The 72,089-nt window shown below is 38.5% G+C and overlaps 1 protein-coding gene across 3 annotated transcripts; it reads left to right on the forward strand.

The window, feature by feature from the left end:
* Nucleotides 1-655: 655 nt before the first annotated feature.
* Nucleotides 656-58,769, forward strand: LOC106055990 (uncharacterized). 3 transcript variants are annotated; one of them, XM_056017135.1, is made up of 23 exons: nucleotides 656-758; nucleotides 2,189-2,394; nucleotides 6,608-6,809; nucleotides 10,580-10,671; nucleotides 11,615-11,703; nucleotides 13,206-13,331; nucleotides 14,475-14,561; nucleotides 16,988-17,043; nucleotides 19,705-19,785; nucleotides 21,305-21,480; nucleotides 22,440-22,576; nucleotides 24,451-24,540; nucleotides 26,496-26,703; nucleotides 30,269-30,425; nucleotides 32,009-32,062; nucleotides 35,309-35,443; nucleotides 40,185-40,340; nucleotides 44,336-44,539; nucleotides 47,550-47,762; nucleotides 49,060-49,257; nucleotides 51,552-51,902; nucleotides 56,238-56,317; nucleotides 58,535-58,769. In XM_056017135.1, exons 1-22 carry the CDS (start codon nucleotides 713-715, stop codon nucleotides 56,309-56,311), a joined length of 3,138 nt encoding a protein of 1,045 aa, XP_055873110.1. In that variant the 5' UTR covers nucleotides 656-712; the 3' UTR covers nucleotides 56,312-56,317; nucleotides 58,535-58,769. The 3 variants fall into 3 exon arrangements, with proteins under 3 accessions (XP_055873110.1, XP_055873111.1, XP_055873112.1); XM_056017136.1 differs by lacking the exon at nucleotides 32,009-32,062; XM_056017137.1 differs by lacking the exon at nucleotides 6,608-6,809.
* The last annotated feature ends 13,320 nt before the right edge of the window (nucleotides 58,770-72,089 follow it).

Below are 72,089 nucleotides of genomic sequence, written 5' to 3' on the forward strand. Positions count from 1 at the left end.
CTTGGCAGAATTTGAGTCATTGGTTAATATGCATGAGTAGATGCATGACGCGTAGGACGTAATCGTCTTTTTTGAAGTAACGTCAGTACTTTATAAGATAAGAGATATATTTTAACATGGATTATAAAACTACAATAAATATCATTCCATCAATCCAAGTGTCACTACAGCCCATGGAGGAGCCTTGGTCTGCTCTACCCAATCTTTCCATTTTGATCTATCCTGGGCTTTACATCTCCATGCCCCGACTCTTGGCTGTAGATCTGCCTCTACATCATCAAGCCACCTTGCTTGTTGTCTGCCTTTGTGGGACGCCTGCCTTTTTTTGTATTTGCCAGTGACCAATCTTTGCTTCTTTGTTCTCTGACATTCTTTCGAGGTGGAGCGCCCAACGTAATCTGTTCCTTTTTATTTCCGTTCAAATAAAGATACTGCTTTATTTGTACCCCTTCAAATAAAGTGACCGGTTTTCCACACCCATCCACATGACTCTCCTCAGATTGAGAACCGCTGTGATAAATTGAAAAAAAAAAAATTGAACACATTCACACCAAATATTCCTTCCAATGTTTTAGCAATGTTAGTTCTTTCAACGCACGTTTTCGCGTGGTCTTTATACATAGTAGTTGGTTTCTCGTACAAAAACTAGATCTAGAGATCTTATCAAATACAGAAGTTACTTTAAAAAATAAGATCTATATTTTATTTCAAGATGAATTCTTTGAAAATGTTATTATTCATGCATATCATTCTCTCTGGTGAGCTGAACATTTTTGACCAGACCAAAGATAGTTTTGCGATATTAAACGTTTAAACATACACATATCTCATAGATCTAGATTTATAATAAGATAAGATAAGATAATTTTATTGATACTATCAAATGGAAATTCAGTTTGACTACAATTGACAACCTCAGTGTAACTACTGTACAATAATATTATAGATGCAAATACGAACAATATTCACTCATGAAACACATACACACTCACAACCAGCGCTTTATGAATTTGACGTCTATGTTTCTCGATGACGACAGCTGATCTTTTTTGCACTCTGACCGATAGTTGGATAAAGGAGTTTTTAAATCTTTCTGTTTTAGTCCTAATGGAAAGGAGACGACCACCTCGTTCAGATCTTATGTAAAAGTGGTTTAATGGGTGCAGGTTGTCTTTAGGAATCGTGAGTGTTTTGGAAATGCATCTTTCTTTAAAATAAGGGCCGGTCTTAGAACTTAAGGGGCCCTATTTAATGGATGCTTTTGATGCCTCTCTTCTATTTTTTTTTTGGACAAATACTATTAATTAAATCATTATATCAACATTTGTTATACAACAGTCGTCAACATGCATAGGAAGCAGCTCAAACGCACTAGGTCTAGGGTCTAGTGTGTTAATTAAAGCTACATCAACCATACCATACCATTCACTAAATATGTTAAAACTCCTTTAAAAGCCTGTGACAAGAGCCATGAGTGATATGCTAAATGTAAATCGCAGGCCCTGTAAAGTCTCTAATAATCTCCGATGCCTAAGGCGGATCTTTAAAATAAGGTGGCAAGATAAAATAACCAATGAGGAAGTGCTAGGGAGAGCAGGGTGCCAGGACACCTTAGGAAACATCATCGAAAGTGAACAGTACTCCAGGCTAGTCATGTCGGATGTAGTCACGTGATCAACCAGAAGTGTCATCCAACGATCCGTCGAGTTCTCGACGTCCTTCGGGGACCCTATATAATTGAGTTGATCGAAGCTTTGTCTAAATAGTATAGAGCTCATTTCTGTTATCAGCAGACGTATGATGATACATACATATAAACCTAAAGTAAAACCTCTAACTTTTTCATATCCGTTAGTCTGTTGCATAATTGGTGCCTATATAATAAGCGAAGGTTTAGCAGTCAGAACGGTTAAACGTCACCGCACGCCATTGTTGACCGCTCTTCTGGCGCTGACCTGGGGCGATCTGCGCAAGAACATTCGTGGGCTGTTTAGACCGATAGCTCGTTGCCACGCCACAGGTCTGATTGAATTGGCAACGAGCTATCGGTAACGAGCTACTGCCCAAAGAAAGTGACGTTTCAGGTCAGTGTTAAGGCCTTCTAAGACGACTGGTCTCTATTTGCCTCGACACACTACAACCCTATCCGCAATATCACAAGAGTTATAACAATATTATTTTTTTTCAGAGACTGGTAAAGCGATGGAAATTTTTGGACTTTCAGAATCTTATGTAACTGTAACTGAAGCTGATAATGTCACAATGACTTGTTCAGGAGCCATTTTCTTCAGCCGTATTGACAAGGTCTGCACAGAGCTTCTTGAACTGGTTAAAGTCAACAAGCAGAACGCTGAGACTTTGATTGTGTCATATCCTAGAGTAGGCCAACATTACGTGAGTATCTGTAGGACACTATCATTAAATAACATTTCTCCACCAACGATTCCATCTGAAAAAGGGCCGGATTTAAGGGAGGGCTGCCAGGACTACAGCCCTGGGGCCTCAACAAGAAAAGGGCCTTCACAAAAGAGATAAAATATATATATATCACTTTCGACGGGTTACAAAGGGATAGACATTTGAGAATTCGAAGAAATTAAAACTGGTATTATTATTTTTATTTGTATATCTTTTATAGCTCTTATATAGCGCTACTTTCAAGCTAATAGCATGATCAGAGCGCATTGGTCCCATCGCATTTGTGAGTCAATGGGAGGGGGGTATCTGGGAGAAGGTTTTCCGTGCTGCCTTTGGGCGCTCAGTAAACACAACTCTGCTCGAGTCGGGTGTCGAACCTCGAGCCCCATTTATTGGTAATCTCAATCACGCTTCCAGGGCCATCCTTAATCAAAAGTAAACTAGGCAGTCGCGTAGGGCGTAGGGCCCCCGATTGGAGGGGCTGCACACAGGTAAATAAAGGGTAAAGTTCCACATCTAGACCTTGCCATCTATAGGGCAGATAATGTTATGGTCATCTGATTCTTTGGCCAACGGTTAACGATCAGGGAGTCATGTGGCCAGCACAACAGCCAACCGCCTTTACTTTCCCTAACTTAAGTCACGTACCCATTAGATTTGGATGGACGCCAAGCCATCGCGCCACCGCTTAGGACTCTTAAAAAAAAAGTTGGGGAAAAAAATAGCGAAACATGTCCTCACTGTAATTGCTGGAGTGCACCATGTTTTTTGATAAATAGCGTCATTTTTAGTTTTTATTTCCCTTTTGTTCTTTTTTTTCATTTGGGCCGCTAAATTCACTACGCCTAGGGCCTCCAATTATCTACGTTGGACCCTGATGGATATGTGTCTGAGCAGGACAAAATACGACAGAAAACAAAGCAAAACAAAAACAAACAAAAAAAAATAAAAAAATAAGGAAATATTAAAAAGGAATTAAAAAAAAAAAGCCTTTATTTAAACGTTGCTGTACCAAGAAGACTTGTAAAAGATCTAGATCTATATTAACAATAATAAATCGGAGCATTTTGAAATATTTTCACCAATGGACCTCATTCACCGATCGTGAACAAACAACATTTAGCCACGTGATTCTACATATCTTCTATGCAAATTATGTCATCCATAAAGGCTGTCACGTGATACGTATTTTTCATTGTTTTATCAATATTATTACGTGGCTAAATGTGTTTATTTACGATTGCTAAGTGAGGTCCATTTTGGGGGGGGGGCGCAAATTCATGCTTTTAGATTTCTCAACACGCTTGGATCCTATCGCTTGTCAGAACCAGTTAGGAAAGGAGAACGGGGATAATAGGAGGGAGTATCTAGGTGAATATTACCGTGATCACTTTTTAAATGCATTTATATATAAAAAAATAAGCTAACACACTAAACACTTGCCAGCGAATTGCTTTTAAAAATAGAAATACTTATCTATTGTTAACTTCAAACGTACATTTTTAAATTTCGGAGTTTTTATGACTTGGGTAAAGTAAAGGTCGGTGTGCTGGCCACATGACACCCTTCTCCTTAATATAGGCCCCTAACATCATCGATCCTAGAGATCGTGAAAGGTGAACATTTTACTTTTTTTAATTAAATAACTGATTCATTTTTTTTCCTTTATTCTTCAGTTGTCAGGTCAAAGAAATAATTGTGCAAAATGTCAGCTTGATCCGAGATTGGGTTTGAGAGAAATGAAGTGTACACACTTTTGACCAAATAGACAGACAGACAGACAGACAGAGTTAATATGAGATTATATTAAATGTGTACATAACATGCAAAGTACGAAAAAAAAACAACAACACATAATACAAAGCTTATCAAAGTGGAAGAACTCCGCTATATCTGTCAAAAGTGTACAATAATTAACAGGTCTCATTGGCTCATTTTTAAGTGGATTCATGTTTTGTTATGTAGGCCTACACTACATAATTGTTGATAGTTTCAAATTGGTGTAAAAAAAAAAACGGCTACAATTATAAAAGGGGACAAAAACACAACATATTTTGTTATATCTCTGAATACTTAAGGATTGATTTCCCATCAAACAAAATAATGCAATACCAGTAAGTTTTTTTTTTTTTAATATGCAAAGTTTCAACTTAATCCGAGACTACCCGAACGTAAAATAACGTGCTTAAAATTTCTACTACACAGAAGGCCAGATTGAGTTGATCGAAGCTTTGTCTAAATAGTATAGAGCAGGGGTTCTCAACCTGTGGGTCACGACCCCCTTGGGGGTCGATTGACGATTTGCCAGGGGTCGCCTAAGACCATCGAAAATATGGATTGTTTTTGTCTATTCTTCTTTAGCTGTGTGTGGGGAGGGGGTGGGTCGCGGCCGAGTGGGGGATTCTAAAAAGGGGTCGCCGAGCTTGAAAGGTTGAGAACCGCTGGTATAGAGCTTATTTCTGTTATCAGCAGGCGTAAAGACCTTAGTAGAACCTCTTAACTCTCTCATATCCGTTTGTTTGATGCATAGTTGGTGCCTGCCAATGTGCTACCGAAATGTAAATGGGCCGTCTGGTCATCAAGATGTGACGTTATATGTGAAGTAAAATACTGGTCACCAGGATGTAGAATAGTCTGGGTTTGTGTGTCATGGCACTATACTTAGCCCGTAACAAACATGAACTTAAGTCCGATTTCAGATGATATAAAGAGAACGTATTTAATCAGATTTATGTACTGAAACTTTAAGCATTCAGTTGCAAGTCACTGGTTAAATAAGAAGTGGCATGTGATATCCTTCATGGTAGTTACTTAAACATGATCCAACGTACTGAAATACAAGTAAATCGACATCACAGCGGCATAAAATAATACGTCCTTTAAAATAGGTCTATCTCAGACTAAGTGCAACAATAATAATTGATCACGTCCACATCACAGGGGGGTAACAAAGGCAACTTTGTACGTGCGTACTGCTCCAAGTACAGAAAACTACCACTGACTCTAGGTTTGTAAGTCTCACTTCCTCTTTCTGCTCAGAGGTGTAAGGAAATGTAACTTTATATTTATGTAACAACTGTTTTGGTGCGTAATAAAGTGTCTGCTGTGTGATAATTAAATGTACTTCTCTTCACTTTATTTGTTGTCGTGTATGTCTACTACTGAGTACTACAACTAGAATAGCACAACAAACATAGAGAGTCATAACTTGATGCAATGAGTAGCTAATATGTTTCTATGGCCTCCTTCAGTGGCCAAGTGACTTTGGATCATCTCATGGAAATGAGATGAATGCCTGGGCATTAGCTGTGGTCGGAACGATGTCGCCCACACATCAGTTCCCCCCTCTCCACGCAGCTGGTGTATCCAAAGTCAGTGCCGATACAGTTTGGGGTCAGCGGCGTCGCAGGTCCTGCCAGGGTGTAGCACTGCGTGCTGCAAACTGCCTTAGGATCGCCAGATCCTGATTTTTCCTCAGCGTTGACTCCCGAAGCCTTTCCCATGATTGGCTATAGATGCAAGGCAACAGAGGTTTGAATTCAGAGTTTTACTTCTCTTAGGTGGGTAGCTAGTCATGGCTAACGAGCCCCTCCTGCCCGAAGCTTACTGATTATGGCGCCAGTACTCGCCTTTGCCCCTTCTCCTGTCAGTGAGAACAGTTCCGCCGGACTCAATATCTGAGCCATACGTGAAGGCCATGAGTTAAGTATAAAATAACAACACACTGGCAAGTCCAGCCATCAAGAAATACAATACTTCACAGAAATCAATTATAAAATACAATGGAATATATCAAATACGCAACTAGTAATGCTTTTTACACAATATGCATCATGCGTCCATTCACTTCTATAACCATGGTGACTACCGCTATCTGACCATGTGGTCAGCTATCAAAACGAGGCTTACCCATAATTCCACGCAATCCTTTGCGTTTCAGGCGAAACATGTTAACCAAGAATTTCAAGTGAATCTTGTGTACCTAATGTCACATAGATTCTCAAACAATGCTGTGACGAGGTTTCTCGTACTTTTACTTTCTGGACCCGAGGTGAACAAATAACCCTCAATGCCAAACGAGACTGTGGCAGTTCCACGTCGATTTTTCCTCTCCATGCATCTGCTTCAATGACAGGGCCCCGACCCCATACTTTGAGTGTTTCTTCTTTATATCTTTGTCTACTTGCAGACGAAGCCTGTTCAAGATACCTGGATCCTTCATTTGAAAGGCCACACAGATGTACAGGGACAGTGCAGCAATGTTAAAACCATGTACATCGCCATCAACATTCCTGAGATACAGCTGCAAGACGCTGGGAAATATGTCTGCAGAGTATATTTCCCCAACGAAACCCACCCCATCAATACCTCAACTAATCTTCTTGTTAATAGTAAGTCAAAATAACTGCATCTTTTCTAGGGGTACACCGGGTAGCACCGGCCGGACCCTGATTTGGCCGGATAATAACTTAAAATTCCGGCCGGAGACGGATAGCGTATATACGTCCAGTTCTTCTTCTTCTTCTACGTTCTCATTGTTATGTTGGAGTGTTCAGATGACTAGAACAATACATGAGATGAACTGTTGGAGTGTTCAGATGACTAGACCAATACATGAGATGAACTGTGCAGTGGTTTCTAAATTATGGAGCTCTCCATATAGTTCTCTTTCTATTGGGGTGTTTTGGGGCCTAGTGTCTTATACGGGCCTCTTGGTAAAGAGAGCAGTTTTGGAGGACGTGGTCGGCATTCTCTGGTGATACTCCACATGGGCAGATTTCATTGGTTCCAATTTTGAGCTTCCGGTACATGTGTTGCCGCATTCTGTTGTGTCCGGTCCTGAGTCGAAAGATTAGACGTTGGTCTTGTCGGGATAGCTTATAGTAAGCGTCATCTTTCTTGTGATTTGGATGAAAGCTCGACCATTTCTCATTTATTTTATCTACAATTAATTTCTTCATTTCTTCTGGATAGAGTGCAGAGTTTATTTGTGAGTTAGTTCTCCCACTCTTGGCGAGTGTGTCAGCCTTCTCATTTCCTTCTAGTTGTATATGAGCTGGTATCCATTAAATCTACGTCCAGTAAATAGCTATATACTGAACATTTTGCAAAAACTCTAATTGCATAACTCTGTGTTTGTTTTTGTTTTTGTTGTTTTACTTTTTCCTTACCATATAGTTTGAAACTCTAACCCTCATTAATCAATATAAATTAAAGCTGAAAAGCATGTATTCACATATATTACAAACTTATTCTTGTCACTTGTTTGTTGATGTAAAGTATGTGTATCTTGTACCAATAGTAATAATAGCTGAAGGCTTTGTTACAGCAATACAGGACAGAGTAATCAGGACAAAAAACATTACGAGAAATATAGCCTGAAACTTAATATTATTGACAAATACCTAAAATGTGGAAATGTGGGTGAGTCGATTGAACACATAATGGCAGGATTTTTAGCCCTATCAGATTTTGCCTTTCTAGGTCGTCATAGCTAAGTTTTAAAACTAATACCACAGCACTTGGCTATGACATAATTTGATCGGTAAGAATACTCCTCCCTATTACAAGTACTCACCACAAGAGGTTCTCGAATCTACTGATCATCTGTTGTACTGGCATTAGTCCTTTTTTTGACCGACAAAACCGTATATTTTAATCCCATTATCTGCTGCTCATTGATAAAAAAGGAAAAAGCAGCTACAATTATTGATATCGCAGTACTACTATCTCATAAACAACGAAAATATGGGAACCTAGGCTTGGAGATTTAGCGTTTATGGAAGTTATCTAAAACAACAATATACTCCAAGGTTATATCAACCGAGGGAGCAATAACAACTGACCTCACAGACACCTTCAAGGCCCTTAACATTCCTAGGAACATCTTCGTTGCCTGTCAGAGGGCGGTACTGCTGCAGACCTGCCACATCACCAGAAAATTCCTCGGTGGAAACTGATAAAGGGACTACGATGAATTGTGTTTCCCTTTAGCGAAACTCGACCCTGGCAACGCCAGAGAATGAATACTCGTTCGTTTCTAACAATAATAATAATAATAATAATAATAAGTTAATACACCAACACCTGGCTTTGACGTACAAATTGATCGGTAAGGACACTCCCCCTTATTATAAATACTCTCCGCAAGAGGTTCTCGAGTCTACTGAACATCTGCTGTACTGGGATAGGCCTGCTCTGACCGACTAAACGGTAGATTTCAATCGCCCGGATCTGCTGTTCATCGATAAAAAAAGAAAAAAACGCTACCATTATCGATATCGCCGTACCACTGTCTCAAAATTTAAGAAAAACTGAGATAGAAAAACAAAGAAAATATGGGAACCTAGGCTTGGAGATTCTGCGTCTATGGAAATTGTCCAAAATAACAATATACCCCATTGTTATATCAACCGAGGGGATAATAACAACTGACCTCACTGGCACCTTCAAGGCCCTTAACATACCTAGGAACATCTTCGTTACCTGTCAGAGGGAGGTACTGCTGCAGACCTGCCACATCACCAGAAAATTCCTCGGTGGAAACTGTTAAAGGGACTACGATGAATTTTGTTTCTCTTTAGCGAAACTCGGCCCTGGCAACGCCAGAGAATGAATACTCGTTCGTTTCTAACATAATAATAATAATAAGGATGTTTAGCCTTATTAGTATCTGCCAACCTAGTTCGCCACAACCAAGTTGCAAAGTCAATACATCAACACGCCTTCATATTACAAACACTCGCCATCAGAGTCTACTAACCACTTACTGTACTGGGATAGGCTTATTTTGACTGAACAAACGGTAGATTTTAATCGCTCTGATCTGCTCTTATAGAGAAAAGAAGAAACCGATACCATTATTGCATCGCCGTACCACTGTATCATAATATAAGAAATACTGAAATGAGAAAACAAAGAAAATATGGGAACCTAGGCTTGGAGATGAAGCGTGTATGGAGGCTATATAAACTAACAATATCAACCGAGGGGTTAAAGACAACTGACCTCACAGATACCTTCAAGGACCTTTAACATTCCTAAGAAGACTGTCATCGCCTGTCAGAGGGCGTTACTGCTGCAGATCGCCACATCACCAGAAGATTTCTCAGTGAACACATGTAAAGGGACTAAAATAAAAAAAAAATTCTCCTCTGTCAAAGATCTACCCTTGCAAATATATATATATATATATATAAAATCAAAACAAAGCTACAGAAAAAGCATCCAACTATTTTAATGACACCAGATATTGACGTGTGAAAAATACACACTGAAATTTAGTCCAATAAAGAAAATATAAAAAGAAAGGTTACTTGTTCTCATCCCCCCCCCCCACACACACACACACTTTTTCTCTGAGCCGTTCTCTCTGTCGCCGCGAAAGGTACGTGGGGTAACTCTAGTCCGACTTATATATACTGAATCATAAATATTTCAAATACAAAAACATAATCTAATATAATATAAGAAAAAAAATCAGATTAAAAAAAAAAAGATTAAGGCACATGCCTTGTTCCATATGGACAAATATCTCTTCCTCACTAGTACTATTAGAGCATGTAATGGATTGCCTGAATCAGCCTGAAAAACTAATGACTTGGCAAAAATAGCGTAATTAATTAACATTCGTGATTAGATTGCCATGGGTAGGACGTAATCATCTTTTTTAAAATTTGAAATCACGTCTGTATTTTATAAGAAGAAGATAGGTGCAGACACTATTTTGACATTCCTAGATTGTGTGTCGGTAACAGACCCAGAGATTATTTTGTGGTCGCGAGTACGCTTAAACTTAGCTTGGCTTGGCCACCCATGAAGGGCGCTAGAGGTTCGACACCCCACTCGACCAGAGATGTGTTTACTTAGCACTTAAAGGCAGCACGGAAAATCTTCTGCCAGATACCTAATTCCCCCCCCCCCCAATTGGTCCACAAAAGAGATTGGACCATAGCGCACTGAGCATGCTATACGCTTGAAAGTAGCGCCGTATAAAAGGCTATAATTTATATTGCTAGATTGTGTGTTTATTTTTGTATTATACCAGACCTAGAGACTATTTTCACATTCCTAGGTTGGGTTTTTTATTTTTTTAAAGAAAAAGACCCAGAAACTATTTCGACATTCTCAATATGTGTGTTTCTCTGTGTATTTATAACAGGCCCCAAGACTGTTTCGAAATTCTTCATTTGGGATTTGATGCACACAGACTATTTGAAAGTCTCTATTTGTAACACAGAATCGGAAGCGCGAGTAAGTACTACATATAGACCATAAAACAGTCCCAATAAAGCTCTAGAATCAATTTTCACGTAGAGTATAATTAATTAAATGCGCGTTGGAAACATTTCTTTGTGTTCGCCATTCAAAACCTGCTTTCACTGACATCGAAGAAAGCACCTAGCAGCAGACTACTCAAATCGAGAAAGCTGGAGATTTCTTACAGAGGCCGCGGAATTACACATTTGAGGCCAAAAGGAAATCCACTGCCGGGGACAGAAAGAGGTCGAAATCGACCAATGGGATACAAAGTCTACGTCTTCGCTGATTGGGTCTGCGTGGTCACGTGATATGCTGAAATCCTCATTAATCACCGGAGCAAAAACATTTCTTATATATATATATATATATATATATATATATATATATATATATGGCTCCTTCTGTCTCGGAAGTCAATGGATGCGCCCAGATGAGTCACTGGCTTTGGTTACGTCTTAAGATGGGGCAGAATCTGGAGTGACTGATCAAGCCAATTCTGGAGCGGCAAGAGTTTCCCGCAGTTCTTGCATGTGTATGCATCTGTCCTCGGGCTAGTTGACTGGGCAGCTTTCTTTTTCTTTCTCTTGGCTGACGCAGCTTCGTTTCTTTTGCACTTGGCGATTCGTACCAGCACGTACAGTCTGTCTCCATGCTGGCCCACATACTTTGGTCGATGCCCGTGGCTCTCATGTCTCGCTTGCAGACATCTCTCTGGGTTAGTTTTGAGCGGCCCTTGGGTTTTACTCCCTCTGCAAGATCGGCGTATAAGATATATATATACAAAGTATTTGTTTTAAATATTGTCTTGTTTTAAATCTAGCATTCATTAGTTATTAAGAGCTCGATGTAGAGGGGCTATTGTCTCTCTATATATTTATTTAAAAACATTTTTCGTATCTCTTTTCTTGTTTCTTTCTTTTTTTTTATCCTCCAGGTAACTTTTGGCTGCGGTGGACAAGAGCGTAGGTCAAGACTCGTCAAAAAGCAGTCGTGCATTACATTAACATTGCCAACAAATTCTGAGTAAATAAGTCTGATGATTGAGCTAAAACTGATTAAACATTAAGCGATGACTGATTAATGATCAACCCATAACAATCCAGCGATGACGTTAGTTGTACTTTGACATAAACAAAATCATTCAACTGAAGTCTAGTATAACTAGCTTCACTTGGAATCTACCGTTATTATATAGCTACCATGTAGCTATGATCACATAGGAGCTTACGTCACTATGACTTAAAATATCATGTAGCTATGATCACGTGAGGTCAGACGTAACTATTACCTGAAATATCATGTAGCTATGATCGCGTGAGAAACGACGTAACTATTACTTGAAATGTCATGTAGCTATGATCATGTTGAGATCAGGTGTTGCTATTACTTGTTCTATCATGTTGCTATGACGACGTGAGATCAGACGTAACTTTCAATTGCACTATCATGTAGCTATGATCACGTGAGATCAACCGTAACTATTACCTAAAATATCATGTAGCTATGATCATGTGAGATCAGACGTAACTATCACTTGTACAATCATGTAGCTATGATCACGTGAGATTTTCACTATTGCTTGAACAATAAATAAACGATCTAAGCTATGACTAGCGTACAGAGGCGGATCCCGGTTGAATGCTGGGGTTGGAACAATTTCCCTTTAGAGAAAGCGGCCGTTTTCTTGTGGAGATTGCACAATCTGTGTAAGTAATATTCAGCAGGTGGATAAGTGAAATTGATATTTGAACTAAAGGACCAAAATATGACTGCCTGTATGTGTCGGGGCGCATTTTGAGGTTGGCCTTTCCAAATGAAGTCCAAATCAAGTCAAAAGTCTATACCGGAGAATTTCGATACGCAGGTACAAAAAAAAAGGAGTTCCAGAGAGCAAAATAAGAGAGAGAGAGAGAGAGAGAGAGAGAGAAAGAAAGAAAAAAAGCGGGTCGTAAAATTTCATGGTAAGAGTTAGACTAATTCACGGGCTAAAAAAGTCGGGTTCATAGTTACAATAGTGCCCTTCTATTAGAAGTTCCTACCATTGTAAGCAATATAAAGCCAGAGAAAAATATATGTGTGTGTGTGTGTGTGTGTGTGTGTGTGTTGTATGTCTGTGTGTGTGTGCGTTAACAGGTTGAGTTAAGTGATACGATCTTTAAAAAAACAAAAATTACTCGCTTCTCAAATCTTTGGTTAGCGGTGATTCTTACACTTCCTTAAGACTCACTGAAGATATATTGATATTTCTTAGTTACTGTCTCCCAGTTTTGCCATAGTCTGCAAAAGAGCTCGCTGCTCAGCAGCGAAAAGCTGGTAACAAGAAGAAGAAGTCTCCCACTTAGTTATACTCCAGATTTTTTGCTACGTAATATAAACCAGGAGTTGGATAACTCTACTTGACATATCTGTCTGTTTGTTCCACTTCTGTCCTATAAAGCGTCGTGGCAGAAGATCTTGGCTTAAGTGTGACACGATGTAAAGTAGTGTCGCGTTAATCCAGTAAATCCATGGATATTTTTGTCCAGGACTGACTACTGCTACATTGACAGTGATGGTATGGTGACAGCTCAGGTACTCTACGGCTACAAAAAGTTTTACGAGGTCTTCATGGCGATCCCAGAGAGCCGATGGGGAACAAAATATCTAACGAGGTAGGATTAGCTAAATGAGTTGGCGATGATGAGCCAATATGAAATTAGTATCATGTGTCAAGCTAGTTTTGAGATGTTTAGTCTGAGAGTCACTAAAACAAATTTGGTAAAGCTCCAGACATTTGTTAACAGATGCCTACGCGGATATTAAGAATTAGGTGGCCAGAAAAGATAACTACTGTCGATTTGTGGGAGAGAACTAGACAAAAGCCCATAGCCCAAGATCACAAAACGAAAATGGAGATGGATAGGACACACTATGCGAAAACCAGCTACCAATGTTGACTGGAACCCACAAGGAAAGAGGAAAGTGGGCAGACCAAAGCAAACCTGGAAGAGGTCAGTCATCTGTGAAGCTGAGTGTACAGGAATGACATGGGAGCAGATGAAGAAAGCTGCTCAGAACCGAGTTCGGTGGAGAGGTGTGGTTGCGGCCCTAAGTTCACCTGGTGCGCAGGATTAAGTCTAGTCAATTCAGTCTATCTGAAATTAAAACTTTGTCTACATGATTTTAAGATTATTAATCGCCATGAAATAAGGATTATTTGTCAAGATAACTTTAAGATAAAACATCTTTATGACTTTGTAATTATTAATGCAAATTAATTTTATTGATGCTCAGTTGCAATGATATTTTAGAGATTTTAAAAAAAAGGTGTAGGTCTCCATTTCAGACTATTAATCAGAAGTTGTCAACGATATAATATAGACAGACAGACAGACTAACAGATAGATAGATATAGATAGATAGACAGACAAACAGACAGACAGACAGACGGACGAACGGAAGGAAGGACGGACGGACGGACAGACAGACAGACAGACAGACAGACATACAGACAGACAGACAGACAGACAGACAGACAGACAGACAGACAGACAAACAGACAGACAGACAGAGATAGATAGATAGATAGATAGATAGATAGATAGATAGATAGATAGATAGATAGATAGATAGTAGGTTGGTAAAATGTTATCCAACAAGGCGCAACTATTGAAAGTAAATCATTATAATAGAAGGTTCAAGAAACAACGACATATCTTAGTAGACTTTTACTTTGAATATAATTTTGAAGCAAATAGTAACATTTTTCTTTTTTCCTGTTCTATTCCAATCCAATATTTTTTAATTTAAATCAGCATGAAAATAGGATCGGCTACTTTGTTCTCTGCCGAGTCAATAAATGTTAATGTTTATCCAGATAAACATAGGATTACTTTAAGCAGGTAAGATTTTGATTTTTAGCGGCCTTCCCCCCGAAAGGGTAAAGGCGCTACTAGTTTTGTGTGGCTGTCTGTCCGTCTGTCCGTCCGTCCCGTGTAGATCTCAGAAACTAGAAGAGAAAATGAAAATCGGACATCATGATATTTTAGATCATTCAAAGTTCTGATGCAAAGGTTATTTTTTTCTTTTCCGAAAGTGAACCATCTAATTTTTAAAATTATCTATGCAAAAAGATTTTTTTAAAAAATACACCACTTTTCAATGAAATTTTCAGGGTAAGTTTTTTTTTTTAAAAGTCACAGACTTCTTACTTGATGAATTAAGCTTTTTTCATAGATTCGCGCATTGGTACAAAAATTCACAATGGTAAAAGTGTCAATGGTTCATTACAAAAATATATTTTCCATTGATTAACTATCTCATTGAATAAAATACTGATTAAAATGTTGTTTTTAAAAAAAGAATTTTGATTCGAGCTTCGTTTTAGCTGTAAGTTTGAAAATAACAGCTTTTATGGCACGCAGTTTCGACATATCCTCATTATAGGGGCTTACACAGGCTACAGTTGAGATTCTAAATAAGACTATATAGAGCCCAGATCTAGAATCTCGGTGAAGACTGGGATTTTGAATTTCGGGATTTTTAGGGCGCCCCTGAGTCCACCCAACTCTAATGGGTACCTGACTTTAGTATGGGAAAGTAAAGGCGGTTGGTCGTTGTGCTTGCCACATGACAACCTGCTCGTTAACCGTTGGCCAAAGAAACAGATGACCTTAACATCGTCTGCCCTATAGATCGCAAAGTCTGAAAGGGGAACTTTACTTTACTAGGGCAACTAGTAGGACGCAATCATCTTTTCTTGATGGAACCTCTGTATGTTATAAGATAAGAAGGTAAGCTCTTAATTTCATTAGCACTATAAGTTCTAGTATCACTTTTCTCCCAACCCAAACCCACCTTCCCTTACATAACAACAAAATAAAAAGCCTATTTTTAGGCTTCTCATGTCAAATATCAAATATAACAAATATCTAATATAAACCATTCCATTTTTTTTGGCACCCTTTGCATAGTATCCGTCTCAGACTTTGGACTTTTGAATTTTCATTTAAGCATTTCTGCTAGGGAGGCGCGGTGGCTGAGCGGTAAGGCGCTTGGCTTCCAAACCGAGGTCCCGGGTTCGAATCCTAGTGAAGACTTGGACTTTTAACTTCGGAATATTTGGGGCGCCTCTGAGTGAATCCAGCTCTAATGGGTATCTGACACCCTCGTTAACCATGGGCCACAGAAATAGATGACCTTTACATCATCTGTCCTATAAATCACAAAGTCTGAACTTTACTTACTTTTTAATTTCTGCTCGCCTGGATCAGTTTAAAAGAAACTTCACTATTTGCAATTCAACTCATTCAGACCTTGAGATCTAAAGGGCAAATAATGTACAGGCCATCTATGTCTATGACCAACAGTTCAGGAGGGTGTCCCACGGACAGAAAACCAACTAACCTATTTCTTTTCGCCAATTACTAATCTCCTATTCATCCTTGCATTGTTTTGGTTCTGGAGAGCTCTTGATAATTGGATCAGTCAGTCAAACACTGATATTTTGCATAGATTAAAGATCTCTCACTTACACAGCCTGCGACGAATAAGGTGCATCTCCTGAAGGGATCATGACTCAGACCAGGATGTTTTGAAACTGGCCTATATGCGCAGTAAATATGCTTTTCCGACTGGCCAATAAGCACAGCATCTATGCTCCTCTGACACATATAAGACTACTCTGGCTCGGATACGTCACCAGCATGACAGCTGGAAGAATGCCTAGAGAGTCACACCCATGGGTCACTCAAGACTAACCTATAGAAGTGTCTGCAAGCGAGACATAAGAACTACTGGCATCAGTGAAAGTATGTGGGAGGAGATAGCCCAGGACCGGACAGCATGGAGACAGACTGTGTGTGCTGGTACGAACCTCTCGAAAAAAAAAAAACGAAGTTCCCTAGGTCAAGAGAAACAAAATAAAAACAGCGCCCTAAAACAGGTGTATTCATACACGAAACGTAGCAAGCTCTGTAAAGTGGCCAGAACAACGATCAACCTTTACTATTTACCCCAACTAAAGGCCGGTACTCAATAGGTTCCCATTACATGTGTGTGGACTCTAGTGGCGTCATGAAAATCTCCACATTCAAAATTCCAGTCTTTGTCGAGGTTCAAACCTCTAACTCCTCAGTTCATTAGCCAAGCGCTTTACCACTCAGCCAACCACTTTACCACTCAGCCACCACAACCCCGTAATGTTTAACAGAAGCTTCATTATACAGTGCTAGAGTAAATTGTTACACTATATACATTTTCCCTGTGCATCATTTGATTTCAAATGTTATTTGCTATTTATAGTAATGTTTTGTTTTTTCCATTCTAGCTTAAAGCATCATTCTATAGATATTGATGACAAGGAAACGGGAAACATTGAATCAAGTATAAATCTAATTTTTAATTGTCTTTACTTTTTCCATTGAAATTTTTTTTTTCCGTAAAAACATTATACGTACTAAATTACACGTTTAAATGTGCAATCTATATGTATTATCATTAAATACACAATTTATCCTCTTAATTTGAATATATATATATTCTTATCTTATATAATACAGACGTTACTTCAAAAAAGGAGATGATTACGTCCTACGCGTCATGCATTTAGTCATGCATATTAACCAATGACTTAAATTCTGCCACATATATTTATATATATATATATATTAAGGAGGCGCGGTGGTTGAGGGGTAAAGCGTTTTGCTTCTGTGCCAAGGTCCCGGGTTCAAATCCTGGTCAATCTTGGATTTTTAATTCCGGGATCTTGGGCGCCTCTGAGCCCACCCAGCTCAAACATTAGTTGGGAAAAGTAAAGGCGGTTGGTCGTTGTGCTGTCCACATGACAAACTAGTAAAACTGTGGGCCACTGAAACAGATGAACTTTGACATCATCTGCAAGGTGTAAAAGAGGAACTTTACTTTCTTAAAAGATATTAAGTGTGTTAATAAATATTTAATTCTCAAACATCTCAATTGAAATGTCTTTTTAAAAAGGACAAGATTTATGACATTCCTCAGACCGTTTTAATGTCATGTTGTTTAAAAGACTGATAAAATGTTTAGAATTGTTTTTATATTATATAGCTTAAGATAGTTGTTGCGGATTCGGGCAAACGGATCCATGTCCTAATAATGGCATCAGTAAAGAAATGATAACTAAATGATATAGATTCTAATGAATAATGATAATAGTAATAAAAAATAAGGCCCTTCTTCTAGTCAAATAATGAACAAGGAGGAACGCATTGGATGTAGCTACTCAACCCCAGCTGCGACCAACACATTTCGCCACATCCAGCGAAGACGTAATCATTGTACGCCACTGATCGATTAAGTTGTTTTTTTTTAACTCTTTCTCTCCTAACCAACGATACAAACGTTGATTCCATCAGAATGTGGTAAATAATTACGGAGAGAAAGAGTTAAATCCTCTTATGTTTGTCCTCAGACGAAAATTTTCGTATATGTCTCAATGGCGTATCTCGCGGACTTAGTTTACGATCTCCAATTGTCTCGTTCCCAATCCGCCTGCAGACAGGTGCTGTCTTCTATGACCGTCAAAGAAAGTTGGCAAAACAAAAGCTAGTCTATCAAGCGTTTCTAGGAGATACCTCTCTTACCCCGACCACCATTCAGCTCAACAAAAAAAAAAAATATTGCTTTCATCATACGATCATAACGGATTTCCCCTCGGAAGCACTAGCTCTCGATCGTTCCTGATAGTGTCTACCCTGGGAAGGTACAGGGCTTTGTCCGGGAGGTGGGGGTTAACTACGAAGATCTGATTTGTGAAATTGTGACCCTATAATATTTACATAACATTTTTTAAATAATTATTAAATTTTTACTACCTTTACTATTTTAACTGTGAATAGACCTTGTTTTTCAATGATTTAACTGTATGGAATTTAGCTCTTGTAAAGGAGAGTAATTCTTGAAGGATTACGGGCACGACATGGCCTAAATTGTGACGATGTGCCAAAAACTAAAAAAAAATCAAACTCGTTCCTCGCTCCTTGGAATCTCGAGATGTGAAGCAAGAAGAGTGGCCAGCGTGAAAGAGCGCCGAACCAACAAAAAGCTGAGAGAAGAAGCAGGCCTTTCAGCACCTGACCATACCTACCCAGGCCACGTATGCGGCCGGCTTTTTAAAGCTTTGAAATTTTATACTAACAATAGATAAGAATAAAACCTTCTAATTTCAAAAGTACTTCGCTGGCTCAGTGGATAGTGTGTATACTCGAGGAGACTTGCGGAGGCTTAGGCCCTCGAGTTAAAATTCAGGTCATTCAGCTTAATTTTATTTTCAAATTCTTTCACCCCCTTCCCAACTGGGCCAGACTAGTGACAGGATCATAGCGTATTGAAAAAGCTAAAATCATGATTGCGCTTAACAAAAACAATTGGTAAAAATATTTGTAATCGCAAAGATGCATTATTGTTAAACTAGATCTATTACAAATTATATTACCCGACTGATCCAAACTATTTGACACGACTACTATCAATGCTATCTGTTTTTTTTTTTGTATGTTTGTTTGTTTGATTTGTTTAAGCATTTTTTCTTGTTAAAATTTGTTTTCGTAATTATAATATAATGTTAAGTGGTTTGTTTTTTTTATAACCCCTTTAATAAGTTAAATTGATTCCATTCCATATTGTGTAATTTGACAGACGTTTAATATTTTACTATTGCTGTCAACTAATCCTATACTCGTAGAATATCAAACCATGAAAAAAGAGCCTGAAGGCGTTCTTTCGAAAGAGTCCCGAAAGTGGCTGAAACTAAGCGATTTGTGTTAAAAGTTTAAAAATCGATGCAAGTTTATCCCATGACCTAATAAGAACTTAAATGGTGCATTCAGTTTTATCCATTGTTCTGACTATAATATGTTTTTTTTTCAATATATATATATATATATATATATATATATATATATATATATATATATATATATATATATATATATATATATAAATATATATATATATATATATATAATATATGTGTGTGAGCCAGTACATACTAATGTCTCTTAACAGAATCCTGGACTTCACGTGTTTTTAGTTCCAGTGTTCCTTTTGGAGTGATTGTCTACGAAATCTTTGTACAATTGCATATAGGTAATACAAACGTTTCATATTTCAACCATGTTTAAACTAAATAGTAAGGTAATCCTGTCAGACGTTGCGATTCGGGGAGCAGACGATGTAAAGGTCATCTGTGTTTATAGCTTACGATTAGCTATGGTATTGTGGGTGCCGCACATCGACCAATCTCCTTTGCTTTTAGGACCTATACGAGTTGATAGACTTACGGGCTTCCTTAGAATCCAGAATTTAAAAAAAAAAAAATCTTATTTTTCACCTGGATTCAAGCCCGACACCTGTCGGTTTTGTACCTAAGCAATTTACCACTTAGCTAAATTCCAAGCATCTCTCCCCCCGCCCCTTCCCTCCGAAGTCTTAAATGGTTTTAAACTCATATTAAATTCTTCTTCATTTCATTTATTGAAACGAATGTTCACTCCAGATAATAGGACCACCGGTTTGTCGGCCCACGCCCAGATACTATATTAAAAGTAAAAGTTCCCCTTTTAGACCATAAGGGCAGATGACCTAAAGGCTATCTGTTTCTTTGACCAACGGTTAACGGGGGCGCCATGCTGCCAGAACAACGACCTACCTCTTTTTACGTTCCCTAACTAAAATCAGGTACCCATTAGAGCTGGGCGGACTCAGGCACGCCCTTTAGCAACCTGAGATACAAAATTCCAGTGTTCACCGAGATTCGAACCCAGGACCCCAGGTTCGGAAGCGTAACATCTCAGCAAGTACGGTTTAATGAATTCAATATATATATGATCTTTCTGAAATGCTAACAAACTGTGCTGTTTAAAACGGGTTTTTGCGAGAAATGTTTACCCCAATACGATAATGAAAAATAATAAGGCTTGTCATCGAGTCCAAAGATTAGTGAGGAATGTAGTATTTCCCGTGGATGCGCAGCCCCGGATGTGACCTACATATTTTGCCACATCCGGGGTAAGCATAACCATTGTCCGCAGGCGGTCGATTTAGATTTTCTTTTCGCCGTCTGCGTTTGTCCTCGGCGGCGGATTTCCTTTGGTCTCAAATGTGTATCCCGCGGCCTTTGTGAGTGACCTCCAGTTGTCTCGTTCTGAAGTCGCAAGCAACCAGGTGCTCTCTTCCATGCTAAGGCAAGCTGGCGCCTAAGCTGGTCTTTGAAGCTTTTCCGTGAGGAGCCTCTTTTATGTTGACCACATTTTAGCTCCCCAAAAAAGACTGCCTTTGGCATACGTTCGTATACCATACGAGATACGTTCCCTGCCCAGCGTAACTGTCGGACCATAGGAAATTCCTGTATGCTGTCCATACTGGCGTTCACATGGACATCGCTTTTTGTAGTGCGGTCTTGCCACCGTATGTCCATGATGGAGCGGAGGTAGTTATTGGGCAACAGGCATATACTTAAAATTTAGCATTTAGAGCCTAGGTGTGGGCTGGATAAGGCCCGCAGGCTATAGTTTTGGAATCACTGGCAGAAACGTTAAATTTAGCATATAGCGCATAAAGTGTCAAGTTTATGAAAACGTTATCTTTGCCCCCCCCCCCTTTACAGAGACAGTGCTGCCCGAGGTCGAACTTGACCAGTACGAGTACATATCTTACTGTATAGGAGCACACGTTTGTGATTGTATCGTGTATGCTCCAGCAGTCCAGACCTTCGATGTCCATGACATGAAAAGTCAAAGCGTATTCTATTATACCTCCTCAGTTTCCAAAGAAACGTTTGTGGTAAGTTTCACTTGTTCAACACGGTGCGATGATTCGTTCGAATACAGATTAAAGCTTATTACAACAAGATTACAAAGAGAGTTTGTGTTATCGCACAAACTCAGAGGCGGCCCCCATCGAATTTACCAATATTCAAGTCGTAGTTTTGATCGTTTAAAGAAATAAATTTTTAAAATCATTCGGCGTCATTTTTCACATAAAAGCAAACAGGACAACTCGTCGTCTTTGATAAGACTCTTCTAGCTCTTCTGGAATAAGTAGAGTAGCGTTACCTGATCAACAAAGAACAGCACCAACAGACAGGCCCCACAAAACGAATAGCTTCTATACCCTTTCTTTGGCCTCTAATAAGTGTATTTTTACTTCTCTTTTTCTTTTTTATGGCCCAAAAATGAAAAACATAATAAATCTATATATTGTCACCGAAAGTAAGTTGCCCTTTTCTGTTAAAAAAAAATACTTAATAAAATTTCCTCTGATTGATAAATCAATAGTTACTTCATGTATTGCCATCGACTAAGGATAATTTACTCTTTCTCTCCGTAATTATTTTTCCACTTTTTGAAGGAATTCTGTTATGATTGGGCTTCAATAGCTTTGTTGTTTGTTATCAGAAAATGTTGTACTTGGTATAGAATTAAAGGGAAATGCATGCTCTTTTTATATCTATTTCAAAGTCAAGTTTAAAAAATTAAACATTAATTTAATTTAATGAGGCCAAAATCAACGATGGTATCGTCGATTAGGAGAGAAAGAGTTAATGATAAATAATTGTGTTGTATTTCATATTGATCCGAGGTTGGGTGTGGTAGAATTAACATGTAACAAATTTTGAAACGAAGACTGACAGAGTGAGTTGATAAAACGCAATAATGAAAACTAGGTTTCGTTATCGATTTGCTTTTCTTGCACAAATTTTAAAAGTTACTTTTTTGTTTGTTTTTGATCACCATTTGTAGCTCCACTTTGGACCTTATGTTTTCCATAGCAATCAGGCAATGCAAATAGTCGTTTCCATACAAGGTCGCATCCTCAAAGATGCATTTTTGTGCACTGTGGTCCCGTCAAATCTTTTCTTGGCAGAGTATTTAGCTACGTAAGTTGTTTTTTTTTTTTTTAAATAAAAAAAAAAACAAAACAAAACAGAGCCCACGCACCTACAAAAACTCATTACCACACACACTCTTGCAAAAAAAAAACAACACACACACCTTCACACACATCCACTCACTCCCATCCCACACAATCAAAGACCTTCACACACATTATTAGAAAGTTGTAATTTGTTTTCACCAAGCTTATATCCACTCACTCTGTCTATTATGTAAAACGTTTGTACACGTTATTTCTTTGGCAGCCAATCTCGAATGAAGCTGAATTTTGGGCACAATTATTTCTTCTAAGCGACAACACAATAAACAATTTTTTAAAAATTACCAGTTAGTTATTTAAATATTGGTTATTAATTATTTTCTTTGGTATCAAGGGAAACAAATTTTGCTTGACTGAAGTGGTGATATGAGATGAATTAATTCCCTCTACAGGTCGCTGCTCAAAAAATGTAATAAACAATATACAATATAATGTAGTCATAAAAACCCAATAGCAGCAGAGTGGTTAGCACGTCGCCCCGAGGAGGCGTGAGTATGAGTTCGAATTCAGGTCTTCCGCCCCCCCCCCCCCCCCATCCTTTTTTATTGTAAATGCTTTCCAAAACTGATTACGGTAAAACCGAACCAGATATCTCCTTCTTCCCTCCCCCCCCCCCCCCCCAAAGGACCTCATTCACCAATCGTAAACAAACAACACTTAGCCACGTGATAACATTGATGAAACAATGAAAATTACGTATGACGTGACAGCCTTTATGGATTGCGTGATTTGCATAGATGATATAGAGAATCACGTGGCAAAATGTTGCTTGTTTACGATTGGTGAATGGGGTCCATTTCCAAACAAATCCATATATGTGATAGGATCATAGCAAATTGATGGGTGCCGGGTCGTGCGGTTTGCGCGCTGTACGTTCGTTCGGACTTATCGAAGGTCCCGGGTTCAAACCCTGCCCGCTGCCATCCTCCGACGTCCTGCGGGAGGTTTGGACTAGGAAGTAAATTATCATCAACTCTGAAGGAACATGCGAAACATGTAAAACATTTTACAAACAAATTGAGCAAGCTAAAAATCATTAATTAGCGGTCAACAAAAAAATATGGTAAAAACAGTTTTTAATCGCACAGACTTATTACTTTTGTTCTAGATATATTACACATTTAATTACAAGTTTAATATTGATAAAAGGTAGTTTTGATAGATATGGCTATAAATCTATAATTATTTCCCTTGTGTAAGCTCTTTTTTTTTTTATATATATATTTTACATTAATGATTACTTAAACGTATTATTCAATACATGGTATTTTGTAATGCTCAAATGTAATTTTTGATTGTAAACAGACATCTTAATTTATCATCCTTTTATGAGCTAGATTGGTAGTTGAAATTGGGTCTAACCGAGACCAGTCATCATAATAGGCCTGGAAACTGAATTGTGACGTGTCACTTTGCTACTGGCCTTGTGAAAGGTCAGTGCTCGGGTCTTCTTTGACGACTGTTGTCTGCAACAGTACTGCGCTCTTTGTATAGTCGCAGTCACCATGAGCTAATTAAATTATCTGTCTAAAGTCTAAAGTCTAGGTAATGAATGCCGATATGTTCAACCTACCCTTGACAGAAAATTAGATCTACTTGTAACCAATGCAGAATAGTACTCACAACTTCTCTAGCATTACAGAAACATCAACAGAGACTATTGATAAGGGTCTAAATAGTTACCCAAAATATGCATCTTTCACATACCCTATTTTAAACATTGAATGTTTAAATTTATAGACAATGAAAACCAAAACATTAATGGGTATAATAATGCAAAACAGTAACTATGTTCCTTTTTTTATACTTTTTGTCTAGGCTACCAGAGGAATATGCAATACATTTTCTTATCATCCTTATTCCAGATAACTTGGACGTTATTATGCTAAATAATCAAAGTTTGAGTAGGTAAGTCAAAAAAGAAGGTTCAAACGTACTTGGCCTGTCGACAATGCTTCTTTGTAGAATTACAGACGAAATGATTATTTTAGGAAATAAACAAGGTTACAAAGATGACGGACTTGGTGTGGAAACACAAACTCAAAATCGGACCCCCAATGTGGTCCACCTAGGCAGGTAAAAAGGCAGGTATCAATATTTTCAGAAAGAACATCACAACTAATTCTATCAAAGACAAATTACAGAGAAGAATGGAGAAAGAAGGTTAACAGATCTTGTGTGGTGCCCCAGCGGTTCAGCAAACCAAAGGATAGGTGAAAGTGAATGTGAAGTCAAATGTGAACTTGGCCTAACTGGAATCTAGTAATAAATATCTAATTGATCTAATTGTTTTGTAAAGCGTCAATATCTTATTCAAATCCTTTAAATCCAGTTTTAAAAAATTCCATTACTTCCATGTTGATGCCGCACCATTGGTTCACGCGATAATATGACAAACTACTTAATAATTGCTTTTTTAAATTATGTCCCACTTATATACACACTAAATAGATTTTTTTTCTAAAAAAAAAAGAGTAAACATTTCTTTGTGTAAATGTAGTAGTTAATATGACAGAACTTCTTAACTTAACAATACAAATGTAAAAAAAAAAAGTATTTGTCAAAAAATCTAAAACCATATGCATAAATGTATTAGAAATATGGCAATTGGTAGCCTCCCCTACTAAAGAGCCTCCAGTGTTTATTACTATTAATAGTGAATAGTTGTAAAAGTGGTGTATTTTTTTATGAAAAAACTTCCATAAGTGATTTAAAAAATTAGATTTTTCTCTTTTAGAAAAGAAAAAAAGTGGCTGTTGCATCAGAACTTTAATTGGACTAAAATATTCTGATGTCGAGTTTTCACTATCTTTTCTAGTTTACAAGATTTAAACGGGACAGACGGACAGTAGGTCTTACAGACATTTCACACAAAACTAATAGCGTCTTTTCATCTTTCGGGGGCCGCTAAAAAACAAATATTTAAAATTAGCGTCTTTTTCTGTATCACGACTATTCCTAGTCTTCTTCTAACATCAGTTCTTTTTTCTTCTCTTCAGTAACGCAGAAAACCTTTTTGTAAATGATGTTGAATGGTGTAAGGTTGCAGAATGCGAATGTCGTGTAATGCTGGGTTCTTGCTTCCTGAAGTACTCTTAACACGTGACAAAACAGATACTATAAACTGACCTAAGTCCGTTTCAGCAGACAAATATAAAGTTTATTTTACAACATAATAATAATACTGCACTCCTTGTTAGTGCTACGAGTCAAGAAATAATAAACAATCCTATCCGCATAACAGCGGTATCAAAAATATCCAATACGTTAATCACAAATCACGTCCGCATCTCAGCGGGTAACACTGTGCAGAAATATAGATCAACTAATACATGTCTCAAAAATACCACTGGCAACAACTGCCCATAAATTACTTCCTAACTGAGATTACTACAGACTTTTCTAAGTCGCTACTGTCCATCCCGGACCAAAATATACTTGACCACTCGGTCTAAAGAATACCACTTGACTTAACTTGACTGCTTGACTTGACTGACTGAACTCAAAGTCAACTTCATTCATTCTACTTCCTGTTTTCTACATCAGGAATTCCACGTGTCTTTTAAACTCTTAACATGACGTGAACTTTAGACCATGCAATGTCAACTAAGACTGTGGCACTTCCAACAACCTTTCTTTTTTCTTCTCTTCAGTAACGCAGAAAACCTTTTCATCAGCAGCTCATCACCCTTACACCATAATCATTCGCCTAACGTTTCTGTAGGCTGATTCAGGCAAACCGTTCTATGCTCTAATGGCACAAGGAAGAAGGTGCACTTGTTTGATTTTGTCCTAGTAAATGGTCTCACTTTTTGTTAAATTTTTTGATCAAAACGCTTCTTTTTTTATTTTTCAATGTGCAGCTTTGATGACAAGAATGAGATTGACAGCTTTTTAGGATTAAAAATTTGGCAAGTGAATCTGCAAAGAGAGTCTCATTCGCCTTTTAACATGAGATCCACCGTTGGAAACATTTTCGGCTGTTATATGTTTGGGTACGGTAATGAAAACAGCTACTCAACACCTATCAACTTTGGAAATGAAAGCAGAGAATTTATTTTTCAATATCAGGTATGTATTGATAGAACTGTTATGTGTATATGCTAATGGTACGTTCGATGAACATAAAAAAAAAATAACCAGATTACCTTATTGTCACAAACGGAGCATGAGGTGGGTTGAGGTTGAATTGGAATCTGAGAAAGTTAAATCAAATGATGATATGTCCAATGATGCAATGTCCAATGATGCAATGTCCAATGATGCAATTTCCAATAACGCAATGTCCAATGACGCAATATTCAATGATGCAATGTCCGATAACAAAATGTCCTATAAAACAATTTCCAATGTTGCAATGTCCAATTATGCATTGTCCAAATATGCCATGCCCAATAAAAAAAAGTCCTACGATGCAATGTCCAATGATACAATGTCCAATAATGCAATGTCCAATGATGCAATGTCCAATGATGCAATTTCCAATAACGCAATGTTCAAAGATGCAATGTTCAATGACGCAATCTCCTATGATGCAATTTCCAATGACGCAATGAACAATGACGCAATTTAAATACATTATAGCATTTATATAGAGCTACTTCCATGCTTATAGCATGCTCAGATCACTTTGGTCCAATCTCATTTTCGGACCAGTAGGGGGTATCTAGGAGAAGGTTTTTCCGTGCTGCTTTTAGGTGCTCAGAAAACACAACTCTGCTCGGGTCGGGTGTCGAACCTCGCCCCCGTTCATAGGTAGCCAAACCAAGTTCAAGCGTTGTTAGCCTCTCGACCATGCTTCCCACTATGTACTATCTAATGACGCAACTCAAATGACGCAATATCCGATGGTGCTATGTCCGATAACGCAATGCCCAAAGACGCAAAGCCCAAAGACGCAATGTCCAATGACGCAATGTCAGATGACGCAATGTCAGATGACGCAATGTCAGATGACGCAATGTCCAATGAACGCCGTTGTCACGCCCCATAGATGATGAGGTCTGACCTAATGCAGCTGTCAAATGGTAAAATTTCTTCTACAAAAGCCGAATACAACCTCCGACAACGAGAACATACCTTGATAGACCCTCTGGCGGTCCATGTCTTTGTCTTCAACCGGTCCAAAGGCTTAATGCTTAAAAGCATCTTTCAGACAACATTTCATGTAAAAAAAAAAACAATCTTTTAAACAATATTTCATGTCCGCTTAAAGGGAGTGTATTCAACTTAACTGTAAAAGAGAAGCATTTAAAAAACTATGCTACTAAATACATTTTCGATTTTTTTTTTTTAAATTCTACCGCCGGATACACCACAAAAAAGAAAGTAGCTGTTGTAATGAACTAGTTTAGTTAAAAAAAGGATGCTAGTTTTGTAGATGAATATAGCGTGCGTTGTAGCGACAGTAAAAAGTAGTGACGTAGTCAGACAGACGAATAACGTTTCTTACTAGGGGGACATGATAGGAGAAGACGGCTAGGGCTTGAAGCAAAAAGTCTAGTGAAGGAACTGCTAGCTAAAATTGATTTGATTTACAGACACAACGACCATCCTCATTCCTCATTCGTAGATAGATAGATGTGCTTAGAATAATCGGAAAAGAATATATATATATATATATTTGTAACGGTACGCACCGGTAATGCGTACCGGCACCTTTTTCAATGTGGGGAAAAAGTATTACTTTTCTTGTATTTTAATGTTTGTTATTAATTTATTAGTAGTTAAAAGTTAGGCAATCCATCACTGAGTACCGGCACCTATCTTTGTACAAAAAAGCACTGTTTAATATACATATATATATATATATATATATATATATATATATATATATATATATATATATATATATATATATATATATATATATATATATATATATATATAATATCCTCATTCGTGATCAAAGGATAAACATATTTCTCATATCCTATGAAAACGAAGATGACTGTCAAGTCCAATCCTCGCTTTAAAAAGCCGGCCGCATACGTGGCATGGGTGGGGGTTTGGTCACCTGCAGGTAGGCCTACTTAAGCAGGGTTACTAATTAACGATTATGTTTCTCTACCACGCAGGGCCGGCCTAAGGTAATTGGAGGTCCTAGGCAAAGGGAATTGGGTGGCCCCAAATGTAATATATAAAATTCATAAAAAAAAAAAAGCAAGGGTCTTCTAAGGTGAGTAGTCTAACAAGTAGATTTAAATTTGCGAATAAATATTGAGTCCTAGTAGCGACTTAGATCTAGGCTACTAGACGTAGAGTCCTAGTGCTCTGCTATAGTTGAGTTTCAATTACAGTTTAATGCGAAGCCCCCCACCAATCGAAGGCTCTAGGCCGCAGCCTAGTTTGCCTTTGCCTAAGGTCGGCCCATGTACCACGGTGTTATATCACACGTGTGTGTGTGTGTGTGTTTATATGGTGACGGTGGCAAGAGGTTAGCGATTGGTTGTGAATGATGTAACACAGGTGGCAATGTCGTCACTCCAGAACGTGAGATCGAAAGGTTGTGTTTTTGCAGTCTACAACATTTATTTGATCTCTTATTAACTTTATTTTTTGTTTTTATGATAAATAAAATGCTATTTGGTTTTGTTCACACAAGGAAGTTTTTCAAGTTTATTAGTTAAGATACATTACACCTTCAACGGTTTAGTAGTCTACCAGCGGTTTGGTGCAACAAGCTATCAACCGGTAACAGCACACGGTTCATGTATTCACGATTTGAAGAGCTAATTTCGAACCTAGCATAACGATTCAAATAATTTTAAGCCCTAGTTCGAATCTTCTGCGTGAAGACAGATGACGGCAGCGAGAAATGTTCAAACCAGGCAGTTCAGGCCCAAATAACTTTAATTATATGTTAAAGAGACACTGATTTTAAAAATAAACAAAAAATTAAATATATGCGTTGTGAGGTCTCCCTTATCATCCACAATCGTATGATTTATTTATTTTTTTAATATTCATATTATGAATAGTTTGTTTATTTTACATAATTTATATGCTCCTTCAGAATTAAAATTTTTAGCATCCTATTGCAAACTTCCATCAGGACTGGAGGTCGCAAGACGGCGTAGAGGGTTCAAACCCGTAAACATCAAGGCGACAGTTTAGAACGCATATCACAAACGCAGGCAGCCGCCCACATTCATACAATTTATTTGTATGCGTTCAAAGTTTAAAGTAATATCTATACATCAATATTTTTTTACAAACATTTACATATGGGTTCTCCTAAGTACAAGGGAAGTAATAACTGATTAAATTTTGTTCCTTATCTTTCCTCCAGCACCATTGGAGTATTAGCGACAAGACGGCTGCCTCTTTATATGTATTTGATTATTTTTATTTAATATTCATTGTATGCAGTGGCGTAACTAGGGATTTGCAGCCATTTAAGGGGCCGAAGGGGCTTGACCTCTTTGGGGGCACCTGCAATTCGCGTTATATAATGTAAAAAAAAAAACACTGTTTCGGTAGCCCCGGCGCCCCTCAAGTGGGGGCTCGGGGGGATTTTCAAATTCTCCCCCCTCCCTCCCCCATCCTAGCTACGCCTCTGATTATACGCATTCACATGTGTAAATTGATATTTGCAATATTTTTTGTATGTTTATATTTTACTTGCAAACTTTAGACCCAATTGACGCATTCTACTATGCCTACGTCAGAGTTGGCTACAACGTCTACGGAGAGCGTCAAAGCAGTTTGCACGCCTACGCCGCAGAAGAATGGAGATGAAAAAGACAACGACTGTGATGGTTATATTGATGAGGAAATAATGAATGGAAAAGGTTTGGCAAAGCCTCATTGCGAGTTAATCTTCACTATCATGCAGTGGCGTAGCTAGGGTCTGTGATTACCGGTACGGCAGCTCCCGCAGGATACCTTCCACCGAAAAAAAAAGAATTAAATCTGCACCTTTTTTTTTTTGAATAACTTGTATTCAATGTTAGAGTTAGAGTATTATTAATACGCAAAAAAATGCAAATATCCCAAAAGATAATACAAATAAATTTTATTTGCCTTCTAGCTAGCGAATTTATCAACAATTTTTAGCGTAAGCTGATGATGATATACTAATTCGGATCAATAAAGCTAGGTTTGCCTTTTCAACTTTTCAAACTATCTGGCTCTCTAAGGCATTATCTCTACACAACAAGATACGAATCTATAATACAAACGTTCAGTCTGTCCTTCTATATGGTTCAGATACTTGGAGAGTCACTAAAACAAATATGGAAAAGCTCCAGATCTTTGTTAACAGATGCCTACGCCGGATATTAGGAATTAGGTGGCCAGAAAAGATAACTACTATCGATTTGTGGGAGAAAACTAGACAAAAGCCCATAGCCCAGGACATCACAAAACGAAAATGAAGCTGGATAGGACACACCCTGCGAAAACCAGCTACCAATGTTGCAAGGCAGGCACTTGGCTGGAACCCACAAGGAAAGAGGAAAGTGGGCAGACCCAAGCAAACCTGGAAGAGGTCAGTCAAGGGTGAAGCTGAGGGTACTGGAATGACATGGGAGCAGATGAAGAAAGCTGCTCAGAACCGAGTTCGGTGGAGAGGTGTGGTTGCGGCCCTATGCTCCCCTGGGAGTGCACAGGATTAAGTCATTTTCCCATCAGCACTTGCTCAACAGACTAAATTACAAAGTTAGTGAGTCGTAACTTTGTCATCGTTGATCGCCTGTAATGTTTTAAACTAAGTTAGTTACGAGTTTAACAGAACGTTGTTGGATATCTCGGTGAAGACTGGGATTTTGAATTTCGGGATTTTTAGGGCGCCCTTGAGTCCACACAACTCTAATGGGTACCTGACTTATCTCTTTCTCTCCTAATTGACGATGCCTACGTTGATTTGACCCCCATTAAAATGAATTGGTTTTTGGATTTATAAACTTTGTGTTGTGTAAAATGAGCATGCATTTCCCCATAACTCGATACCAAATATAACATTTTCTATTAACAAACCAAAAAAGTTATGGAAGTTTAACCCTAACATCATAGTGAAATACGAATGAGCAAAAGGAATAATACTATTGAAACGAGGAAAATAATTTACGGAGAGAAAGAGTTCAGAAAATCAAAGGCGGTTGTTCGCTGTGCTGGCCACATGACACCCTGGTCATTAACTGTTGGCCAAAGAATCATCTGCCCTATAGATTGCAAGGTCCAAATGGGGCACTGCACTTTGCACGTAAACTATAAAACCACCCGTATGACTAGAGTGGAGGGACCAATGACATTAAGCCTACATGACGCTGGACTTCTTAACCGTGAGACTCGTAAAGTTTCTGTTACTACGTACCAAAAGGATAATCTTAATTGGCGCACATCTCTAAAACGATGAATAAATAACTATCCACAGATGACGATGAAGACGGTGAAATAGATGAGGATAACTCCAGAACAACAGACAGTGGTAGTGTATAAAATTCTAGATCAATTTGAAATTTAGACTTGTTAATGTTGTACGTCTGTTTATGTCAAGAGCATCATACAGACCTTTTGAAAATTGGAGAATCAGTATTAAAAGTCTACTGCCTTCCTATTAACTCATTCACTCCGTAATTATTTTGCTTCGTTCCGATAGAATCAATTTATTTTGCTCATTTGTATGTCACTATCACTTTATAAAAAAAAAAAAAAAAGTTCCCCTTTCAGACCTTCTGGTCTATAGGGCAGATGATGTAAAGGTCATCTGTTTCTGTGGCCTACGGTTAACTAGGGTGTCATGTGGCCAGCACAACGACCAACCGCCTTTACTTTTCTCCAACTGAGGTCAGGTACCAATTAGAGCTGGGTGGACTCAGAGGCGCCCGAAGATCCCGAAATTAAAAACCCCAGTCTTCCCCAGGATTCGAACCCCGGTCTCCGGTTCGGAAGCCAAGCGCTTTACCGCTCAGCCACCGCGCTTCCTACTATCATGTTATAATTAAACTTAAATAACTTGTTTTGTTTGATATCAGAAAAGCTTATATTTGGTATATGATGATAGGGAAATGAATGCTCTTTTTACACAACACAAAATTAAAAGTTTATAAATCAAAAACATCAATTTTTGTTTAGTAGGGGGTCAAATCAACGTCGGCATCGTCAGTTAGGAGAGATAGAGTTAAGTAGATTAAATTGTTTTCTCTCTTGCCAATAAATACATAAATAAAATACAAGGACGGATAAAGAACATATAACCCGCGGGTCATTCAATTTTAAAAAAATAAATGGAAGCTATGGGAGGGGGGGATTTAATTTACTCATGTAAATAGCATTAGCGGAAATTATGGACGTACCGGTGGATCATGTGTCACACGCTTATTGTATCGCTCATTATGACAACAACACGATTGTGCATCGTCGGACTGACGTTTGATTAGAAACAACTTTAAGGTACAGGCAGATCATTTTACGACACGCTTTGCACAAGCGGTGTATATAAGGATGCGGTTTGTACAATTTTATTCTTGATTATTTCGTAATTAATGCGGGATATACGTGTGTTCGTGATATACGAGTGTGTAGCTTCTTCCTATGAGGGATCTACGCCCATGTCGGATTATATGTGCGAAAAGACGGTAATAAAAGTGGTTTCTAAAAAAAAAATGTGTTTATATTTTTTTCAGAAAAGTTAGGAATCTGTTTTTGAATGCGGCTTTCAATAAAAGTGAAGTGATTAAATAAGAACCTTACAAGAAAAATACATTTTTTAGTACTCTTGAAATGGGCTCCGCGGACATGCGGGACGCTGGACTCTCGTTTGATTATCTCGATAATCCAGGGTTCAACCCTGCCCGCTCCCATCCCTCCTTTGTTCTGCGGAAGATTTAGACTAGGAAGTAGATGATCTGCAACTATGATGGCGGAGGATATTCCAGCTACCGTCGCCTCAGCGTGGCGCCTCCGTGGAAAGGTCCGCCTGGTGAAGTGGATAGGCTAAGAATGGTAGCAATCAGTGGGCTACCATACGTACCCTCTAGCGAGAGTACATTACACGTGGTAGGGATGTAAAAAAGGCTCGCTAAACCAGTCCTAAACCCCCATCAGCCCATTTCCCAAAGGGGCCAATACGTGTGGTGATGGTCCCCCAACGGGTACAATGGGACAGCATAGGCATAAGGATGGCCCCCACGTGGGGCTTGAGCTTCCGGCCACACATGAAAGGAGGAATTCATGCAGGGGCTCGGAAGAACGTGCAACATGCCAAGACGGGTGTGAATAAATGAATCACTTAGTCTACGGGGGCCTCCTGACAGAGAGATCGGTGAAGAGCCACAAGACGGGTGTGAAGAAATGATCACTTAGTCGACGGGGGCCTCCTGACAGAGAGATCGGTGAAGAGCCACAAGACGGGTGTGAATAAGTGAATCACTTAGTCTACGGGGGCCTCCTGACAGAGAGATCGGTGAAGAGCCACAAGACGGGTGTGAAGAAATGATCACTTAGTCGACGGGGGCCTCCTGACAGAGAGATCGGTGAAGAGCCACAAGACGGGTGTGAATAAGTGAATCACTTAGTCTACGGGGGCCTCCTGACAGAGAGATCGGTGAAGAGCCACAAGACGGGTGTGAAGAAATGATCACTTAGTCGACGGGGGCCTCCTGACAGAGAGATCGGTGAAGAGCCACAAGACGGGTGTGAATAAGTGAATCACTTAGTCTACGGGGGCCTCCTGACAGAGAGATCGGTGAAGAGCCACAAGACGGGTGTGAAGAAATGATCACTTAGTCGACGGGGGCCTCCTGACAGAGAGATCGGTGAAGAGCCACAAGACGGGTGTGAATAAGTGAATCACTTAGTCTACGGGGGCCTCCTGACAGAGAGATCGGTGAAGAGCCACAAGACGGGTGTGAAGAAATGATCACTTAGTCGACGGGGGCCTCCTGACAGAGAGATCGGTGAAGAGCCACAAGACGGGTGTGAATAAGTGAATCACTTAGTCTACGGGGGCCTCCTGACAGAGAGATCGGTGAAGAGCCACAAGACGGGTGTGAAGAAATGATCACTTAGTCGACGGGGGCCTCCTGACAGAGAGATCGGTGAAGAGCCACAAGACGGGTGTGAATAAGTGAATCACTTAGTCTACGGGGGCCTCCTGACAGAGAGATCGGTGAAGAGCCACAAGACGGGTGTGAAGAAATGATCACTTAGTCGACGGGGGCCTCCTGACAGAGAGATCGGTGAAGAGCCACAAGACGGGTGTGAATAAGTGAATCACTTAGTCTACGGGGGCCTCCTGACAGAGAGATCGGTGAAGAGCCACAAGACGGGTGTGAAGAAATGATCACTTAGTCGACGGGGGCCTCCTGACAGAGAGATCGGTGAAGAGCCACAAGACGGGTGTGAATAAGTGAATCACTTAGTCTACGGGGGCCTCCTGACAGAGAGATCGGTGAAGAGCCACAAGACGGGTGTGAAGAAATGATCACTTAGTCGACGGGGGCCTCCTGACAGAGAGATCGGTGAAGAGCCACAAGACGGGTGTGAAGAACCATTTGGACATCTGAATCAACTCTGATGGATCATCCGAAACACTTAAAACAAACTTCCTTTCGATGTGCATATCACAATCCCAAAATCAATGAAACCGATTGCAATATTTAAATGCAACAAACGAACACTTTTATAGTGTAAAGACAATACAAGGGTATGTTATCAACTATCTCTCTTACAGGATGCCTGCATGGTTGGTTTGGGACCCACTGTGACAAAAAGTGTCGATGCGAAAAGAATAAATGTCAGGCGTCTGGAGAGTGTAAAGAAAATGTCAGCTGTATTCATGGTTTCTTTGGATCCAAGTGCCAACACAGTAGGTTCACTTTTTGATTAGTAATAATGACCTCCTTCATTCAGAGGCTTAATAAGCAAAAGGTGAGCCCAAGGGCGAGGTACATTAATGGCGCCCCCCCCCCACACTCATTTTTCTTGAAATTCACATAGAAATATAGGCTGCGTGTTGCGCCCCTTATGGTTGGCGCTTCAAAAGGGTGGCGCCCGGGCCATTGTGCCCCCCTCTACATCTCTGCCTCCAGTTACAAGCGACTAAGGATCATCTCATATCTGGACATTAGCTATGGTCTGGAAGATGTCTTCTACACAGCTGTACCCCCTCCTCCCCATGCAGTTTATCTACCGAAGGAACGGCAAATGCCAGAAATCGTTTGTTATCATTGGCATCGAAGGCTCTGGCAGGGTACTGTAAGGGTCGCCGGCTCCCCATTTCCCCCCAGGGTTGACCACAGAAGCATTTCCCATATTCGATATAGATGCAAGGCAGCAGATGTTTGAATTCAGAGTTGAGCTTCTCCTCCTCAACTGATCCACTTCATAAGAGATTGGAGCAACGCGCATTCCAATGATATATCAAAAAGAGATTGGAGCAACGCGCATTCCAATGATATATCAAAAAGAGATTGGAGCAACGCGCACTCCAATGATATATCAAAAAGAGATTGGAGCAAAGCGCACTCCAATGATATATCAAAAAGAGATTGGAGCAAAGCGCACTCCAATGATATATTAATAAGAGATTGGAGCAACGCGCATTCCAATGATATATCAAAAAGAGATTGGAGCAAAGCGCACTCCAATGATATATTAATAAGAGATTGGAGCAACGCGCATTCCAATGATATATCAAAAAGAGATTGGAGCAACGCGCATTCCAATGATATATCAAAAAGAGATTGGAGCAACGCGCACTCCAATGATATATCAAAAAGAGATTGGAGCAAAGCGCACTCCAATGATATATCAAAAAGAGATTGGAGCAAAGCGCACTCCAATGATATATTAATAAGAGATTGGAGCAACGCGCATTCCAATGATATATCAAAAAGAGATTGGAGCAAAGCGCACTCCAATGATATATTAATAAGAGATTGGAGCAACGCGCATTCCAATGATATATCAAAAAGAGATTGGAGCAACGCGCATTCCAATGATATATCAAAAAGAGATTGGAGCAAAGCGCACTCCAATGATATATCAAAAAGAGATTGGAGCAAAGCGCACTCCAATGATATATCAAAAAGAGATTGGAGCAAAGCGCACTCCAATGATATATCAAAAAGAGATTGGAGCAATGCACATTCCAATGATATATCAAAAAGAGATTGGAGCAAAGCGCACTCCAATGATATATTAAAAAGAGATTGGAGCAACGCACATTCCAATGATATATCAAAAAGAGATTGGAGCAATGCACATTCCAATGATATATCAAACAGAGATTGGAGCAAAGCGCACTCCAATGATATATCAAAAAGAGATTGGAGCAACGCGCATCCCAATGATATATCAAAAAGAGATTGGAGCAAAGCGCACTCCAATGATATATCAAAAAGAGATTAGAGCAAAGCGCACTCCAATGATATATCAAAAAGAGAATGGAGCAAAGCGCACTCCATTGATATATCAAAAAGAGATTGGAGCAAAGCGCGCTCCAATGATATATCAAAAAGAGATTGGAGCAACGCGCATTCCAATGATATATCAAAAAGAGATTGGAGCAAAGCGCACTCCAATGATATATCAAAAAGAGATTGAACCAAAGCACATTCCAATGATATTTCAAAAAGATATTGAACCAAAGCGCACTCCAATAATATATCAAAAAGAGATTGAACCAAAGCGCATATCAATGATATATCAAAAAGAGATTGGAGCAACGCGCATTCCAATGATATATCAAAAAGAGATTGGAGCAAAGCGCACTCCAATGATATATCAAAAAGAGATTGGAGCAAAGCGCACTCCAATGATATATCAAAAAGAGATTGGAGCAAAGCGCACTCCAATGATATATCAAAAAGAGATTGGAGCAACGCGCACTCCAATGATATATCAAAAAGAGATTGGAGCAAAGCGCACTCCAATGATATATCAAAAAGAGATTGAACCAAAGCGCATTCCAATGATATTTCAAAAAGATATTGAACCAAAGCGCACTCCAATAATATATCAAAAAGAGATTGAACCAAAGCGCATATCAATGATATATCCAAAAGAGATTGGAGCAAAGCGCACTCCAATGACATAAGCATGAAAGTTGCGCTATATAACATCAGTTGAAAATAAAACAAGGTTACAAAGACAGTTTGTGTAAACACAAACTCAAAATGAGTCCCAGAAGTGGTCCATCCAGGCAGGTAAAAAGGCAGGTTTCCATATTTTCAGAAAGAATATCAGAGTGAAATTCTATCAAAGGCAAATGCCTATCTACCTTACAGTAAGTAACACATTTATGCAACTGATTTTAGATTTTTTTGTAAAAAAAAAAAGCTTACAATAATACTGTTAACCTAAGTAAGTTCTGTTAGTATACACTAAAAAATATTTACTTTTTTAAAAGAGAAAAACATCTATTTATTATGCATATAGTTGGACATAATTTAAAACAACAATTAATAAGAAGTTTTTTATATTATCTCGTGAACTAAAATGTTATTTTACCTTGGTTAGGCCAATAATAGAATATGCATCCTCCGTTTGGGACCCCTCAACTCAAGAAAACATTAAGAAATTGGAATAGAGCAGTGAGACTCATAAAAAACGAATATTCACATTTGACTAGAGTAACACCTTTAGTAAAATCACTAAATTTAGAAAGCCTTCAGGATAGAAGACTCAAAAGTAAAGTAGCAATCATACATAAAACACTGAACCATAATCTTCAAATACAAAAACAAAATTTAATAAAATACTCTGAAAGACACAAAGATAAAGGCATATTCCTCATCCCATATGCTAGGACAAATTTTTACAAATACTCCTTCTTCACTAGTGCTATTAGAGCATGGAATGGGTTGCCTGAGCTAGCCAGGAAAACCAGTGACTTGGCAGAATTTAAATCATTGGTTAATATGCATGACTAAATGCATGACGCGTAGGACGTAATCATCTTCTTTTTTTAAGTAACGTCTGTATTATATAAGATAAGATTAGATAGCTGCATCATTGCTCAATAGTATATAGCCATAGAACACTTAACTAAAGGAATTTTTTTTTTTTTTTTTTTTTTTTACGGAAAGATCAATTAGATATTCATTATAAGACATCAGTTATGCCAACTTCACATCTAATTTCACTTTTATCTAATTGTGGTCTGCTGGAAGGTCTGCTGGACAGCTGGGGCCCCACACAAGAACTGTCAGCTTTCTTGGGAATCGAAATTGGAGCATGTCTTTCCACCCTGAAAAAATGTCAGTTATTAAGAGTAACAAAAAATAAAACAAATTAATTAATGTTATTAATTTTGAATGTATGGATACAGTAAATTATTACTATTTCTTAAAATATAAGTGTACGCTAAATGAATATATGGAGATACTGTGGCTGAGTGGTTAAGCACTTGGAACCAGAAGTCCCGTGTTCGAATCCTGGTGAAATCTCTAGGTAGACCACTTATGGGGCCGATTTTCAGTTTGTGTTTCCACACAGACTGTCTTTGTAACCTTGATCTATTGTATAAAAAACTTTGGAACTATAACTCACAATTTAAACCTGCATCCTGACAAGGTTACAAAGATAACCTGCATCCTAACAAGGTTACAAAGATAACCTGCATCCTGACAAGGTTACAAAGATAACCTGCATCCTAACAAGGTTACAAAGATAACCTGCATCCTAACAAGGTTACAAAGATAACCTGCATCCTAACAAGGTTACAAAGATAACCTGCATCCTGACAAGGTTACAAAGATAACCTGCATCCTGACAAGGTTACAAAGACAGTTTGTGTGGTAAGTACAGCATCAAAATAGGCCCCCGAAGTGGTCCACAGATCGTGTGTGGTGCCCCAACGGTCAAGCAGACCAAGGAATAGGTGAAAGTGAAGGAGAAGTTAGATGTGAACCTGACCTAACTCATGTCATATAATGATGATCTAATTGATCTAATTGTTCTGTTAAGTGTAAATCTCCTATTCAAAGTCTCAGAAAAAAGATGAAACTAGTTCGTACTAAAAATACAATTCCCCCGTTCTTTTAGTTCAACTAAACTGTCAACCACTGCGGTGATACAGTTCACGTGATAATATGTAAATGTAGCAGCTAGTATGACAGAACTTACATAACTTAGTAATACAATTGTAAAAAAATAAAAATTTTTGAACAAATATCTAAAACCTTTAGCATAAATGTGTTACAAATATGGTTTCCTTAATAAATTGTCTCTCGTGTTAGTTAACAGAATTATTATAATGTCATAAAAAGGTATATTTTTATTTTAAAAAATGCTTGCATAGTTAATTTAAAAAATAAAAGATTTCGCTTTTAGAAAAGAAAAAAAGCAGCCATTGCATCAGAACTTTGAACGGACTAAAATATCAAGATGTCGGATTTTCAATATCTTTTCCAGTTTACGAGATCTAAACGGAACGGACGGACCAACAGACATACCACACAAAACTAATAGCGTCCATTCCCCTTTCGGGGGGGGGGGGGGTGGGTGGCAGCTAAAAAAAATTAACAAAAGATCGGAAATGTTTAAATGAAACAATACAAGAGTGAGCTAGAGAATTACAATTTATCCATGACTTTTGTACACAGAAGATCTTATAATGAAATCCAATGTAAGCCAAGAGGCGATGCAGTTTAGGCACAGCACTAAATGTAAACGAAACTTTAAAGCTGTAAGTCCTCTGTCCATACGATTTCCGGCTTCAACAAGGATTTCATGGATTCAAATCGAGGCTGTATCAACAGGTATTTCATTTTACTGTTCTGGATTACAATTATCCTCAGCAGGGGCAGTCCTATCGACCGCGGGGCCCTTATGCGAAAAGGATTGGGAGGGGCCCACTCTGGATACCGTAATGTCAAAATAAAGATATTTTGTATTAGAAAATACCTTCGTCTTTGTAATAAATTTGTATGTAATGAAAGCTGATTAGCAGACCAAAATGAGAATCCGTCTATTTTTCAGAAGTTTTTAATATTTTCAGATTTCTAGGACTTTTCATATATTTTGTAATGTCGGGAGATTTCCAAGATGCCCACGAAAATCAGGAGGCCGCAGAAAGCCTGCTATTACATATAAATTATAATGGTCTAATTTAATAATAACATTCCTAGGAACATTATCGTTGCCTGTCAGAGGGCGGTACTGCTGCAGACCTGCCACATCACCAGAAAATTCCTCAGTGGAAACTGTTAAAGGGACTACAATGAATGAATTGTGTTTCCCTTTAGCGAAACTCGACCCTGGCAGTGCCGGAGAATGACTACTCATTCGTTTCTAACAATAATAATAATAATAAGTTAATACACCAACACCTGGCTTTGACGTACAAATTGATCGGTAAGGACACTCCCCATTATTATAAATACTCTCCGCAAGAGGTTCTCGAGTCTACTGAACATCTGCTGTACTGGGATAGGCCTACTCTGACCGACAAAACGGTAGATTTCAATCGCCCGGATCTGCTGTTCATCGATAAAAAAGAAAAAACCGCTACCATTATCGATATCGCCGTACCACTGTCTCATAATTTAAGAAAAACTGAGATAGAAAAACAAAGAAAATATGGAAATTGTCCAAAATAACAATATACCCCATTGTTATATCAACCGAGGGGATAATAACAACTGACCTCACAGACACCTTCAAGGCCCTTAACATTCCTAGGAACATTCTCGTTGCCTGTCAGAGGGCGGTACTGCTGCAGACCTGCCACATCACCAGAAAATTCCTCAGTGGAAACTGATAAAGGGACTACGATGAATTTTGTTTCCCTTTAACGAAACTCGACCCTGGCAGCGCCAGAGAATGACTACTCGTTCAATGCTAACATAATAATAATAATTATAATAATTATCCGTAAGGAAATTAGTCTTAAACCTTGTGCATTACACCGAACGAAACATTGTAATTATAGAAAACCAAAATGTACATTCACACCAGAGTCACTCATAATTTACATGTGAAAAGTTTATAGCAGATTGTTTCTATTTAAGTATTGGATTGTCAGGGAACGAAATAGTTTTTGTGTCTGTTTGACTTTGCTATTGGTGTCTTGGTGTAATGTACACCTACAATTAGTGCAGGGCCTATGAAAGTGAGAGATCCACTGCGACCGCATAGGTCAAACGATTTTGACTTCTATGTGGGGCATACATACAAACAAACATACATACAAACAAACATACATACAAACAAACCTATATACAAACAAACAAACATACATACATACATACAAACAAACAAACATACATACAAACATACATACATACATACATACATACAAACAAACATACATACATACAAACAAACATACATACACACAAACATACATAGAAACAAACATACATACATACAAACAAACAAACATACATACAAACAAACATATATAAAACACAAATACATACATACATACGTACAAACATGCATATATACATACATATGTTTGTACATATTACATACATACATGCATGCTTACATGCACTCATACAATGAATAAACATGCGTATCTTTACATTGTACTTTAATTAATTACTATTGATGTGTTTCATTTCCTTATACAAATGGTCTCTTTATATTTTTATTTTGGTAACAAGAATACTTTTGACAAATTTTTGACAAAGCTTTAATCAGCTCATTCTTCCGGTTTGGTAAAATTATTTTTTTCACGCTCATTCTAGAATCTAATTGAAACTTTGCCCAATTTTTCATTAGCATAGAAAATTCATGAATCAATGAAAAAAATACTTCAGCTAATACTGATAATTTATTATTTTGTATGATACCAACAAAGATAAATAATCCTTTAGCATTTATAAATGCCGCCAAATATGTGCGGGTTTCATCCCCTGAGATAGATAAACACGTCACTTCTCCCACACCCAGTCTCGGATAAAGTTGAAACTATAAACAATTATTTCCTATTCCTAACAAAACATGAATAAGTAAAACATTGATCAATTTTACAATAATTATTTGTAATGCGCTAAGTTCCAATCTCTTTTGTGGACTTTGCTGTGGTCGGGATTTAAACTCGTCCTCTTCACAGGGCTAGGTGGCCGAGTGGTTAAGCGCTTGGCTTCCGAATCTGGGGTCCTGGGTCCGAATCTCGGTGATTTTGAACCTCTGGGATTTTTTTTAAGGGCGCCCCGAGTCCCCACAGCTCTAATATATACCTGACTTTAGTTGGGGAAAGTGGAAGAGGTTGGTAGTTGTGCTAGTCACGTGACACCCCAGCTCGTTAACCGATGGCCAAAGAAACTGGTGACCTATTGACCGCAAGGTTTGAAAGGGCAGCTTTACTTTACACATCCTCAGACATTAGTAAATAAAAGTGAAATACTGCAATGTTTAATTACGTTGTAGGATAAATCACCAGCATGTCATTGAAATGGTCAGGGCTGGAACACAAGACCATTGTGACAACAGATTGAAGCGCATACCTCACGGCCAGGTAACTTTCATTATACTTGTGTTTAAAAAAAAGAGAGAGCTTAACATAGAATACACACCAATATAAAATACATGTCAAACTTTTGATTAATCGTACGACACATGTAATTAAAAAAGAATATAAGTAAAGTTCCCCAGTACAACGACCGACCACCTTTACGTTTCCCCAACTAATGTCAGGTACCCATTAGAGTTGGGTGGACTCAGAAGCGCCTGAAAAATCCCGAAATTAAAAATCCCAGTCTTCACCAGGATTTGAACCCCGAAAACCAAGGGCTTTACCGCTCAGCCACCGCGCCTTCACACCTGTAATACTTATATGCTTTTATTTTATTATTATATACGTTATTACTAGATGGATAGTGAGACAACCCATAACCTTATAGACAAGGCTTTATTCCAATTCAACACCACTACTGATATGTAAAACACACAGTTACACACAGCATCAGACGTATCACGACCAACAGACTACTTACACATTCATAATAACATCAATTGTGTGTATGAGTGGCTGAGTGTAAAGGGCTTAACATCCGAACCGAGGGTCCCGGGTTTAAATCCTAATGAAGATTGAGATTTGTAATGTCGTCATTTTCGGGCACCTCTGAGTCCATACAGCTCACACACCTGACATTATTTTGGAAAAGGTATAGATGGTTGGTTGTTGTGCTGACCACATGACACCCTTGTTAACCGAAGGCCACAGAAACAGATGACCTATATATATATATATATGCCCTATAGATCGCATAGTCTGAAAGGAAAACTTATTATTTTTATTTATGTTTATGCATAAAGTTACCTGGTTTTTAAGAAAGAGAAATGATTATATTTCGAGATAGTATTAGAATCCCTTTCAAAATGGTAGTCGGTAAACATAAAGAAGAGTGGCCATACAATTAACATCAGGAAGCAAAGGCTGAAATATGTATAGAAAATGGACGCGAAAAACATAGTGGACAGTATTAATTTCCTTTGCACGCAAAGAACGATATTTTTTTTTAAATTTTATATCAACACTTTAAGCCTGTCTGTCTGAATGTCCGTCTGGCATCAATTTGAAACTTTGCATTATTATCGTTCGTATAAAATTATGAATCAATAAAACAGTTAACCAAATAGTCAATTAAATAGTGATAACTAAATAATTGTGTTTTGTATAGGAATGGGGAATAACTTTTTTTTAATTTGAATAAGCGAAAAAACTTCTCCATAAAATTGAAACATATAGTTGTAAAGGCGGAGTTCTTCCCCTTAGATAAACTTTTTTTTTTTTTTTTTACAGATAGCCTCAAAGACATACAAATGCACTTTCTAAAGACTTCGCGCCAATGTTATACGGGACATTGCCTGGACCGACGCGATATTCCAGTCGAAAACGACACACTCATCATCATCTGTAACATCACTGACTACGTATGTCAGCTCAATATTTCTTTTCATGAGCCCACATATCCAAGACGTTGGTGTGCAGTTTACGTTAGCGCAGGTGAGAGGACATATTAGGGCAGGTGAGAGGACATATTAGCGCAGGTGAGAGGACATATCAGGCAGGTGAGAGGACATATTAGGGCAGGTGAGAGGACATATTAGCGCAGGTGAGAGGACATATTAGCGCAGGTGAGAGAACATATCAGGGCAGGTGAGAGGACATATCAGGGCAGGTGAGAGGACTTATCAGGGCAGGTGAGAGGACATATTAGCGCAGATGAGAGGACATATCAGGGCAGGTGAGAGGACATATTAGCGCAGATGAGAGGACATATCAGGGCAGATGAGAGGACATATCAGGGCAGGTGAGAGGACATATTAGCGCAGATGAGAGGACATATCAGGGCAGGTGAGAGGACATATCAGGGCAGGTGAGAGGACATATTAGCGCAGGTGAGAGAACATATCAGGGCAGGTGAGAGGACATATCAGGGCAGGTGAGAGGACATATTAGCGCAGATGAGAGGACATATTAGAGCAGGTGAGAGGAAATATTAGGGCAGGTGATAGGACATATTAGCGCAGGTGAGAGGACATATTAGAGCAGATGAGAGGAAATATTAGGGCAGGTGAGAGGAAATATTAGCGCAGGTGAGAGGGCATATCAGGGCAGGTGAGAGGACATATTAGCGCAGGTGAGATGAAATATTAGGGCAGGTGAGAGGACATATTAGCGCAGGTGAGAGGACTTATTAGCGCAGGTGAGAGGACATATTAGCGCAGATGAGAGGACATATTAGCGCAGATGAGAGGACATATCAGGGCAGGTGAGAGGAAATATTAGGGCAGGTGAGAGGACATATTAGCGCAGGTGAGAGGACTTATTAGAACAGGTGAGAGGACTTATTAGCGCAGGTGAAGAGGACATATTAGCGCAGGTGAGAGGAAATATTAGGGCAGGTGAGAGGACATATTAGCGCAGGTGAAGAGGACATATTAGCGCAGGTGAGAGGAAATATCAGGGCAGGTGAGAGGACATATTAGAGCAGGTGAGAGGACATATTAGCGCAGGTGAAGAGGACATATTAGCGCAGGTGAGAGGAAATATCAGGGCAGGTGAGAGGACATATTAGAGCAGGTGAGAGGAAATATTAGGGCAGGTGAGAGGACATATCGGGGCAGGTGAGGGGACATATTAGGGCAGGTGAGAGGACATATTAGCGCAGGTGAGAGGACATATTAGCGCAGGTGAGAGAACATATTAGCGCAGGTGAGAGGACATATTAGGGCAGGTGAGAGGACATATTAGCGCAGGTGAGAGGACATATTAGGGCAGGTGATAGGACACAATTTGTGCTACGGCTGAACCTACGCGTGGTGGCGAGGCGAGGCGGTTGGTTTCCAGATTGGAAGACTTGAGTTCGAATACCAATGAAGACTGATTCTAGGATTTCGGGATTATAAGGATGCCACTAAATCCACCCCACTCATGTACATGACTGTAGTGTAACTGAGTCGATCTTCTGCGTGCGTCCAGCGTGTCAGAAGGTCATGCCCGGTGTGTGTGTTTCATGTCCAGTTGTGTGTGTGTATATAGTACTGCATCAGTGTTATGCGAGACCGCCGAGACGTGCTGTTTTCATTCAATGTTTACTGTCGTCTAATTTTGTCGAATAAAGCCATGGTATTGGTAGACTAGTTGTTATCATTTCATTACACTGACATAAGTTGGGAAGTATAGGTGATGAGTCATTGAAATGGAAAAAAGGGGGGGGGGATGGCTGAGTGGTTAAGCGCTTGGCTTCTGAAACTGGAGCCCTGGGTTAGTATCTCGGTGAAGACTGGGATTTGGAATTTTAGAGCGCCCCTGAGTCCACCCAACTGTAATGGGTACCTGACTTGAGTTGGGGAAAGTGAAAGCGGTTGGTCGTTGTTCTGGCCACATGACACCCTGCTCTTTAACCGTAGGCCAAAGAAACAGATGCCCCAAAGACCGTATGGTCAGAAAGAAGAATTTACTATGCACCCTATTTAATAGCCGGATAGAAGAACACATGAAAGCTGCCGTCTGTCCTAAGACTGATCTGTGGAGTTTGAGGACATGCTTATCGAATTCCTTCGAGTCTTGCTCTAACGACAAACACAACTTCTCGAGTTTCATCTGTCCTGTAATTCCTACACGTCACAATAATAATTTTAGCTTGTTTATAGCGCTACTTTTATGCTTTCAGAGCGCTTTGAAAGCAAATTTAATGACGCTTGGGCTAGAGGCGACGCCAAAGGCCGAGCACACCAGGGAAACTCCTCCATATTTATTCTCTGTATCACATTAACGCTATGGTTGTCCGCCACATAAAAAAGCCTCTTGAGAAAACATGTTTTAATAGTTACATATCTGTTGGGTCTTTCTTCCATCCCCGCCAATGCAACGGACTTTCAAACACATATATCAATGTGATTTCTATTAAAAATTATGTTTGATACATTAAATCTATGCGATTTTAATCTAAAATTGGTTTAGTTGTTCTAAGCTTAAGTAATAACAACAGGTTTCATTTTTGTAATTTATAGTCCCACGGAAAGTGGGAGAATTATTGATTATCAGTCAGTCAGTCAGTCAGTCAGTCAGTCATTAGGGGAGAAGGGTTTTATTTATTAAATAGGAACTTGTTATTTAATGTTCGAATGCTTAAATTCCTTGGAATGGGCATAAAATAGTTTATTCTTCTGAACTGGTAACTGGTAACTACTTTTTTAAAAAACGCAAATTAAAATTCTATGGCCATATAAGAAGGTCTTCAGAGCTCGCAAAGACCTTCCTTCGGGAAACAGTACCAGGCAAAAGAACAAGAGGCGGATCGAGAAGGAGAATCGACGGGCCTGCCATTGCAAGAGATTCTAGCTAAAATACAGAGAGGAATGGAAAAAGACGGTTGTCCAATCTTGTGTGTGGTGCCCCAAACGGTCTAACAGACTAGGGGGATAGGTGAAGTTGACCTACATTTAAACTCCTAAAATCATTATAACTGCAATCATGTACTTTTAACAATGTGTTCACCTTGTCACAGGCCGCAATTTTGCATTGGGTGGAGATGTCAATATGTCAAGCTACTATAAAGACACCAAAGGAGTCGTCAGCCGTGCACTACTCTCAGTAGATGGAACCATTAAAAAATCTGAGTCCCTATGTTCTACCACAGACATCAATGATAAAAGACCAGTTTGGAGAGTGTCCTTTCACTCCCCTGTAGTCATACATGAAATAGTCATTCACTTTAGAGGTAATGAATTGTTCTTCTTTCATGTTATTTTGTACATTTTTTTTCAACAAACGTGAAAGAAGAAACTTAAAATCTTACAAGGCTTGAATATCAAATAGGCTGAATTGTGTGTTAATATAAAAATATAAAACGAAATACAAAGTAAAGTGTCCCTTTTCAGACCTTGTGATCAATGGGGCAGATGATGTTCAAGGTCATTTTCTTCTGTGGCCCACAATTAACTAGTTACTAGGGTGATATGTGGCCAGCACATAATTTACTTTTCCCATACTAATGCCAGGAAACCATTTGAGCTAGGTCTTAAAGCTTATGAAAATATAAGTGTAGTGTAACTGAGGGTCATGTCCAGTGTGTGTGTGTGTGTGTTCATGGTAGTTCAGCAATGTCGTGAGATGTGCTTCTTGTCTCGTCCACTGTGTACTGCAATCTTGTCGCATAGAGCCATGGTATTGGTATTCTGGTCGTTATCACTTTATTACAATACGGTTTTATATCTATCTATTGTTAGCATAAATCTTCAAAACATCGAACTTGCAAGTACGAAGAAGCTTATTAAACTATTACCACTGCACCATTTAGTAAAATTTCTTCTCTTGTTTGATATTGAATATAATAATTATTTACCAATAATGAATCAACTAATTGGGAGCGCGGTGTCTGAGTGGTTAAGCGCTTAGCTTCCGAACCTGGGGTCCTGGTTCTAATCTCAGTGAAGAAAGGGATTTATTTCATTTCCACCCAACTGATATGCTCGACCTTTAACATCGTATCATTTCGGCGTCTTTGGTTTTTAGCCATTGGCCGTTATGGATGTACACATTTGCCTTTGCTTACATCTTTATTTATATATATCCAGACAGAATTTCGTTCAGACAAGCAGATGGGGTATGCGGCAACGTTCCGTGTTGTACAGTTCTAAGAGTCTTACATTCATTTTATTTTTTAAGGAAAATTATGAAGAAAAAGAAGAAATATAATTACCGTAAATAATTTTAATGTGAAATATAATGTAAAGTCTTAGGCCGATTTGACAAGCTAAACGTGCCAGAAGCTTTCGATCTCAGGTTCTCTTCGTCTTGATCTGTTCCTTTGTCCGTAGTCAAATTTTCGGAAGCTTTTTTGTGACGCACATCACTCAGTAGTAATTTAAAGCGAAAGTAACTTGTTACGAGCAGAGGGAAAATATCAATCTCTGCCTCGTAATACTAAACTTTTATTTAATAATAAGCAATTACTTGTTATTATCTTTCTCCATCAGCAAGGTTTCAAATGTTTATGTTCTTTCTTTTATCTACAGTTACGGCATTGAAGGAAACATTCGCGGTAAATTTGTTCAACCCTAAAGATCAAGTCATCTATACTTACAGAGGAGTCATTAGATCAAAAGTTTCAATTTTATATAAAGCTAGAATAGATTCACAGACACAGCATGTGGAAGTATCAATACATAATTCAAACAGTGTTTTATCCATCTGCGAATTTGAAGCTTATGGAGGTACTTTGCATTTAAACTTTTGCTAAATTTAAAAACAAAAAAAAAAAAAAGCTTATATGAACTCACTTTGTCTGTCTGGCCAAAAGTTTGTACACGTTATTTCTCCGAGACACAATCTCGCATCAAGACTTTTCGCTAGCAGAGTGTATACCTCGTTGGCTTGAGAAGCCAGAGAAGGCTTTAGCCCACGAGTTTGAATTCAGGTCGTTCCCCTTTTTAAATATATTGAAAAAGCGATCGTCCGTTCTTTCTCCCACCCCCTTCCCATCCATTTCAAACTGGTCCAGACAAGGGATAGGATCAAAGCGTGTTGCGAACGCTAAAAGCTTGAAATTTTGCTAAACAAGAACAATTAGTAAAACAATATTTCTAATCATACAGATTTTTTATTGTTAGTCTAGATCTATTACAAATTAAATTGCATGACAGATCCAAACTTAATAATGCACTTAATATAAGCTTTGTATTTTTTTTTAAAGTATTATATTATTTTGCTTATTTTTAAACTATATATACTCAAAGAGTACACAAATTAAGATACAGAAATAATTCATTAAGCGATTACATGACGATGATTGTTGCACATGGTGATGAAAAAAAAAGAATGCGTCAAAACCGTTGCGTTATACTCCAAAAATAAGTAAAAAAAAAAGGACATATCTAGCTGGATACAAGTGTTGTATACAGCTTCACATTTTTATTTTATGCTTTACAAGTGCCCAATGTGACCACCACCGATGGCACGGACTTAATCAGAATGAAAAACATGCCTCAGTGGGGGTGAATTGGTAGAAGCAGTGATAAAAGACCTTGCTCTACGCCTGGACCTGCCAAAGTCTGCGACTTGTTCACATAGGGGGGTATGTTAAGGACAAGTGTTCAAACGATGCAAGCAAACTCAATGACATGAACGATCGAGGACCAGAAGCAATCGACACAGAGCTCGGGGACATCCTGAAGCGCGTTTGGGAGAAACTTTCTTGCCGTCTTCATGCAGCCCGTGCCCCCCCCCCCCAGATGTGGTTCCATTGAGCACTTGTAAATTATAAAGAAAAATGTGAAGTTTTATATATAGCTTGTATCCAACTGGGTATTATCCTTTTTTTTTTTCTAAATATTGCGCATGGGTTTTGGCATAATGTTTTGTAATTGCAATGTAAAAAAAAATAATAAAGTTCCTTTTTCAGACATTGAGATCTATAAAGAAGATGATGTAAAGGAACCCGATAGAGGCGCTCAAAAATCCCAAAATTTAATTCCAACGTCTTCACAACGAATTCAACCTGGGACAGTTCTGATGCGAAGCGCTTTACCACACAGCCTCACCGCTTCCCTGTATATTGTCCCAAAAAATACTTCATTTAAATAACAGCTTACAATTACAGGCGTTTATTTTTTATTTTTTTGACGAAATAACAACCAAAGCCTTTAAGGTTCCTAAAGTATACCCAGTGCGCCAGTGCACCCTTTATGAACTTTGATAAAGAATCATATCGAAGATTTCCTTTGCTTTTATAAGCACTCAAACATATTAAGTCAATTTGAATTTCAACATTAAAATCATTAAAATCTTAGTCTAAATCAGTCACCACTCTGCGATGACCAGCCTAGAAGTTTATGCTACTGGCTACACATTAAACTAGATATATATTTATCTATCAACTTACCTATCTATTTATCTATCTTCTTCTTCGTCTACTTATCTATTAAGTTCATTAAATACAAAGCTTATATCAGCTCACTATGTCTGTCTGTCTGTCTGTCTGTCTGTCTGATATACATTTTGAACACGTTACTTCTTGAATCGCAAAAGCATTTATTGTTGAAAACAACACACAAATAAATCTAGAAATTATTCAAATAGTTAATTTAAAAGTAGTAATTGATTTTTATGATATGTTTTAGTAGGAAAATACTTCTGGCTTTTTTGGGGATGGGAAAAGCAGACGAGGCTTATATATATATATATTTATATGGCTGTAATAGAGTTAGTCAACTTTTTTTTTGAGGGTCTTAAGTTTGTTTTAGGGTTACAATACATACACTACGGTCTAAGTTAGCGCCCAAGGAACATGTCTGCCAAGTTTTATCAAGATTGGTGAAACGGTTTTGATTTCTATTCGTGACATACATACGACTTACATTCTACTTTATAGTATAGATCTTGATTTTCTTTAATACCGATAAAGGAAAATAACTCTTAGTTACGTGATATATGACTGTAAATGTATTACTTTGATTAATCTTTTTTTTAAGTATTTTATTTCGAATTTTTTAAAAAAATGTGCACTTAGAATGCGCGCCTCCTTTCTATGGCATTGAGTGCACAGAATTGTGCAGCTTGTCCTGCGTAGACCTACTGTGCACAGATGATGGCTACTGTTACCACTGCGCCAACGGAACTGGAGGTGCGTACTGCTTCGACGGCTGCCTGGAATGGTGCGTGGAGTACGAAGAGCTCACCAACACCGCCTACAGCACCACAAGGGCGCCAAGCGCCCCGTACCAAAAACAGAGTGGCTTTCAAGTTGAGAATTTCTGGTTCTACTTCATGACCATTCCTCTTCTCTGCTTCGTGTGTTTTTTGGAATGCCTACGCGACCATGCGCACAACAGGGACGTAGAGTCACAGCCATCTCAAGAGTGTAAGTTATATCAGCTCACTCTGTCTGTCCGTGCGTCTGTCTGTGTGTCTGCCTGTCTGGCCCAAAGTCTGTACACGTTATTTCTCCAATGCCCAAATCTCCGACCAAGTTGAAATCTCGCACAATTATTTCTTTCACCTGACAACACAAGAATCAATTTAAAATTAAACTAATTAATTAGCGATTGATAATAAATTACTTTGTTTGGTATCTCAAACAAGGGAAAGAAATGTTACTTGAATGAAGTGGTGGTAAAATCTGAATTTGCCCCCTTTATATTAGGCTGCCCCCTTGGGCTTAGTGAACACAAGCAAGAAACAGAAACAATAGAAAACTATAAACAATCTTCAATAGTCACAGACTCTTGGCTAGCAGAGTGGTTACCGCGTTGGCTTCAAAAGCCTGGGAAGGCTTTAGCCCACATGTCCGAGCTCAGGTTTTAAAAATACCTTTAAAAAGCGATCACCCACATACCCCATTCTTCCTCTCCCTTTCAAACTGGTCCAGACAAGTGATAGGCTCATAACGTATTGAGAATGCTAAAAGCATGATATAAGTAAAAAACATTTCTAATAGCACAGATTTATTTACTATTGGTCTAGATCTATTACAAGTCTGATTACATGACTGATCCAAACGAATTGATACACACTAATATAAGCATTGTTTTATTTTAAAGTGTTTTTATAAAAATGTTTTGTTAATGCGATTCGTTTTATAACTGTAATACGTTCGTGTTACTGCTCAAACGCTAGCTCCAGATTTAGAAGTTCCCCTTTCAGACCAATCGGTCTATAGGGCATATGATAATAAAGCCATCTGTTTCTCAGGCAACGGTTAACGAGCAGGGTGTCATGTGGCCAGCACAACGACCAACTTCCTACACGTTCCCAAAATAAAGCCATGTACCCATTAGAGGTTGTTTTTTTTTTTGTTTGTTTGTTTTTTTGGAGTCAGAAGAACCCTAAGGAACCCTGAATAAAAAAAAATTCAGTCTTCACCGGATTCAAACTAGGGAACTCGGTTTGGAAAGCCGAGCGTACCCGTTAAAATTGGATGTACTCGTAAGTGTCCAAAGTATTCCCGAAGTTTGAAATCGCAAGTCACCGAAATTCAGAATTCAAGCGTTTCACAACTCCGTCATAGATAGTATGAACAGCCACAATCCTTACTCCTCTTCGACCCATGCAAAATAGACTAGAAAGTGTTGCTGACGGGATTGTAATTTTTGGCCGCAGACGTTGTTGATGTTGTCAGAGCCGCATTTGTCATGTACTCCGTTAGGTAAGTCCCAACAAAACAAAAAAGGGTTTTAAAAAAATATATCCGAATTAAGACGGGTCAGAAATATTTGCATATTTAGGGCTGGAAAAAATGTGATTAGGAAATGTATACTTGTAGCCTGCGCGGAATAAGTAAATACAGCTCCAGATATACGACAGTGCGTCTACTAAAGGCCTTACCCTTCACAAACTCAAAAATATACACATTTTTAAAACTAAAATCTGTAAATTAATTGTTTTTTGAAAATTGTGATTGAATTTATTAGATTATCTTCCTCAAAATGCTTTAGGCAAAGGTATTTTCACTGATAACTGGATTTTATTCTATAGGAGCTTACACAGAATAAAACCTACCCTGGGCCTCTAAATACTTATATCCTGCCTTGGATGTTGTTATTACATTGTTAATATAGTCATACGTATTCTGTGAAGTGATAGTGGTACAGCGAGGTCATTTATAACAATATTTTAGCAAGCAGCCAAATTACATACCGCTAAGATACCTCTCGTAAAGCATAGAACGTTTTTTATCTTATCTTTTGAAGTAACGTCTCTAAATTTTGTCAAAATAAAAAGTTTTTACTATTAATAGGGACGTTTTAAATTGTTTAGAAGCATTTTATAATAATTAAGAAAGAACACTTTCAGAAGATAAAAGAAGCCTTTCAAACAAGATCCTTGCTTGGATTTTCAATGTCTCCCTAAAGTTTTTTTTAGAGCTATATTTAAAAGTGGCATATGGACGAAGTGACCAAACAAAATTTGTAGCTAGATTTTTTTTTAAATATGCAACACTATTTCGACAGTACTGGATGATTAATGCTTTATTTGTAATGCCTGCCAAGTTAATATGGCGGTCCGAATTTTTTATGTGTGCATTATCTGCGAGAGACTTTGTCAAGCCAGTGCATGGGGACATCATGAAGTCAGCGATATGTTAAAACTAAGCACACGGTGCCCTGCTCAGTCAGGAAGAAAGATCCGTTTTTCAACAGGCAGACAGAATTTAGAAAATTAAATGATACTACAGATGCTCTTGGTCTCTAGAAGTCAGGGCAGGATTCAGGGGAGAGATGGTGAGGCTAAAGCTCAGACGTACCCACAAAAAGGGGGGCTCCCAAGACGTACCCACAAAAAAGGGGGGGGCAAGACGTACCAACAAAAAGGGGCCCCCAAGACGTACCCACAAAAATGGGGGCCCCCAAGACGTACCCACAAAAAGGGGGGCCCCCAAGACGTACCCACAAAAATGGGGGGCCCAAGACGTACCCACAAAAAGGGGGGCCCACAAGACGTACCCACAAAAAGGGGGGCCCCCACAATAGAGTAACGTTACGTTGTTTTTTTAATTTTTTGTTCGCCTTTTTAACAACCATACTTTTAAGTTGGCAACACTGTCGTAATTAAAGAAAGTCTGCTTACAATGTGCTCGTATTCTTTTTATTTAATACTCTTGATTAAATACAATGCATAAATCCTAAAACTTTACAATTTTTGTAACTAAAAAACAAAAAACAAAAAAAATTACAAGTACTCGCTTTCTTTTATAATATGTCATCTTTTTAGATATTAGTTTATTTTTGTTTTATTAATAAGTGGATTTTTATTAAAGCGTTCGAAAAGGTGTAGAGCCTCCTTACATATTCTGCCCCGGGGCCTCCACACACTGTTTCGGCTCTGCTAGTATTAGCCGATCAATATAAACTCCAATCAATATAAACTCCATATTGATATTAAGAGATGTATACTTTTTAGCACATTTTGCACTTAACTTGGCTGTAAGAATGTATAACAATACAAGTTATAATTTGTTTTGCATAAGAAAAATGATAACTTATAAAATTGCTATCGTGTGCAAAAAGTTTACCTCATTAGCCGAGCATAATATTTTCATTAGTAGACATTCATTCTCTTAGTCTTGTTCCAAACGATCTTTTAATCGTTAAAGTTGTAATTTAGCTTACTGGTCTTGAAAAGTGGTCCTTTAGCTTAATGAACTTGACCAAGTGGTACTTAAGCTTACTGGTCTTCACAAAGTGGTACTTCAGCTTACTGGTCTTCACAAAGTGGTACTTAAGCTTACTGGTCTTCACAAAGTGGTACTATAGCTTACTGGTATTGACCAAGTGCTACTTTAGCTTACTGGTCTTCATAAAGTGGTACTTTGATCTTGATCAAGTGGTACTTAAGCTTAATGATCTTGACCAAGTGGTACTTAAGCTTACTGGTCTTCACAAAGTGGTACTTCAGCTTACTGGTCTTCACATAGTGGTACTTAAGCTTACTGGTATGGACCAAGTGGTACTTCAGCTTACTGGTCTTCACAAAGTGATACTTCAGCTTACTGGTCTTCACAAAGTGGTACTACAGCATACTGGTCTTCACAAAGTGGTACTTCAGCTTACTGGTATTGACCAAGTACTACTTTAGCTTACTGGTCTTCATAAAGTGGTACTTTTGCTTAATGATCTTGACCAAGTGGTACTTAAGCTTAATGATCTTGACCAAGTGGTACTTAAGCTTACTGGTCTTCACAAAGTGGTACTTAATCTTACTGGTCTAGACCAAGTGGTACTTTAGATTACTGGTCTCTACCATGTGACACTTTAGCTTACTGGCCTAGACCAAGTGGTACTTAAGCTTACTGGTGTGGATTAAGTTTGTGCTTTAGCTTACTGGTATTGGCCACGTGGTACTTCAGCTTACTGATCTTGACCAAGTTGTACTTAAGCTTACTGGTATGGACCAAGTGTTACTTTAGATTACTGGTCTTGACCAAGTGGTACTTGTTAAACAAAAGTTTGAAAAGTAGTGCTTTAAATGAAAAATATTCATGGAAGGAAGTAGTTCTGTAGTGGTTATAAAAAAAGATGTCATAACTTCTAATATTCCTGCTAAAATATCTTTTGTGTTTTTTTGTGTGTGTTTTTTAACGCGAGATGCTTATCAAGATTCTGGCTCATTTTGCCCACCTATGAGTTTGTGTAAAAAACAAGACCTCTCTTTGTATTTGTTTGTAATTATATTTCTTTTTTTTTTTTTAAACTTGCAGTAGCTACCGTATTGTCTGATACAAATTTTACGGCTTTATCAAAAGCAAAGTCTTCAACTCCCGTTGACCAATGAAAAAAGGTTAGCACAATATTTTGTTTCGGGAGGGGGGATAGTTATTCCTCATTTTTTTGTGGAGCTTTATTCCCCTTTTTGTTTGTTTTGGCCTTATACTATTTTGTTGAGCATTAGTTAATATTAAGTGTTTCCTATGAATAACGGGGAGATGGAAGTTCTTTGCACATTATTTGACTTATTTATATGTTTTGGGGTCCGGGAAGTGTAATAATAATAATAATAATTGTATTTATAAAGCGCTGTTAACAAACAAAATGTAGGCTCAAGGCGCTGTAGTAACATTACAAACACCAACACGACAGCTAAAATGACAGTTAATCTAAAAAAAGTTTTAAACAGATAGGTCTTAATGTCCTTCTTAAAAGTGGTGTAGCATGTTGTCTGTCTGAGATCAATGGGGAGTAAGTTCCAAACCTTTGGTCCGTGAACTGAAAAAGCCCGCAGACCGTAGCTTTTGAGGGAGAAACGTGGCACTACTAAAAGCGTTACTAAAAGCGTTGAGTCCATTGAGCGCAGGGCTCTCTGGGGGACATATGGAGTAATCAGTTCGCTAAGGTACAAGGGCATCTCGTTGTTATATATACACGTCAAGTGTGGCGACCTTGTCATCGATTCTCGCTTTCACGGGAAGCCAATGGAGCGTGCGCAAGAGCGTAGTAGCAGAATCTTGTCTAGTTTTTTTAATTGTACCGTGCAGAGATATAGTTATAAGCTCCAAGTCCCTACTATGACTCAAGGTTTATTGACCAATGTTCAAATGTACTCGTTAGACTACTTATGATAGAAGACCCATGTTTTTTTTTTGTTTTTTTTTTTTGTTTTTTTGTTTTTTGTTGTTTTTTTTTGGGGGGGGAGGTAATATTATTTATTTATATCGCTATTACTTTGGAGCCACCAAATTCATTTTGTCTTAGGCTTCTAGTTAACTGAGGCCGGACCTAGTGGTCAACGGGTCGCTCGTTACCAACAAAGGTTTTAGATAAAAAGATACTGATGATTTGATTTTTGACAAATGTTTGAAAATGATTTACATGTTTCGGATGTTCCTTCAAAGTTGAAAATAATCTACTTCCTAGTCAAAGACCTTCCGCAGGACGACGGGTAAAAGGCAGCGAGCTGGGTATGAACCAGTGACTATCGAGAGAGTCGAACGACAGTCCAGAGCGTATACCGCACGACCAGGCAGCTATCCAAATCGTGTTATATTGATTACCAGATATGAAAGATAAAGATAGAAATATCTGTTAGTGAAATAAGGATAGAAAAAAAAAACGATGTCGTCAAGGTAATTAGATTGTATGTTTTCACACCTAACCAATCCTATTAATTCATTCAACCGAGGTCTCCTCTTCAAAACTTGGTAAAGACTGGACTGAATACACCTAAGAGGTCACTGTTTTCTCCTTTAAAGTAAAGACTTTAATTTATAAAATAAGACTTAGACCACTCCTTCCATGGTCATGTAGTGTATGAATTTAGAACTTGTACAATGTGTCCTAGTATGTAAGGAATAAAGAATGTAACTTTTATCATTTTAGCTACGCAATGTTACGGGACACCGCCAATACCATTAAATCAAGGGGACGACAGCATTGGCACCGGTAGATACAACCTAAGACAAAGAACCAACAGACCTAATTACAAAGTTTAATGTTCTATTTTATTTAAACAAATACTGTAGACATGCTCATAAACACAAAATGATAGGAGTAAACATTTTTTTGACAAGAGGGTGCTCAGTCTGTTAGATCTTGGTCTCAGTAGCTTGATCTGAGGTCTCTTTCTTTATTCCTCAGTCGATTGACGTCAATTTATTTGATACCCTTTTGCTATAAAGACAAAAAAAAAAGATCCTTCACATTCACCTATCCTTTAGTCTGTTGTACCGTTGGGGCACCACACAAGATTTGTCAACCATCTCCCTCCATTCCTTCGTTTTTGTCTTGGATAGAACTCATTAAATTGCAGGCCCGTACATTCTTTAATTATGTCTTCCCATCTCTTTCTCTGTCTGCCTATTCTTTGTTGTTCTCGTTCTGTTCCCAGAAGGAAGGTAATTTCAAGTCTAGAAGGCATTTAATATATCCAAAGAGTTTTAGTTTGTTCTTTACAATAGTTAGCAGATCCTCGTTAGCGAAATCATCCCCGAGCTACATATTTACCAATGAATGTTTATTTCTATTATTAAACTAAACTTGTTGGATTTTATTTTTCTTTCAGGTTCAATGTCTGTTACGTCTTCTGTATCAGATTACTTGTAGTGCTATTAAGACAATAAGGATTGTCCGACGATTAAAGGAGGATCGCAGTAGTTCCAGCGGCTAGGAAGTCAAAGCTCTGACCTACAAGCTGCTTACAGCAAACACAAGGAACTGTTTTTTTTCAAAGTGATGAACGAATTGTTAAAGCAATATAAGCTTGACATTTTTGACTGTAATAAAAAGACAAAAACAAATGTTTTGTCACATTATGTTAGACCAGCGGTTCTCAACCTTTTATGCTCGGCGACCCCTTTTTACAATCCCCCACTCTGCCGCGACCCCCCCCCCCAAGCACACACACATACAGAAATAGAAGAAAAACAATCCATATTTTTGATGGTCTTAGGCGACCCCTGGCCAATCGTCAATCGACCCCCCAAGGGGGTCGCGACCAACAGGTTGAGAACCCTTGTGTTAGACCCTTAAGGTATAGCATATTCTTTTTAAATAGTATTACATCCTTTGTGTGTGCAGTTTGCAGCATATATATATATATATACCAAATAGCTTCTCAGCGGAAAAAGTGGAAGGATTGAGTTAGACGAACCTCACAGCACAACTGCGACACAAGAAAACTGACTGAGTATACACCAGATACAGTCAAAAAAGCTATTTGTATTCATATAGAAAAAAACGATATATCCAATTATTAATCTAATTATTGCAGTATTAGATTTCAAGCTCACTCGCTTCTATGTGTGAGGGTCTCATGTGTCCAGCACAACGACCAACCATCAACGCAAGTCATATTCTGACATGTACCCATTTGAGTTCGTGAATTCAGGGGCTCCAAAAAATAGGAGGTTAAAAATCTCATAATTTATCTCGGATTCTCACTCTTTAAAAACGAAATTTAGATTCTGGGACAGTTCTTCAACTTTCTGCCATCATCTTGGTTCGGAACGCTTATGTACATGATTCTTAGCTTGAGAGACTGACAAAATGAAGAACTCTTATTTATTCAAATCATTGGGTCTGAGATGTTTATTTTACTAGAAGTTAATGAATAATGTGTAACATTGCAAAAAATACATCAATATTTTTTTTTCAATTAACCATTTTTGACTTGAACTCTTGTCACTGTAAAAAAGAGTGAGTTCTGAAGCTGAAAACGCAGTAAGAAGATTGATGCAGGGGCTCCTCCCAGGACCCTGCTGAGGGAACTTACAATGCTTCCTTCAGATCCCCTTGCTGTATAAAAAGGAAATCTGATGCCTCTACAATACTATTTCCCAGAAATGAACTATTATAATACTTAAAATATTATCTACAAATCATTATTTCCCAAACAAAAAGACTAAATGGCATCGCTTTAAATGAACGAGTAATACCCAAGTTTCATCTAAACATATTGCAAATATTTATTAATACAAAATGAAACCACAAAAGATGTTATAACTATGTTTTTAAGTTTCTTGATTGTTTTATATTGCATTCTGAAAGCCCTCCCAGACCCCCACTGTTTGAACTCACATCCGAGATTTATCGTTATAGAAGTCCTGCCTCCTGAGATGTCTCAACCTAGTGGTGCTTAGACCAATAGCTAGTTGCCACGCCAGAAGTCAGGCCTGTACGATTGTACGCCATGTGGAGAAAGGAGAGACACAGCGTGACAAAGAGTGAGAAACAGAAGGAGAGAGAGAAGGAGGGATAGTACTAAATTTACTTACAGGCAATAGAAGCTATATCTAAGGGACCCCCAAGGGTTAGCCCCCCCCCCCCCCAAACAATTTTTTTTTCTATTATATGAGAAAGTAATTTCGCCAATTTAAACATTATTTGATTTTTATTTATAATTAGTGAATGGAATTTCCTTTGCCCCTTCTCACTGGAATCAGGTTAAATACAATTTGTTTTAAGGTCTAGGTTTATTTCCACTATCCTATCACTTCATAATTGTATTTCAGTTAAGCAACCTAAATATCTGAAAACTATTTTCAACACAGTGTACAGTTTATACATATAAAGGAACCCGCATCTTACACTCATTGGTAAAATCACACACTTGTCACACTTCAGGACAGAAATAAAAAAGGAAGCGGCTAGAACAAATACAACACTGAAACATAATATATAAATAGAAAAACAATACCTAATGAAATACTTAGAAAGACCCACAGATAGAGGCACATTTCTGATTCCGTAAACGATAAATTCGTATAAGTGCTCCACCTTATAATGCCATTAGAGAATGCATTGAGCTGTCTGACTCAGCTAAGAAAATAAACGTCTTAGCAGAGTTTAAGTCACTTATTAACATGCATGATTAGTGTGATAGTAAGCGTATGTGTTTTGAGTGGCTGGTAGTGCAGTGTGTGTGCCTGTGTAATGAAATGACCAGTGGACCTTGAGTGTACATGCTTGAGTGAACAGCATTGTGTCAGGACTGTGTATAAAAGGAGGTCAGTTTTTAGAGAACAAGTGGCTGGAGTAAAGAACATAAATAGAGACTAATAAAATCATTGGGTTTATTGAAGCTCGTGTTGTTTTAGTCTATTACAATTAGATTGACACATGAAATGAGCTGAATGTAATTATCTTCTTTTTTTTTGTAAAGTAACATCTGTGATTTATAAGATAAGATTGCTTTGGGTCTTGTCAGATATAAATCCGAGAGGGAGAAAGAGAGAGAGAGGGAGAGAGAGGGAGAGAGAGAGAGAGAGGGAGAGAGAGAGAGAGGGAGAGAGAGAGAGAGGGAGGGAGAGAGAGAGAAGGAGAGAGAGAGAGGGAGAGAGAGAGAAGGAGGGAGAGAGGGAGAGAGAGAGGGAGAGAGAGAGTGGGAGAGAGAGAGGGAGAGAGAGAGGAGAGGGAGAGAGAGAGAGAGGGAGAGAGAGAGAGAGGGAGAGAGAGAGAGAGGGAGGGAGAGAGAGAGAAGGAGAGAGAGAGAGAGGGAGAGAGAGAGAGACATATGAAGAAGTGAACAGAAAAATTAACTGATTCATTTAAATTATGACAAAGTAAGGATTGTGCTGTCGTCTTTGTATCTGTAATGTGGATTGAGATGACGGATGCAGTAAAAACATGTGTACAGCCTAAGGGTTGAGATTTCAACTTACCTTACAGGTATTGCTCTCTCCAGGTTCACTGTGGCAGACGTCTAATATAGCTCGATGGAGAAGGATAAACTAGCATCATAATGTATGTCTGTGTGTGTGTGTGTGTGTGTGTGTGTTTTGGCGTGGCGAGTAAGTGCGTATAATTTCAAAAATTCTGACATTTATTAAAAAAAACAATAACAGGTTCTTTGGGCAATTAAAAAGAACAAAATAGAAAAAATGAAGAAAAATAGAAGGAAAATTCCACTGAAAGCAGTCCATCTAAAAATTAATAAAAAAGTTTTTATGCTATAACCTATAACCATATACCTAATGATATTGAAAGATATTGAAATCTAGATTATTCTTGGTTTGGAGCTAGATCTAGAGCCAGGAAATGTCACGACAATTTCAGTAGCCCTGAAATTTAATCAAGTTAGATGGGGTTTCTCTTCTATTTTTGCTTCATTGAAAAAACAGTCTTACCTTTGCGAAATATATAATCCAAACTTCTCCTGTGTTGTTTTCATATCCAAGTTGTTTGAAATATCCAATTTTTGTTTTAAAAACCACAATGAAATATCCAAAGATTAAATAGTCGCCACAGAGAGACGTGTACATTAATGTCACTGCAGTAACAACACGTCTGGTATCATTAAAAGTAGGCCAAACTTTTTTTTTTGCGTGTTTCATACAATTCACAGGAAAATCAAGCAAACACAATACAAGACTTCCGGTCGTTCTAATGCACCCCAACGAAGGTTGTTGTTTTTTTTTTCTTCCCTATTGACCTCATTGTCACCTCTTAATGACCGTTTCCACTCGAGCGTAGCGTTGCCCGTGAGTCTATATGTAACAGTTTATTTGTGTACATTATGCGGCTTATCTAGTTACAGTGGCGTGGCAAGGTACTTGTGGGCTCGGATTCAAGAATACGATGGTAAGCTCCTCTTAAACATCAAGTATGGGATTGTCAAAAGAACTCTAGGCGTGTTTGAACGAAGCGCTCTGTCTGGAAGAGATCAAAGTCAATGTCTATATAAAACATTTCCATTGCATGGACTAGAAGATATGCCCGAAGGCCGAGCACACCGAGAACCCCTGCCATGTTCCATTGTTTTACCAAGATAACCGTGCAGGACTCGTTCATATTGGGATGTCATTCAATTACTTGAGGTCAATAATTCACGAACAGTTAGACAATTCCTAATATTATGCAAGATCTATGTAGGAAACAGAATTTGATGATATAGGCCTACTATTTGACTTCGCTACACGCAAGGGTCTTAAAGTTATATGGTACATAGTAAAGGATAAACAAAATGCAACGACGATTTTATTTTCTAATATATCCCTACCCAGACTCTGCCCCGCGCAATACGCTTTGAGCCACGCTAATGTTAAGGCCGACTCTGGTTGTAACAAAGATATTCTTATGTAGCTACAAACGTAGGTAGCACTCACTAGAAGCAAAGATATTACGTTTAGTAGAATCTATTTAGTCAACACCTCTTTGTACATTGGGCTGTGTCTGCTCTATGGTCAGTATCAATGAACCAATTCAGTTACACCTTCATATAGTAATAATTATAAGGCTTGTCTTCGAGTCCGAAGATTAATGAGAAGAGCAGTATTTCCCGTGGGTACGCAGCCCCAGCTGTGACCTACATATTTTTGCCACATCCAGGGCAAGCATAATCATTGTCCGCCGGTGGTCGATTAAAATTTTCTTTTCGCCGTCTGCGTCTGTCTTCGGCAGCTGATTTTCTATATATAACTTCATAACTAGTAAGCCTCATAGTCTTATGATTCTCAATAATTATGTGATTTTTAATAATAGCTATCCAGTGTTTTTTACAGTAAAAAGTGCACTATCCGCATTAATTGGAACCAAGGTCCAGGGGCGGACTGGGAGTCGAAGTCGGACCGGGCATTTCTACACAATCCGGCCCATAACTTGTATGTCATTATTGGGCATACCCTTCTAGACCTACCTGTCCTCAAAGTCATTATCTCAAGTTTGATATTGTATCGGTATGCATGCATAGAGTGAACTCTAAATTTTTTATAGGCATTATGTTTTTTTTTATCGCTAAATATGTAGGCCCTAAAAGGATGAAGCCTTCTAATAGCACTAACTACGGATGTTGGGTATCACAATATTAGCAAAATGTGTTATATAAAGGTAGTAATACACTGTAGAGTCTGTGGGGGAGTTTTTTATTTCTTTTAAACACATCGCGCAGAGGGCCTTTTTATAAGGTTTCATGAAAACTTTAACGATTTGATGCTTGGCATCCATGAGGCCCTTTCGTGGCCCTAAAAGCCCATTTGGGTACCGGCACACCGGCTTACGCCCGAATTCCCATGTAGACATTCCGCCCCTGCCAAGGTCTGTCCTGATAATCGACCGAATGCGGAGTATTATAAGAGGTCCATTCCACCAATATATATAAAGTAAATTCATATGGGCGTATCGAGCAGTACGTTACCATAAGGTTAAAGTGAAATACGCATGAGAAAAAAAGCGTTACAAGTCGTAGCCAGGGTGCCTGCCTGGTCGCGCAGTATGCTTGCTTGACTGTCGTTCGGTTGTCTCGGTGGTCCCGGGTTCATACCCTGCCCGCTACCTTCCCTTGTCGTCCTGTGGGAGGTTTGGACTAGGAAGTAGATTATCGTCAACTCTGAAGGAACATCCGAAAGATGTAAACCATTTTACAAACATTAACAAGCAAATAATTTTATTTAAAATGTGCTCTTTAAAAAAACCTAATGTTAGCTCTGTTTGATTTTCAAAGCACTGAGCTCAAGGAAAATTACATTCAGAGCTGTACAATGTATTCGAGTAATGAGGTGAAGTTTTGTCATATACCCCACCGAAAAAGTGAATTTAATTTTATTTAGGTGACAATACTACAGTATCGGTAACCTATGTGTAAGGTAAAATAAGATTTAGAGTTCTTTGTCATTTGAACTCTCATGTGTTTGTCTTGTTATGCGTTACTTGATAAATATTAAAAATAAATAAAATAGAAAAAAAGGTTGAAGATTTGTTCTTTTTTTTATGGGACAATAGACTGTGCTATTATATCGAAATTATCTATGTTAAGTGTGTACAGTTACTACTTACGAAAGGTTGTCATCAACATGCATAAGTTGCAACCAAAGGGAGACTATGAAATAAATGTCTAATGTAATTTAGAATTGTCTTTACTTTTAATTTGTTTTCATTGTTGGTTCTCTTTCATAATAACTACTACCTATTTACTTAACTTCAGATGGTAGGAAGTTCTAAATTCACTAGAAAAAGCCGGTCGTATACAGAGCATACATACAAATAATTCAACTACGCTAAATGTGTGGAAAGGTTGCAGAGTAGCCCGCTTTCATTCTCAGCTTTTACAAAGCTATAGTAACTCATTCTATCTCTCCGTCTGTCTGTCTGGTAAAATGTATGTATACGTTATTCCTCACACAGCCACTTCTCACAATTATTTAATGATATAGTAAATACATGAATCAATTTTAAAAAAAGGAACCAATTAGACAATATATTATTGGTAATTGTAGCTGTATCGTGATAAATCCAAGGGACACTAATACAGATAGGGATACATTTGTTTGGTTGAGTCCCCTGTAATTATTGCAAACGCTATTTCTTTCTCACACATTCTCCAATCAAGTTGATACTTGTAACATTTATTTATTGCACCTAACAAAACATGAAATCAATAAACAAGAATACTCAGAAAGTCAATTAATTATTGATCATAAATTATTTTGTTTGAAATAGAATAGATAAACAACTTGTACATTTTTTATGGATATAGTTAAAAGGGCGAAGTTCTAACCGTTTAAATTAGCTTTTGATTAGTTTTTGTTTAAAATGATTTATATATTTCGCTTGTTTTTGTGAGTGTAATCTGCATTCGTTTGCTGGCGACTGATCTCCTTACCTTGCATGTCAAACTACGGACACTCACCCCTTCACGTTTTGAGGAGCGGTTAAGAGTTATGCAATAATTGACAATATTAATGTCATACATTGATCTTTTTATTGAATTGTGTGTACAATTTCAACAATAACTATATCTATATACAGTGCCATATATGTTTCCTACTTTTTTCCGAGTCTTCGGGTATTTTTCGTAAGCCTGTTGTGTTAACATTGAGAAGTTTTTTTTAATAAAATGTTTTTAGTATATTTCAGGGATCGCAGCATTTCTTTTTTGGGAGGCTTATGACTCTTTTTCACAAAGCTAATATCAACTTACGAAGTCTGTCTGTCTGATAAAAAGTCTGTACACGTTATTTCTCTAACACCCAATCTCGGATAAAGCTGTTAAATCTATGTAAGGCAGGGGTTCTCAACCTGTGGGTCGCGACCCCTTTGGGGGTCGATTGACGATTTGCCAAGGGTCGCCTAAGACCATCGAAAATATGGATTGTTATTGTCTACTTTTCTATTGCTGTGTGTGTGTAAGGGGGAGGGGCTCCGGAGGGGTCGCGGCAAAGTGAGGAATCGTAAAAAGGAGTCGCCGAGCTTAAAATGTTGAGAACCGCTGATGTAAGGTGAAGAAAATATGGCAAAACAAAACTGGCCCAGGCGGGAACTCGAACCAGTGACCCCCCCCCCCCCCGCCCCAGCACCATAGCCTAGCAGCGACCAGGTATCAAACCGAAATCCACTTTAAATATCCTAGTCTCTATTTAAAAAAAAAAGAGCGTTCAAACGAGTATTGATATTTCGTTCGAGTCCCCGTCCGGCCCTGCCTGTGTGTTCGCCATAGTCTCTTCAACTTCAGCTCTTACTAACATTGGATACCTCAGTGCTGCTATTATTCTAAGTTACATGTCATGTTTATTCATCATGTTTTTCACCACTAAAAGTTTCAAACTTCATTTTGCAGTTACACAAGAACAATAACTCTGCTACTACGCACATACTTGTTATTCCACACATAGAATTCTCTTTTTCCCTCAACAGTTTGGACGAGCAAGCAGTCAAGGAAAGATCACTCTCTTATTTCTGCGGATAAGTAACCTCACGAAAAAAAACAAGAGGGGGGGGGGGGACAAGTCGGTATTCACACTTCGCTATGGGTGGCTGCGCGCTGGACTTTCAAAAAATCCTGCCCACTCCCATCCCCTTTCGTCCTGCAGGAGGTTTGGGACTAGAAAGTAACTCTGAAGGAACATCCGAAACATTTTACAAACACTGAATAGCAGCGCCGGACTTTATCCATTGTGACCAAGAAGTCATGGAAAGAGAACAAGTAATATAATATGTATATTTACAAGTCACTAAATAGCTGGGCCGGACTTAACAATTATGGGGCCCTATGCGAGACGGATTTGGCGGGGCCTAATTTGGGTAAGGAAGCGGATAATAAGTGAAATTTTAAGAAATTCTATTACAAAATAAATTTGTCTAGAATTAGTGCGGGTCCTATAAAAGTGCGGGGCCCGGTGCGATCTCATAGTTTGCAGTGGCCTAAGGCCTGACCTGCAGAATAGTGGCGTATGCTACGCCGCCGGTTGACTAGTGGTACAGTACTAGAGGTGTTCAATTAAATGATCTTATTTCAAGTAATAAACAAACAAAATTTGAAGCTTATGTAAGGGAAAGAATAGCAAAATAACTTCCATTTACTCATAAATGTGGGAATAAGCTTCCTTTTTCTATATAAACAATATTAATATTTTGATCTAAAAAAATAAATTTAATTTTAATTAAAAACCAAGATCTTGGGTAAAAGAACACAAGAGAAAATACTGTAACGTTTTATAAAAATTGTAAGTTTTTAAACTTAGATCCGGGTGAGATAGCTCTATTCATGGGCGTAGCCAGGGGGGGGGGTTCTTGGGGTTCAAACCCCCCCCCCCCCCGAAATGAAATACCCCCCTTGGGGGGGGGGGGAGTCGGAATTTAGTGACTGATTTTTTGCTTTTATTTTGTTTATTTTAGGTGAGATTTTATTACTAAACCATCACTTGCCCCAGAACAACCAAAGGGGTTTTGAGTTTAAAACCCCCAACCAGGGGGGTTCAAGTTTAAAACCCCCTACCAGGGGGATTCGAGTTTAAAAACCCCTAGCAGGGGGGTTTGAGTTTAAAACCCCTACCAGAGGGGTTCGAGTTTAAAAACCCCTACTAGGGGTTTTGAGTTTAAAACCCCCTACCAGGGTTTTGAGTTTTAACCCCCATAGCTGGGGTTTTTGCAGTTGACTCCCCCTCTTGTATAAAACAAAACAAAAAAAAAAGCAAACGAAAATCCCCTAATTCCAAGAGCACAGTTAAGGAATATTTTGATTGTAAAACCCCGTCTAAAATTTACGATAAACCCCCTCTTTAATATAAAAAAAAAGCTAATTAAGCACTCAAAATGTTATGAGCGTAGCTAAATGGGTTTTGACTCAGTTTTGAGTTTAAACCCCACTCCAGTGGAGTTTGAAGCTAAAAAGTACCTCTTGAATATAAATAAAAGAAAATTACTCACTCTAAAATCTATGAGCTTAGTCAAAGGGGTTTTGAGTTAAAACCCCCCGCCAGGGGGGTTTGAGGATAAAAAATACATCTTCAGTGTAAAAGAAAAAGCAAATTATGCACTCAAAATGCTATGAGCGTTGCCGAAAGGGGTTTTGAGTTTAAACCCCCATTCAGATGGGTTTGGTGCTAAAAATACATATTCAATATAAAAAAAAAGCAAATTACACACTAAAATTATTTGAGCGTAGCCAAGCCAATCGGGGGTTTTGAGTTTAAATCCTTCTTCTACAGATGGCTTTTTTTTTTAAGTTTAATTTGAGTTTAAGATCCCCCTACAGAGCATTTTGAGGTGGAAAACCCCCAACAGAAGATTTTGACGATAAAACTTCTCTTTTCGATATAAAATCTAAAGCAAACTACAGTCACTTAATTCCATAAGCGTATTCAAGAGAGGTTACACATTTTTACCAGTAGCAGGGCTCCATTAATAAAGTGCAGTGAATAGCCATCTACCGAAATCGAAAAAACACTAAATGTAGCTCAACAAAGATGGCTAAGACAGATTTTAGGAGTCAGTTATAGAGATCGGGTCTAAATCAAGGAAATCCTATACCGAACTGGGAGTCGACCCCTTAGTAAGATTGTGAGAGAGCGTCGCATGAGGTTTGCGGGACATGTTCTCCGACAAAATGAATTACGCATAAGAAGAGTTGCAATGATATCTTAGTACAACTTGACGCCACTCATTCATGGAGGTCCTCATGGTAGTTGGGAAGAGGCTTCAGACATTACCAGTGATAGATTTGTATGGAAACAGCTTGACGTCAAATGCTCCGAACGGCGCGGTAGGGTCTAAGTCAGTAAGAATAGCACATTAGGTTTTTGAAATAAAACTTTTTAATAGCAGGAAAATGCACTGTAGATACCTCAGAATATGCATTTTGTTGGCTTTCAATACCAGAAATAGTGCTTGGCGGCGGGCTTCGCCCCGCGCTTGGGAGCTTCTAGCGCTCCCCCAGACCCCTTGCTAGTAATGGCGGGGAGTCTACAATTTTATGGAAACAGCTAGATGGCCAATGCGCCGAACGACGAGGGAGGGTCTAAGTCAGTAAGAATAGCACATTAGGTTTTTGAAATAGAACTTTTTAATAGCAGGAAAATACACTGTAGATACCTCAGAATATGCATTTTGTTGGCTTTCAATACCAGAAATAGTGCTTCGCCCCGCGCTGGGAAGGGGGGGCTCCTAGCGCTCCCCCAGACCCCTTTGCTAGTAATGTCGGGGAATGTACAATTTATCCACTAATCATGGAAGAACCTATTCTAGGGCACAATAAACGTCTTCCGAAAGAATGAAGGGTCAGAATGTAATAAAGATTATGTACACACACACACACACACACACACATAAATACATATAATTTTTTTTCGCGCGGGGGGGGGGGGGGTCGGGCGGGGGAGAGAAAAAAATTCACTCCCCCAAACCCCCCCCCGAAAATAAATCCTGGCTACGCCCATGGCTCTATCGATGACGTCTCGCGGAAGGTCGCCGTCAGCTGATTGGTAGGAAGTTCACAGAGAGGTGACACGTCCAGAGCTGGGGACCAACACCGCACGAAGAGACAGACTGGTTTGTCGGCTGTAGCGAGACCCGGCTGTAGTAAAAAAAAAAAAAAAGCTGTGGAGGGGAACAAGTTGAACAGTGTCCGGGGAAGGAAAGGGGTAGAGGTAGCTGGGATAGCCGATCTCCAGGTTGTGGTCGTCTGGTGACTAAAGTAAGGTAGCCATCTTGGGGTGTTAGTTACGCAACGTTTTGGGCGACCCCGTTTCAGCGGCGTTTTGACAATTGTCGTTTTGGCAATCGTCGTTTTGGCAATTGTCGTTTTGACAATCGTCGTTTTGACAATCGTCGTTTTGACAATCGTCGTTTTGGCAATTGTCGTTTTGGCAATTGTCGTTTTGACAATTGTCGTTTTGGCAATTGTCGTTTTGACAATTGTCGTTTTGGCAATTGTCGTTTTGACAATCGTCGTTTTGGCAATTTTTTCTTCTATCACAGGGAGACGCGGTGGCTGAGCGGTAAAGCACTTTCCTTCCCAACAGGGGTACAGGTTTCGAATCATAGTGAAGACTGGGATTTTGAATTTTGTGAACTTCGGGCTCCTTTGAGTCTACCCAACTCTGATGGGTACCTGACATAAGTTGGGGAAAATTAAAGGCGTTAGGTCGTTGTGCTGGCCACATGACACCCTCGTTAGCCGTACGCTACATAAACGGATGACCTTTAAATCATCTGCCCTATAGACAGAAAAGTCTGAAAGGGGAACTTTACTTTTACTTTCAACGCCATATGTTATGGACAGTCGTTGACTTGTAGCACCAAACTGCTGGTAGACAACTAAACCGTTGTAAGCGTAATATATCTTAACTTTTTAAAATTTGAAACAGAATATAACGTATTGCAGTATACACATTATAAATTTGATATAAAATGCAATAAATATAGTATACTTTAGTAATAATATAAAATGGTATTTTAAAAATCTAACTCACTGCAATGGCACTTCTTCTCAGCTAGGCGATTAAAGTCGTCTGTCCTAACTAAGACCGCTGATGACAATTGTCGTGTATCTTGCATCATTCACAACCAATCGCTAATCTCGTCCCACCGTCACCATAGAAACACACACACACACACACACTCCATGACAATACTTAACATTAATTAGGCTTACGGTTTAAAAAAAACAACAACAGCAACCTTCAAAGTTTTAAGGCCATTACGCACGGGCTTACGAATACACTCCTACAGAGAACAGTACCAAGGAATGAGGCAGAGAAATAGGATAAAAGAATGGACGGGCCTGTCATTGCAGAAAAAGGAAAAGGAGTAAAGAAGTAATACGGAAAGGTAATGTGTGTGACCCAAAGAGTTTAAATCACTATGTAATTACTTAGACTTAGTTCCTCCCAAGCCTTCATCTTCCATTATCTGTTGGACCGTTGGGGCACCACGAAAGATTTGTTGACCGCCTTTCTTCATTTCTCTCTGTCTTTTGCCTTAATTAGAACCTCTTTCAATGGCAGGCCCGTCCATTCTTTTATGTTGTCTTCCCATCGCTTTCTCCGTCTGCCTCTTCTTCTTTCTCCCGATACTCTTCCCTGAAGGAAGGTCTCTGTGGACTCGCATAATGAATGATTTTCGTCATAAAAGCGCTAGTCAAATCAAGTAAAATTCCTAACTGACGATACCAGAATGTGGTAAATAATTACGGAGAGAAAGAGTTAAAATCGAATAAAAAAAAAAACAACAATAACTCTGATAGTGATATTATGAAAATGATAGTAGAAAAAGCACCTGTTATAACTTACTATCTTTTTTTACTGTGATTTCTTAATGTGTAAAGTACACAATTTAATGTGATTCTAGCAATAATTCTTCCTGTACCTAGATTTGCAAAGGGAAGTAATCCACCTTCTATCTAGATCAGTGGTTCCCAAACTTTATTGTCTCGTAGACCCCTTGCCATGTATTCTGGCTTTCGGTAGGCCCCCTACTTAACTTGTATTGAATTTTCGCAAATTTATCAACACATGTTTTAAATTTCTAACTGAAGTGAGTTAAATAGTGCGAAAACAATTTCAAGCTACACACAGGGTTATAGAGATCTATTTTTTTTAATTGATAAAATTCAAATTGAAACTAATTAAAATAACAATTTATATTTATTACTGGAGTCACCAAACACATTGGAAATTTTTATTTTTTTTTCGTTGTTTATTTTTCTTTTTTCTTTTATTATCCGTTGCTACGGATATTATGTTTCATGTAGGAATTTGTTGTTCTATGAAGTAGTTCTCAAACATTAAATAGTAATCAATCAATTAATTATTTAGTCTTTTTTATCATTGTAAAAGTTTTCACAAGGAGCATTTTCTCATGTATTTCTTATCTTTCACGTCTGGCTCAAATAATGGGTGCGCAGAACT

Source organism: Biomphalaria glabrata, chromosome 18, assembly GCF_947242115.1.
Source record: "Biomphalaria glabrata chromosome 18, xgBioGlab47.1, whole genome shotgun sequence".
Classification (NCBI taxonomy): domain Eukaryota; kingdom Metazoa; phylum Mollusca; class Gastropoda; family Planorbidae; genus Biomphalaria; species Biomphalaria glabrata.

Excerpts from the sequence above, each read along its gene's own strand:
- LOC106055990 (XM_056017135.1), top strand. The coding sequence starts at position 713 with ATGAATTCTTTGAAAATGTTATTATTCATGCATATCATTCTCTCTG. Across the intron at positions 17,044-19,704 it reads AACGGGAAACATTGAATCAA|AATCCTGGACTTCACGTGTT; the intron begins GTATAAATCTAA and ends GTCTCTTAACAG. Across the intron at positions 32,063-35,308 it reads CTCCAGAACAACAGACAGTG|GATGCCTGCATGGTTGGTTT; the intron begins GTAGTGTATAAA and ends TCTCTCTTACAG.